This window comes from Moschus berezovskii, chromosome 22, assembly GCF_049115385.1.
Source record: "Moschus berezovskii isolate FMDL1 chromosome 22, NW_MosBer_1.0, whole genome shotgun sequence".
Lineage (NCBI taxonomy): Eukaryota > Metazoa > Chordata > Mammalia > Artiodactyla > Moschidae > Moschus > Moschus berezovskii.
In genome coordinates, this window is record NC_142481.1 from 3,809,498 (window position 1) to 3,880,751 (window position 71,254).

Below are 71,254 nucleotides of genomic sequence, written 5' to 3' on the forward strand. Positions count from 1 at the left end.
AGCTGGAAATTTGTGTGAATTAAAACAGCCTGTCAGACCCTCACGATTCATCTTCTTTAACCACTGAGGTAAAGAACATCTGTTTTGAAGATAGGAACGAGTACCTCCCTTCTCATGGTGTATGTGTTAACACTCCCTGGAAGATAAGGTTCCCTTCCCAGCCATCAGCAGACGGTTCGTTGCCTCACTGGCTATGGATTCAGTCTGTCTCTTTGGAAATATTGATGAAATACACCCTGTCAGATTGATTTGTGTTCTTTGTTTGGATGAAGTATAAGATGATGCTGGAAAATGTGCTTCAGTGGAGCAATTCCCCAAAGCTATCAGAGAGTCTGTCTCCCAGACTATAGTCCTCGTTTTGGCTCAAATAAAACTCTTGCTTATTCCTATTATATTGATCATTTTCACAGACCCTTGAATTCACATGATCATCAAGGACCCTGGGAAGACAGGGCTATAAATCTGGGGAACCCACTCAAACCCTGCTCCCACCCAGTCTCTCCGATACTACTTGACTTCCCACAGTCTTCACACGATCTGAGACGCTCCAGGGTGGGGGGACCCCAGCCCCAGCTGGACCCCAACCAGGAGAAGGGGCGCTTACCATCTCTGATGTGAATTCAAGCAACAGAAGCATTTGATGAGCATCGTGCCTGCGTCCAGCCTTGCGCAAAGGGATGGAAGAGGATAAAGGGGATGTGACTTGGTCCCCTTCTTCAGGGAGCTCTGTTTGCTGGGAGAGCTGAGCACACAGGCAGAGAAGTGATACTTGATCTAGGAGGTCAGGAGCTCAGCTCCTCATGAAAGAAAACCTGGAGCAGGAAGTGGAGGGGTGAAGCAGGGATGGGGGTACTGGGGAAGGGCTGACTAGATTCTGACCTGCATCAAGCGACCCACATGCTAAAACACTGGGCATACACCTTCATAATAGAAATTAGATGTAGTGATGAACGGTTAGATTAACTTAGATAAAAAATTGAAATAGTTGATGTAAAATACTTTAAAGTTTTTTTTTTTTTTTTAAAGCCAACCACACAAGACGGAGTGGCTTACGCTGTAGTGGAGAGTTTAGGTCTTCTTTATGGCTGAGTAGTTGTTTACTATGTGCAGGTTAATATTTTTATTTCTTCCTCTGATTACATTGTGGTAATTTCCTGGTGAAAATGTATCTTGCTGCACACTTACGAAGCATGCACTTTTCTATATACATATGATATTTTAAAAAGTTTACATAAAAATTGTAAGACTTTAGGAATTCCCTAGGGGTCCAGTGGTTAGGACTTCGTGATTTCAGTCCTGTGGCCCCAGGGTGCATTCTCTGATCGGGGAACTAAGTTCCTGCAAGATATGCTCTGCAGCCAAAAAAATGTGCAGAATTAAAGTTGCTTTGTCCATTGCCAAAAAATTCATGGCTGTAAATGCATCCCACATTCATACTTCGTAGAAGCTCAGATTGTCCTTGAACCAGCAGATCCTCCAGGGCATGGAGGGACTCCACACAGCATCTACTTCCGGTGGTTAAGATGACCCAGCACCACGGATGTTTTTATCAAGAGTCTGGGAGATGGAGGCTGGTGGCTGTGGCTCATTGTTCTCCTCCAGGCTGTGTCGGATCCCATATCCAAAGTATATGACAGATCCTAGCAGGGAAATGAGATGATGAGAAGGGAAATTAGGAGCTCTCCCCGCTTATAAATGCCCAATAGGCCTCCTATCATGGTGTCTGACACAGTTTAGGGAGAGGTGGTAGGAAAAGGATTAGGTTCAGTCACTCAAGGGGTCCTATTTTCCAAGGAAGTCTCTTACCAATCGCTGCCCAGATGCCAAATAGGGCCCAGGTCCCAGAGGTCATCTGCATCATCAGGTAAACGTTCACGAAGATGCTCACCAGTGGGAGGACAGGCAGAGCAGGGACCTGTGGGCAGTCAGTTCATCCCTGAACACAGCCCAGACGTCTGAAAGGGAGACCCTGCCCCATGTGGGTGGGAGACTCCATTATTACTGGGGATGTGTTCAGTGCCTCTTAGATTGGATTTGTAAAGCACTGAATGTGGATCAGGGAAGAGTCCAGTGGTTTCAATAACTCCTCTTCTTCCTGGTCCAGCGAAGGATGTTTAGACCTCAAAGCATGCAGACTTCATAAACTAAAGGTGAACATTTTGGGCACATAAGGTCACCTACCTTAAAATAAAGATAAGTGGGGTCCTGGGGCTGCCTCCAGATGATGGCCGTGACCCCAGTGATGAGCAGCAGCAGCAGCACAGCCACTGTTGTGAGCCCGGGGTCTCCAGAGAACACCTGGCTGGGCCACTGGGCCAGGATCAGGCTCAGGAGGGTCAGCAGGAGAACTGCAGGGGTCAAGGTGGAGGAGAACAGGCTGGACCCAGAAGACGTCAGGACCTCGGGTCACACCCCTCCCCAGGCTGCTCACATCAGGAAGGGCCATGATATCTCCAAGTGTCCTCACCAATGAAAAAGATACATTTCCACCCTACCCTGCCAATTTGAGAATACTATCAAATAGAAATCCCACTGCTCACCAAGTAGGGAGGCACATCCATAGACAATCTGCCCAGATTTCTGGGTGGGGATGGGGCTGGTGGGGAACCACAGACTCTTTAGAATGTTTGAGGTTCCTGCTTCAGGTCCATGGTCCAAAGGACTTCCTTCAATTTCAGATTTCATCTCAATTTTGTCTTCTGTTTTCTCCTTCTTGCTTAAGATCTGATCTGGCTGGTATCTGAATTAGAGGTATTACAGCAATAATAACAGCAGCTCCTACTCATCCAACACTGGACAATCTAATCTATCTATTCCCAGCTAAGTGGACTGGGATGTTTAGAAAGGAGCATGGAGGCAGAGGATGATTACCTCCCCATCAAACTCCAAGAGTCCAAAGCCCCCAGTCAAGGTGTAATGGGGTCTCACCTGAGGACAAGCACAGCAAAAACCACCAGGGAATAGGCAAGCAGGGTCCCAACAGATACGAGATCCACAAGATCCGTGAGCTCGAAGAGTAAGGCCATGACCGCTGGAGTGACGGCATAGACGAGGCGGGGAGGGGAGAGAGTGAGTGACTGTTGCAAGTTTGGGAAGCTGATTCAGAGAAGGAGGAGGTTCTTCTTTGTCACCTGCAGTGCTTCCAGAAGCTATGATGGCCACGACAGGGGTGCCTATGTGATCATAGATCCAGGCAAGTCCCTGGAAAAGGAGCCTGTCCTCTGCCATTGTGCAGATCAACCGAGGCGTGGTGAACATGGTACCCAGGAGGCTGGGAGAGGAAATAGGGACATGTGAGAGGGTGTGGAGGAGCAGGAGAGACCAGGGCATCCTCTCCCTGGTCTACATGGGGTAAGATGTCTTTCTCTCTTGTCTCTAAACCCCAAGGGCTGGGATACCCGAGCATCTGACAGTACACGGGGAGAAAACCACGACACTGACCTGGATGTAAGAGCACAGAGGGTGCCAACAGCCACAAAGTATCTGGCAGGGCCCCACCCAACGTGGAGAAAAGCCTGCGGCAAAGGACTCTTGGGCTGAATCTGGTAGTAGGGCACCATGAGGGTGAGTGCCGCTGAGACTCCAAAATATGCCAAAAAGCAGATGAAGAGAGAAATCATGATGCTGAAGGGAATGGACCGCTGGGGATTCAGAGCTTCTTCCCCTGCAGGAAGGGCGGAAATACTGAGTCAGGAAAACATGCTGGGATGAAGACACAAAATCAAATTCCCTCTTGAATCTTCAAGAACAGGCTAGCCTACTGCCAACCCCTATGTCCAAAGGCAGCCCAGTCTGCGCCCACCCCTCTGATGGGACACAGCGTAACTATGTTACCTCTCATGGCAATGGAATCAAAACCAAGAAATGCGTAGAAACATGTTGCTGCCCCATGGAGAATTCCTTCAAAGCCAAAGGGCATGAACCCTCCGTAACCCAGAGGGTCCAAGCTATGGTGAGAGAAGGGATGAGGAAGGACACTGGTGAGGTGTGTTGAGCCATCTCTGCTGGACTCCTCCCTTAATACCGCGAATCCTGGGCCCTCATCACTTGGCTCCACCAGCCCAGGTCTCTTTGCTGTTGCTTTGTCACTAAGTCATGTCCTTCTCAACTCCCTGGACTGTAGCCCTCTAAGCTCCTCTGTCCATAGGATTTCCCGGGCAAGAATACCAGAGTGAGTTGCCATTTCCTTCTTCAGGGGATCTTCCCAACCCAGGGATCGAACTCAGGTCTCTGGCATTGGCAGGCAGATTCTTTACCACTGAGCTGCCAGGGAAGCCCTGGTCTTTTAGTCTTCATATTTCTGGCTCTGCATCACCTCCCCCAAGCATTGCTACGGCCAAAAGTACCGTTCCAAACTATAAGTGTCAGTGGATCCGGATGTGTTCAGTTTGTAGTCCTGTTCTGTGAGCTCCCAGTTGTGCAGATCTCCTTTAATGAAGCCAGAGAGGATGATAAAACTGAGAACCAAAAGGTTGGTGACCGTGAACACTTTGTTAACTGGGGTCGACTCACGAGCCCCCAGGACCAGTACTCCTGTGGGAAAGATGGAATATAAGAAATCCAAAACAGCTAAACCCATAGTCACAGAAAGCAGACTAGTGGTGTCAGGGGTTATGGAGTTAGTGGTGGTGGTGGACGAATGGACAGAGACTGCTCAGTGGGTCTGGAGTTTCCTTTCGGGGTGATAAATATATTTGGAACCAGGTGAAGGTGACTGTTACTTAACATTGTGAATGCACCAAGTCCCACTGACCTGTATATTTTAAGGTCATTAATTTCTTACTGTGACAATCATCTCACAATATATACCTCTACCAAACTGTCACGTTAAATCCAAATCTACCAAATGTCAGCTTAAATTTGTACAGTGTTGCATTTATAGCTCAATAAAGCTGGGGAAAATAGTATGTTTAATTTTATGCTATGCTATTTTCTTCTCAATTAAAAATACATCTTTGTAAGGTCTTAATCAGTTCAGTTCCGTCACTCAGTCGTGTCTGACTCTTTGCAACCCCATGAACCGCACCATGCCAGGCCTCCCTGTCCATCACCAACCCCTGGAGTCCACCCAAACCCATGTCCATTGAGTCGGTGATGCCATCCAACCATCTCATCCTCTCTCATCCCCTTCTCCTCCTGCCCTCAATCTTTCCCACCATCAGGGTCTTTTCAAATGAGTCAGCTCTTTGCATCAGGTAGCCAAAGGATTGGAGTTTCAGCTTCAACATCAGTCCTTCCAATGAATACCCAGGACTGATCTCCTTTAGGATGGATTGGTTGGATCTCCTTGCAGTCCAAGGGACTCTCAAGAGTCTTCTCCAACACCACAGTTCAGAACATCAGTTCTTCGGCACTCAGCCTTCTTTATAGTCCAACTCTCAATAAGGTCTCAATAAATGATTTTCAGCTGGGGTTGACTTTGAATGCCAAGTGACATTTGACAATGTCTGGGGACATCATGATTTTCACAGTTTAGGAGGTGTGAGTCACTGGTATCTAGTGAGTAAAGTTCAGAGCTGCTACTCAACATCCAATGAATGACGAGTTTTTCTAAAAAACCCAAATCGCACACCCCCACACCTATGAATCATGGGGTCACAAAGAGTCGGACATGACCGAGTGACTGAACTGAACTGAACACCTATGAATGATCAAGCCCCAACTGTCAGAGGTACCAAGAATGGGAATGTCTTGGCTTCTTGTCTTTCGTATCACAGTCCCTATTTTCCAGTCCTCATTCTCTGTCATTTTGCCACCCCAAGCCTTTCCCACCTCAGCTTCTGCTCTGCACCCCACTCTTCCCATCCTATCACCCCCTCTCACCTGTAAGCAGCAGCACCAGGCCCATGGCGACAAAGTCTGCATAGGTGGGCAGGAAGTAGGGCACATGCAGAGAGAGAGTTCCCTGTAACCCCTGAGAGATGTGGTTCCCAGTCAGGCTGTCCAAGGCGGAGCTCCAGCCCCGGGCTATACAGGCGGTGCCTGCAGCGGCAGAAGAAGGAACATCCACTGACAAACATAAACTGATTTCTAGTATGGGCCATGGGCTATATATATATATATATTTTTTTTTTTGGAGGAACCCAAACAAAATACCTGACCTCAAAGAGTTTCTTTTCATAGGTTGGCATGGGAAGACCCAGACGATTCACAAAATAGATCAACTATTTCATATGCTAGGAGGAGATTAATGTTATATAAGAAAACATAACAGGAAGTTGTGACCAGGAGGGCTGGAAGGTGTGGATTGAAATTTTAAATCCAGATGAAAAGGAAACTTCTGTGAGAGAAACAGCTGAGCAGAGACTTCAGTACGGTGAGGTCACGCCTCCCTCTCAGTCACTCCCTAGAGTCCCCTTTCCTTGTGGGTTCTTGGTCCATCATTTAAGAAAAGCAGGGGAGAGATGAGAACAATGAAGTTGTGGAGTTTTCCTGCCACTATTATCCACTTTCCCCTGCTGCTGCTAAGTCACTTCAGTTGTGTCTGACTCTGTGTGACCCCACAGACGGCAGCCCACCAGGCTCCCCCGTCCCTGGGATTCTCCAGGCAAGAACACTGGAGTGGGTCATCATTTCCTTCTCCAATGTGTGAAAGTGAAAAGTGAAAGTGTCCGACCCTTAGTGACCCCATGGACTGCAGCCTACCAGGCTCCTCCATCCATGGGATTTTCTAGGCAAGAGTACTGGAGTGGCTTGCCATTGCCTTCTCCGCCACTTCCTCCTACAAGGTGGATAATCAAATTCTCATGAAAGAGTGAAGACCGAAACCCTACCTCCTAGAACCTGATCTTAAGCCCCACACTCTCCTCCGATCCATCCTCTCACCGATGACCAAGGACAGGATGAGGTTCCAGCCAGTGATGAAGGCGCAGAGTTGTCCCATGGTGATGTAGCTGTAGAAATACGCAGAACTGGAGCCTGGTACCTGGGCCCCAAACTCCGCATAGCAGAGCCCGGACAGCACACAGGACAGGCCGGCCACCAGGAAGCAGATGACGGTCGCTGGTCCAGCTCTCACTTTGGCCACTGAACCAACCAGGATGTACACACCAGCTCCCAGCGTTCTGCCCACACCCAAGGACACCAGGTCGAGTGTGTTCAGATGAGCTTCGGAACTCCCAGACTCTGCTCTGGCCTCCAGTGGCCGCCTGTGGACCAGCTTCTGACCAAACTGGCGAACATACCGATGTAGCATCCTAGACGTAGCTGACATGTTATGATCTGCTGAGAAGGTAAGACACAAAGCCATCAAGAAGGCCCATCTGCCGTCGGCCCTGGGAGTCCAGTTCCACGGAGCAGTGGAGTGCTGAGGAGCAGGTGTTCAAAAGATGCATGGAACAAGTCTTCCGTGCCTGAGCTCTGGATTGATGAACTCGGGGGAGACTTTTAATACGTTTCAAAGCTACTGGAAGTGTGAGAGGATTGAGGAGAAGAAAACATGTTGCACCAAAATGTGCCACAGCACTGAACTGGACGCTTAAAATATTTTAAGATGGCAAATTTTATGCTCTGTGGTATTTACTCCTGTTTTCCTAAATTGCTGCTATGGTAAATAATAAAGGCAGCTTCACAGAGGGTTGTAGGAAACCTCATGGTAACTTAATATAAACCATACAGTCATCTCTGCAGTCACCAAAACCTGAGGATTCTCAAGTCATTTAAGTTGTCCCTGTATCCACAGAGGAGGAACCCACAGATCCGGAGGGTCAACAGTATACAGGAGACTGACATCAGTATTCACGTCCCAAACCCTGTATAAGGGGAATCTTCACTATTGCTTGAGCACCAGTCAAAAATGAGTCACAGCCTGCAGACTTGATCTAACTCCCAAATCCCACCTCTTCTCACACAAACTCGGACATGTCCCAGCTCCTGCTTTCACCTAGAAAATGGGTCTCTCCACCCTCAGTCAGGGGCCGGGCTGACCGCCCCCAGTCCCTGCCCTCTGGGGTTGCAGAGGTCTCTTTGGGAGAATGTGAACTCAGCTCCCTGTCTCCCACAGGAGAAGGTGACCCAAGACTTACTGGATCCCTGGAGCAGAGTCTGGAGCACTGGGTCAGTCAGGGAGGCTGAGGTTAAGCCGTGCGGGGCTGGGGCTGAGACATCTCCAAGAACCGACGCGGTGAGTCCTGAGCACAGAAGAGTCCTCAGCCCTGGGTTGTTGGGGTGAGGTTGGGGCTGGGTGGGCGGGGAGCATCTGCTGCGCTGCTATCAGCCCTGACTCTTCTGTGGTTGCCCTCGGGGGGTGGTTCCAAGATGGTTTGTGTGTGTGTGGAAAGACACATAACATAAAATTGACTAGTTTAATCATTTTAAATGTTCAGATCAGTTATGTAGGGCTTCCCTGATGGCTCAGCTGGTAAAGAATCTGCTTTCAATGCAGGAGACCTGGGTTCAATCCCTGGATTGGGAAGACTCCCTGGAGAAGGGATCAGCTACCCACTCCAGTATTCTGGCCTGGAGAATTCCATGGACTATACAGTCCATGGAATAGCAAACAGTCAGACACAACTGAGCAACTTTCACTTTTCAGTCAAATTAAATACATTCACTTTTTGTGCAAACAAACCAGGATGTTTTCTTCTGGCAAAACTGAAATTCTACCCATTCAACAACAACCCCCCTTTCTCCTTTCCCATTTCCTGGTAATTACCATTCTACTTTATGTCTCTATGAATCTGACTGATCTAGGGGCTTCATTTCAGTAGAATCAAACCATATTTGTCCTTTCCTGGAAGGCTTATTTTACTTGGTAGAGTGTTTACTAGGTTCATCCGTGTTGTAGCCTGTGTTAAATCCCCTTCTTTTTTAATGCTGAAGAATACTCATTATGGGCACATACCACATTGGCTTATCCATTTCTTTTGGATCAATGAGCACTTGGGTTGCTTTCATGCTTTATCTATTGTGAAAAGTGCTGCTATGAACAGGAGTGTAAAAATATCTCTACCAGAGTATGTCTTCAGTTCTCTTGGGTGTAGCCTCAGAAGTAGAATTGCTGGATCATATAGTTCCAGGATTTTATCTGCTTGTGATGGAGACAATGCTCACATACTGAGGAATGGGGAGCTCAGTTTCTCTCACACGGTTCAGTCTGAGCTGTGTGTGAGCTAGGACGGCCTGTGAGACCCTCGCAGCTCATCTGCTTTAACCACTGGGGTAAAGAGCGTCTGTTTTGAAGATAAGGGTGATAATTCCCTTTTTACGGCATCCAAGTTAGCACCCCTGGAAGATAAGATTCCCTGCCCAGACACCAGGGTCCTATAGTCTCCCGAGGTACTAAATCTGTCTCTTGAAACCTTGGAGGAATGTACCCTGTTATACTGATGCACGTTCTTTGTTTGGATGAGGATAAGAATGTGCTGAAAACCATGCTTTAATGGAGCAGTTAGGCAGAGTTATTTCTGAGTCCGTCCTCCAGACTCTAATACTCATTCTGGTTCAAATAAAGCATTCCTATTCCCACCATAGATTGTTTATTTTCATGTATACTTGAATTCTTTTGATCATCGTAGACCTCAGGCAGAAAGGACTGTAAATCTGGGGATGCCACTCAAACCCTGCTCCCTCCCAGTCCTTTTACACCACTCAGCTTCCCACAGTCTGCCCATGACCTGAGAACACTTCAGAGTGTGTGTGGGGTCTTCCCTGGTGGCTCAGTAGTAAAGAATCTGCCTGCAATGCAGGAGACGCAAGAGACTTGGGTTCGTTTCCTGGGTCGGCAAGATCCCCTGGAGGAGGGTGAATGGCTGATCCTATTCATGACACCAATTGTCTCACTGTTCACACTGTTTGTTGAACCCACAGTAGGTAAGGCGAAAACTAAGAAGCTGGAAGGAGATGTGAGGAGCCGTAGAAACTGCAGACACATTTATTCTCTCCTGGCTGGCATGGCAGCCATAACACAGCTTCTCTCCTGGTTGATGCAGCAGCCATAACCCTAATGTAGGCAAAATGGAGCCGTAACATAACCTCATATAACATGACCATGATGTTGCTGCAACGTGGCCCTAAAGCAGCAGCAACCAGGGCTTTCGTGATGAAGCTCTTACCTGTGTCCTGCACCCAGTAGCCCATGACCAGCTGTGTGCCTCATGATGCACATGTGTAGTGCTGTAAGTGATTTCAGCTGCTCAGTTCAGTCGCTCAGGTGTGTCCAACTCTTTGTGACCCCATGGACTGCAGCACGCCAGGCCTCCCTGTCCATCACCAACTCCCGGAGTTCACTCAAACTCATGTCCATTGAGTCGGTGATGTCTCCTTCTCCTCCTGCCCCCAATCCCTCCCAGCATCAGAGTCTTTTCCAATGAGTCAGCTCTCCGCATCAGGTGGCCAAAGTATTGGAGCTTCAGCTTCAACATCAGTCCTTCCAATGAACTTTCAGAACTGATCTCCTTTAGGATGGACTGGTTTTATCTCCTTGAAGTCCAAGGGACTCTCAAGAGTCTTCTCCAACACCACAGTTCTAAGGCGCCAATTCTTCGCTGCTCAGCTTTCTTTGTGGCTCAGCTCTCACATCCATACATGACTACTGGAAAAACTATAGCTTTGACTAGACGGACCTTTGTTGGCAAAGTAATGTCTCTGCTTTTTAATATGCTGTCTAGGTTGGTCATAACTTTTCTCCCAAGGAGTAAGCGTCTTTTAATTTCATGGCTGCACTCACCATCTGCAGCGATTTTGGAGCCCCCAAAATAAAGTCTGTCACTGTTTTCCGTTTCCCCATCTACTTGCCATCATGAAGTGATGGGACCGGATGCCATGATCTTAGTTTTCTGAATGTTGAGCTTTAAGCCAAATTTTTTTCACTCTCCTTTTTCACTCTCATCAAGAGGCTCTTTAGTTCTTCACTTTCTGCGATAAGGGTTGTGTCATCTACATACCTAAGGTTATTGATATTTCTCCTGGCAATCTTGATTCCAACTTGTGCTTCATCCAGTCCAGCATTTCACATGATGTACTCTGCATGTAAATTAAATAGGGTGACAATATACAGCCTTGACATACTCCTTTCCCAATTTGGAACCAGTCTGTTGTTCTATGTCCAGTTCTAACTGTTGCTTCTTGACCTGCATACAGATTTCTTAGGAGGCAGGTAAGGTGGTATAGTATTCCCAGCTCTTTAAGAATTTTCCAGAGTTTGTTGTGATCCACACAGTCAAAGGCTTTAGTGTAGTCAATAAAGCAGAAGTTGATGTTTTTCTGGAACTCTCTTACTTTTTCTATGATCCAATGGATATTGGCAATTTGATCTCTGGTTCCTCTGCCTTTTCTAAATCCAGCTTGGACATCTGAAAGTTCTTGGTTCACATACTGTTGAAGCCTAGCTTGGAGAAATTTCAGCATTACTTTGCTAGCATGTAAGATGAGTGCAATTGTGCAGTAGTTTGAACATTCTTTGGCATTCTTAGCTGTTACACAATCACTATTTATAAAACATGGGGCAAGAGTGAGAGGCTGTGGGATAAAAGAGCCTGGTCACACCATTTTGGCTAATTTGTCCCCTACAGAGATCAAATTGCCAACATTCACTGCATCATTGAAAAGGCAAGAGAATTTCAGAAAAACATCTACTTCTGCTTTATTGACTATGCCAAAGCCTTTGACTGTGTGGATCACAGTAAACTGTGGAAAGTTCTGAAAGAGATGGGAATACCAGATCACCTGACCTGCCTCTTGAGAAACTTGTATGCAGGTCAGGAAGCAATAGTTAGAACTGGTCATGGAACAACAGACTGGTTCCAAATAGGAAAAAGAGTATGTCAGGGCTGTATATTGTCACCCTGCTTATTTAACTTATATGCAGAATATATCATGAGAAACGCTGGGCTGGAGGAATCACAAGCTGGAATCAAGATTGCCGGGAGAAATATCGATAACCTCAGATATGCAGATGACACCACCCTTATGGCAGAAAGTGAAGAAGGACTAAAGAGCCTCTTGATGAAAGTGAAAGAGGAGAGTGAAACAGCAGGCTTAAAGCTCAACATTCAGAAAACTAAGATCATGGCATCCAGTCCTGTCACTTCATGTCAGAGAGATGGGGAAATAGTGGATACAGTGGCTGACTTTATTTTTTTGGGCTCCAAAATCACTGTAGATGGAGATTGCAGCCATGAAATTAAAAGACGCTTGCTCCTTGGAAGGAAAGTTATGACCAACCTAGACAGCGTATTGAAAAGCAGAGACATTACTTTGCCAACCAAGGTCCGTCTAGTCAAGGTGATGCCTTCTTTTTCCAGTAGTCGTGTATGGATGTGAGAGTTGGACTGTGAAGAAAGCTGATCGCCGAAGAACTGATGCTTTTGAACTGTGGTGTTGGAGAAGAGTCTTGAGAGTCCCTTGGACTTCAAGGAGATAAAACCAGTCCATCCTAAAGGAGATCAGTTCTGAAAGTTCATTGGAAGGACTGATGTTGAAGCTGAAGCTCTAATCCTTTGGCCACCTGATGCGAAGAGCTGACTCATTTGAAAAGACCCTGATGGTGGGAAAGATTGAAGGCAGGAGGAGAAGGGGATGACAGAGGATGAGATGGTTGGATGGCATCACCGACTCGATGGACATGAGTTTGGGTAAACTCTGGGAGTTGGTGATGGACAGGGAGGCCTGGCGTGCTACGGTTCATGGGGTCGCAAAGAGTCAGACACGACTGAGTGACTGATCTGAACTGAAACTACAGAGGGCATGGCAGCCCACTCCAGTGTTCTTGCCTGGAGAATTTCATGGACAGAGGAGCCTGGTGGGCTATAGTTCATGGGGTTACTAAGAGCTGAGCATGACTGAAGTTACTGAGCACACACATACTCTCCAGTGTGGGGGCCCCCAACCCAGCAGGACCCCAAGCAGGAGAAGAGGGGCTTAAAATCTCTGATGTTAATTCAGGCAACACAAGCATTGAATAAGTAGGGTGCCTGTGTCCAGTCTTGCACAAACAGATGGAAGAGTGACGTGGTCCTTTCTCCAAGGAGCTCTTGGAGAGCTCCTTGTTTGCTGGGAGAGCTGAGCTCGCAGGCAGGGGAGTGATACTTGATGTCGGAGGTCAGGAGCTCTGCTCCTCAAGAAGGAAAAGCTGGAGCAGGAAGTGGAGGGGTGAAAGGCGGATGGGGGTCCTGCTGAAGGGTTTACTAGATTCTGGCCTGCATCAAACGTGCTAAAACACTGGGCTCAGACCTTCAAAATGGGACTGAAATGTAGTAGTTGACTCCTTGTTGTTGTGGTTTAGTAGCTATGTTGTGCCTGACTGTTTGTGACCCAATGGACTGGAGCCCACCAGGCTCCTCTGTTCATGGAATTTTCTAGGCAGGAATACTGGAATGGGTTGCCATTTCCTTCTCTAGGGGATCTTCCTGGCCCAGGGATTGAATCAACATTTCCTGCATGGGCAGGTGAACTCTTTACCCCTGAGCCACCTGGGACCTTCCAATTGACTTTTACACTAACTGACAAAAAATTGAAGTATTATCAATTTAAAATAGTCTAAATTAAAAAAAAATTTAACCACACAAGATGAAATAGAATGGCTGAAGCTGTCATGCAGAGTTTAGTTCTTTTTTACGGTTGAGTAACTGTTTGCAATGAGCAAGGTAATATTTTTCTTTCTTCCTCTGGTTGTTGATTACACTATGGTACTTTCTGGTGAAAATTGATCTTGCTGCACACTTCCGAAGCATGCACTTTCCTCTATGCATATTATATTTTTAAAAGTTTGCATAGACATTGTGCAGCATTGGGAATTCCCTAGAGGTCCAGGTTTCCCTGCTGTGGTCTGGGGGTTCATTCTCTCATCTGGGAACTAAGTTCCCTAAAGTTATGCCAAAAAAAAGTGCAAGGTCAAAGTCATTTTGTCCACTGGCAAATATTTATGGCTGTAAATGCATCCCTCATTCACACTCCACAGAGAATCAGTGTCCTTGAGCCAGCAGACCCTTCATTGCACGGAGGAATGCCTCACAGCATCTATGTCCTGTGTTTAAGATGACTCAGCAGAAGGAATGCTTTTGTCAAGTCTGGTAGGTGGAGGCTTGTGGCTGTTGATCATTGTTCTCCTCCAAGCTGTGTCGGATCCCATATCCAAAGTATATGACAGATCCTAGTAGGGAGATGAGACAATGAGAAGGAAAAGTAGGTGCTCTCCTCACTTACAAATGCCCAATAGGCCTCCTGTCATGGCGTATGATACAGTTTAGGGGAGAGAATGTAGGAAGATAGTTGGGTTTTGTCACTCACAGGGTCTTATTATCCAAGGAAACCACTTACCAATCACCATCCAGATGCCAAACAGGACTCAGATCCAAGAGGTCATCTGCATCATCAAGTAAACATTCACAAAGATGCTCACCAATGTGAGGACAGGCAAAGCAGGAACCTGCGGGCTTAGTCAGTTCATCCTTGAACACAGCCCAGATGTCTGAACGGGAGACCCACGTGGGTGGGAAGTGTTAGTCACTTAGCCGTGTCTGACTCTTGGGACTCTATGGACTGTAACCTCTGTCCATGGGATTCTCCATGAAAGAGTACTGCAGTGGATTGCCACTCCCTTCTCTAGACCTTCCCTACCCAGGGATCGAACCTGGGCCTCGCGCATTGCAGGCAGAATCTTTACTGTCTGAGCCACCAGAGAAGCACACGTGGGTGGGAAGACTCCAGCCCTACTCAGGCTGTGTGTTCAGTGCCTTCTCAGATTGGATTTGTAAAGCACTGAATGTGGATCAGGGAAGGATCCATTGGTTTTAGTATCTCCCCTTATTCCCTGTTCCAGTGAAGGACTTCAAGACCAAAGCACACAGACTTCATTCACTCAAGGTGGACACTTTGAACACAGAAGGTCACCTACCCTGAACATAAGAGGACTGGGGTCCTGGGGCTGCCTCCAGATGGTGGCCGTGACCCCAGTGATGAGCAGCAGCAGCAGCACAGCCACTGTTGTGAGCCCGGGGTCTCCAGAGAACACCTGGCTGGACCACTGGGCCAGGACCAGGCTCAGGAGGGTCAGCAGGAGACCTGCAGGGGTCAAGGAGGAGAAGAACAGGCTGGACCCGGAAGACAAAGATGACAGGACCTCGGATCACACACCCCCTACATCCCCAGGCTGCCCACCTCAGGAAGGGCCATCATAGCTACAAGTCTCCTCCTCGACTGAAAGAGACACACATTTCCACCTCATCCTGCCAATTTGAGAACACCATCGAAGAAAAATCCCACTGCTCACCAAGGGATAAGGCACATCCATAGACAATCTGGCCAGACTTCTGGGTGGGGATGGTGCTGATAGGGTTCCAGAGAGTCTTTAGGATGTTTGAGTTTCCTGCTTGAGGTGCAGATTCCTGAGGACGTTCTTCAATTTCAGACTTCATCATAGCTTTCTCCTTCTTGCTTGAATTCTCATCTAGCTGGTATCTGAATTAGAGGCATTATGGCAATATTAACAGCAGTCCCTGCTCAGCCAACATCAGACAATCTAGTCTATCCCTTTCCCCACTTAAGCAGAGCGGGACATTTACGAGGCAGCAGGAAGGCAGAAGTTGATTACCTCCCCATCAATCCCCACAAGTGCAAGGCCCGAGCTCAAGGTGTGGTGGGGTCTCACCTGAGGACAAGAACTGAAAGGGCCACCAGGGAGTAAGTAAGCAGGGCCCTGACAGATGTGAGGTCCACAAGGCCTCTGAGCTCAAAGAGCAACGCCAAGATCCCTGGAGTGAGGGCGGGTACGAGGCGGGGAGGGAGTGAGAAACTATTGGAAACATGCGAGTTAAGGAAGTGGATCACAGAAGGAACGGGTTTCATTTCCTCACCTGCAGGGCTCCCAGAAGCCACGATGGCCGTGATGTGGGTGTCTGTGCGATCGCGGGTCCCGGCAAGTCCCCGGAAAAGGAGCCTGTCTTTTCCCATTGCATAGATTAACCCAGGCGTGGTGAACATGGTACTCAGGAGGCTGAGAGGGAAAATGGGGAGCATGTGTGAGGATGTGGAGAAGCAGGGGAGACCGGGGCATCCTCTCCCTATTCTACATGGGGCAAGGTGTTGTCTCTCAATCCCAAGGGCTGGGACACCCGAGCATCTGACAGTAGATGGGGAGAAAACCATGACACTGACCTGGATGCAAGAGCACAGAGGGTGCCAACGGCCACGACATATCTGGCAGCATCCCACCCAACATGGGGCAAGGGGCTCGCAGGGCACCATGAGGGTGAGTGCCGCTGAGACACCAAAATATACCACAAAGCAGATGAAGATCGTGATCATGGTGCTGAAGGGGTTGGACCTCTAAGGATTTAGGGCTTCTCCCCCTGTGAGATGGGAGGAGGTATTGGATCAGGAAAACACACTGCAGTGAAAGTACAAAATAAAATTCCCTCCTCCATGGCCAAAAGCAGGCTAACCTTCTCCCAAGCCCTAAGGCCAAGGGCAGCCCAAACTGTGCCCAAACCCCCGATGGGACACACAATGACCCTCTTACCTCTCATGCAAATGGAATCAAAACCGAAAATGCATAGAAACAAGTTACTGCTCCATGGAGAATCCCATCAAAGCCAAAGGGCACAAACCCTCCAGAACCCAGAGGGCCCAAGCTATGGTGAGAGAAGAAAAAAGGAAGAACATGGGTGAGTTGTATTCAGCCATCTCTGCTTAATACTCCTCCCTTCATATCGCAAGTGCTGGGCTCCAGGACCCCCGTCACCTGGATCCATCAGCCCAGGTCTCTTTAGTCCCTCTGGATGCAGATGTGTTCGACGTGTAGTCCTGCTCTGCGAGCTTCCAGTTGTGCGGGTCTCCCTTAATGAAGCCAGAGACGATGGTGAAGCGAGAACAGAAAGGTTGATGCCCGTGAACACTTTGTAAACCCAGGCTGACTCACGAGCACCCAGAGCCAGTACTCCTGTGGGACAGATGGAATATGAGACATCCAAGATAACCAAATCCATAGACAGTTTCCAAGAGCTGAGGGATTGGTGCTGGACAGATGAAAATATCTGCTCGATGGGTATGGGATTTCCTTTTGAGGTGATAAAAATATTTGGAAACTCGCTTGATAGGGGTACTCTTTTGCTGTTTTGAGTTGGGTGACCTTGCTTACAGATTTGAAACATGCCTGGCCTTGAAATTAAATGTTTTTATTTAAAAATATATTTGCAACTCGACGGAGGTGATGGTTACCCAACACTGTGAATGTTCTAAGTACCACTGAATTGTACACTTTAAGATGGATAATGTCTTACATGACAATCATCTCACAATATATACATGTACCAAATCATTACATGTATACTTTAAATTTGTACAGTGCTGTACCTGGGAAAAATAATAAAATGTTTAATTTTGTGCTATGCTATTTTCTCCTCAATTAAAAACACAGTTTGGTCTCAATACAGAAGAGATAATAGTAGGTCTCAGTAAATGAATCTCATCCTAGGAATGGTTTTGTCCCCTAAGGAACATTTGACAATGTCTCCAGATATTCTGATTCTCACAGTTTAGGAGGTGGTTGTCACTGGTATCTAGTGGGTAAATGTCAGAGATGCTACTCAACATCCAACAATGATTTTCTCAAAAAGTTGAAACGCACACCCCTACACCTATGAATGATCCAACCCAAACTGTCAACGATGCCACGAATGGGAAACGATGGTCTTTATCTTGCCTTTGTGTCTCTCACATCAGAGACCATTCCAGTCCTAATCCCCCACCATTCTGCTACCCAAGCCTTTCCCACCCCAGCTCCCCCTCCACACTCTGCTCTTCCCACTCTGTCTCTGACCCCTGACTCACCGCTGACCAGAAGCAAAAGGCCCAGGGTAAAAAAGTCTGGGTATGTGGCCCGGAAAGAGGGCAAATATGGAGAGAGTTTCCTGTAACGCCTGAGAGATGTGGTTCCCAAAGAGGCTGTCAAAGGTGTAGCTCCAGGCCTGGCTACAGTGGTGGTGCCTGCAGTGGCAGAAGGAATATTCATTGACAAACATAAATAGATTCCTAATACGGGCCATGGGCTATATCTTTTGCGGGGAGGGAACCCAAACAAAATACCTAATCGCAAAGAGATTCTTTTCAAGGGTTGGGATGGGAAAACCCAAGTGATTCACCAAATTGTGTGTGTGTATGTGTGTGTGCGTGCACGCGTTCAATCTTGTCTGGTTCATTGCGACTCCATGGACTGTAGCCCTCCAGGCTTCTCTGTCCATGGGATTTCCCAGGCAAGAATACTGGAGGGGGTTGCCATTTCCTACTCCAGGGGATCTTCTCACCCAGGGATGGAGCCCATGTCTCTTTTGTCTTTTGCATTGGCAGGCAGATTCTTTACCACTGTACCACCTGGGAAGCCTTCACAAAATAGGTCAGCTGTTTAATATGCTAGGAGGAGATCAACGTTATGCAAGAAAATATCACAGGAAATTGGGACCAGGAGAGATGGAAAGTGAAACTAGAAATTATAAAACCAGATATAAGGGAAAATCCCACAAAGGCAGCAGTCTAGCAAATACATCGAAATGGTGAAGGGATGAGCCCAAGGGACATGCCTCCTTCTCACATACTCCCTGCAGTTCCCTGACCCCTGGGTTCTTGGTCCATCATTTAAAGAAAGCAGGAGAGAGATGAATAGAATGACAATGTGGGAGCTTCCTGCCATTGTTATCATCTTTATCCAACAAGGTGGATAACAAGGTTCTCGTGAATGAGTGAAGAGTGAAGAACTAAATCCCGCCTCCTTGTTTCCTGATCTTAAGCCCACAACTTCCCCCGATCCATCATCTCACTGATGGCAAAGGATAGTATGAGGTTCCAGCCAGTGATGAAGGCACACAGTTGACCCATGGTGACGTAGCTGTAGAGATACACAGAACCAGAGCGAGGTACCTGGGGCCCCAAACCCAGCATAGCAGAGCCGACATCACACAAGACAGGCCAACCACCAAGAAGGAGATGATGATCGCTGGTCCGGGGACAGACGGGGCCACTGCACCAGTGAGGATGTACACGCCAGCTCCCAGGCTTCTGCCCAGACCCAAGACCACCAGGTCAAGGGTGTTCAGATGAGCTTCGGGACTCTCGGACTCCTCTACGGGTTCCAGAGGCCACCTGCGACCAGCTTCTGAGCAAACTGTCAAACACACTGATGCAGCATCCTAGACACAGATGAGGAGGTTATGCTCTGCAGAAGAAACAAGCCACAAAGCCATCCAGAACGTCATCTGCCCTCGGCCCTGCCAGTTCAGCTCCACAGGATGATGGAGTCGTGACGGGCAGAGGATGAAAGCACATACGGGGCAAGCTCTCCATCTCCGAGCTTTGTTTTCCACAAACACAAATGAAGCTTTTAATACATTTCAAAGTTATTGGAAGTGTAAGAGGATTGAGGGGGACAAAACATGCTGCATCAAAAAGGGCCACATTACTGAAATGGACACAAACATTTTTAAGATGGCAAATGCTATGCTTTGTGGTATGTTGCTGCTGCTGCTAAGTCACTTCAGTCGTGTCTGACTCTGTGTGATCCCATAGACGGCTACCATATCCTTAATTGCTGCATGGTAAATAATAGAGCCAGCTTCACAGAGTTGTGGGTTGTGGGTTGGAGCAAACCTGATGGTAATTCAGTATAAATCGCCACACAGTCATCTCTGAGGTATAACAATCTGGGGGTCCTCAAGTCCCTTACATCATCCCCGTGTCCATAGAGAAGGAGTCCGCAGATACGGAGGGTCAACAGTATACAGGAGACTGACATCAGTATTTACATCACAAACCCTGTATAAGGGGAATCGTTACTATTATTTCTTTTTTTTTTTGAAAGCAAGCAACAATTTATTAAGTATGCAAGGCAATGCGCTAAGGCTTTTCCATTTCATCTGTGCCTAATAAACGAGTATGGCTGTTTTCATTTGTACAAAACTCTCGTGTAAGAAACTTATTTAGGTTACAACAAGTACTGAGCAGCCAGTGTTTAAAGCTTTAATCGGTGTTTAAAGCTGATTTGTTGTTACAGAGGAAGGTTCCCCCCTACACCACCACATACAAAACCAAGCCTGTGATGCTATATATGTACATTCAGAATTTTATTTCAAAACAAAGAACCGTAGCAACAATAATAGAAAAAATCCATTTGGAAATTATTCACAACCTGGTCACTGAGAACTGGGAAAAATTCCATGCTGCACCACTGCCAATCCACTGGTCTGAGGAGTCAGAGCAGAGGTGCAGTTGGAGGATAGTCCCCCGTCACGGCAAAGCACTGTCCCAAGGCTCTGCGAGTTTTGTACCCAAAACCTCAGCAACCAGAGGGAATGGTGAGAACTTTGAACCAAAATACTGTCATAGGCGAGGGTTTGACTAAAGGGTTTGAAATATGTAAGCACCAAAGAGGGAAAGGGAGATCAAACAACATAAGAAGGAGGGGTGAGGAGCCCAGTCTCCACTTCTAAAAATACTGGATGATACTGGAGGTGGCCGTGGGCTGCGGCAGATGTCATCCCTCCATCTCAGCAAACCCTCTGGCCACCCCAGCTCTAGAAGCTTACTGTCCCCTTAAGAATGCTTCCCTCTCCCTCATGACGCCCTTCCAGCGCACCCAGGAGGCAGCATGTCCTGGTCTCACACTCTTTCCTGTCTTCTCCTGCTGTCTAAGTGGAGAGTGAGTCCTCCACTCTCAGTCTCAACGTTTAGGGAGTTCTCTCTGTCCTCCCCAACAAGGAAAGGCAGCCAGACGAGATGGGACCCTGAAGTTTCAAAGAAAACCATTGATGCAGGTTCCGCCCAGCAGAGGCAGTGTTGTTTACATATACACGAGTGAGTCTGGACACATTATCCCCAATAGGGGCCTTAGGAACCTAACAAGATAACCAGCAACTGCTTCATGATGGTGCGCACATGTTCACGCTCACGTGTGGGCCTTGCCGCACATCCACACAGACTGTCACGTGTGGTCTACAGGGAAGTTCAAGTCCCTCAGGGGGCACCTGACATCACACTATGGAAACGTGGTAACAAGGGTCACTTGACACAGTAAACAGACATAAACAAGCATGAGATGACCCTCCTGGAATAACACACGTCAACTGGATAATAATCATTCAGGAAAAAAATCGTCTTCCAGTGCTGAGGTTGCAAATTCCAAGTTAGCTATAAATATCTCTAAGTTCTTTTTAAAGCTATGCCTTAAAGCAAAATAAAAATCAACATCTAAAATCCTCTAAACAACAAACTGAAGAAATAATGAACCTCTACCAAGAACCAAGATTTTTGGTTGCTCACTTGGGAGGCTCTCCTACCAAATGGGTGATAGGAATATTTTTTTTAAAAAAGTGAGTTCACTACAGAGAAAGAAGCTGCTTGGTCCAGTGAGGGGAGAGAGGATTTGTAGAAATAACCATCCCTTCTCTGGACTCCATCCAAAACTAGAACCCATAAACCCCTACTAACTACAATGCCCACCTTACCAATAATCCTAGATTTCAAGTAATACTGCATATAATCTTAAAAGAAGAAAAAAATTCCAAAGGAAACCAATAGCTTCTTTATACAGGCACGTGACTTTTCTGAAAAAGTTGAGAGTTTTTATCTGAAGGATAGAAATTGTTAAGAGGCAACGTGCAAACCTCACACACCACATCATGTATCCTCCAATCTTGCATGACTTTTCTCCCTAAATCCTTCCCTTCTTATTGCTCCTTAACCTCTTCGCTATAAAATCTTCTACCATATAACCTCTCTTGAAGCACCTCCCTCTAACCTCAATTTCCTTATGCTTTCATTGTTTAGTAAAGTTACTTTATGTTTAAGAAAATAAATATTTATGCAATAAAACCAGAAGATAAATAAAACTTAAGTTGCTCAGCAGAGCTGTACGGAAGTGAAGAAGGAGCTCTTACGGAATCCCTCTCTGCCCCCCACTCTAAAGTGTACCTGCTTCCTGGTGAGTCTGAGGTTGGAGGAATGGCACCTTCTAGCCCACTGCCCAAAATGCCCTGAGGCAATTTTAGAACCTAAGGGAGCAGGAGCTGGCCAAGTTGTCACATACCAAGCAGCCAATCCCTCCTGAAATGAAGGTAGGCTTACTTGGTCTCTCCTGAGCTGAAGAAAATGTCCAAGAAATGAAATTTTTAAAAGCCATTGAAGACAACAACGAATCCCAGCCTTGGGATCCTCTGAGCGCCCATCGAGTGTGTGGAAGGGAAAGGAATGGAGTAGCAGCATTCAGAAACAGTCCTGGGTTACAACCCGATGAGGTCTCCCCGCTTGCCCAGGGGGAGGCTGCTTTTCGTGACGGGAGGGAGGTGGGTAGGAGGCACGTCTGAGGTGCTGGTGTCCCTCGTGGGCTGGGTGCTGTTCATCTCCATGCTGGGGCCTTTCTCACCACGGGTTCCTGTCTGCACCTGCCTTTCAAAAGCTCGTGTAATTTCCTCAAAAGTCCTGCCGCGGGTCTCAGGAACTTTGAAGAAGGTGAAGACCCAGAAGATAATGAGGAAGATGGTGAAGAAGATGAAAACGTAGGCGCCTAAGTGGAACGTGGCCAAGGGGAAGGGCAGTCCAACCAAAAAGTTGGAGGTCCAGTTGGAACAACCAGCCACTGCCATGGCAGCCGGGCGGGGTCCCTGGCTGAAGAGTTCAGCCACAATAAACCAGGGAATGGGGCCTGGGCCAATTTCAAAGAAGGCCACGAAGACCAGGGTGGCCCCAATACAGATAAAGCTCATCCAGCTATAATCATTCTTTAGTAACAATGAAATCATAATGAGGATGGAACAAAAAGCCATCCCTCCAAGGCCAGTCAGGTGTAGAGTCCTCCTCCCAGCCCTGTCCACCAAGAACACAGACACCACGGTGAAGATGGTGTTGACCACACCTACGCTGATAGTGGCATAGACCGGCTCCTGGACACCTGCCTCTTTGAAGATTCCTGTCGAGTAGTAGATCACCGCATTGATCCCAGAGAGCTGCTGGGAGAGCTGGAGCATGATGGAGACAATGATGGGTCGCCGGTAGTTGGGGGCGCGGAAGAGCTCCAGCACGGTGACTTGCTTCTCCTGCGACATCCGCTCACTCTCATCCTTCATCTCCTGGATGTCCTGAGCCACGTCCTCGGTGCCCCAGAGCCTCTGGAGGACCTCCTTTGCCTTCTCCTCCTCCTTTCTGTTAATGAGCAAGAATCTAGGACTTTCAGGGCAAAATGGAAGGGCAGCGCACTGGATGATGGCTGGTATGATGGTGAAGCCCAGGAGCAGAGGCCAGAGATCTTTAGTCCCCAAGATGACTTTTAGACCAAAGATCTGGGCCACCAGAATTCCGTTAACAATGCCCAGCTGGTTGAGAGTACCAAAGGCACCCCGCAGGGCAGTAGGTGAGATCTCTTCAATGTACATGGGCACGAATCCTGTGCAGAGTCCGCAGAAGAGGCCGATAACCAGTCGGCCCATGATTAGCATTTCAACCGACTCTACTATTTTGCAGAATCCCATAAGGCAGCCGCCAGCTATGGCCAACAGGTTGACAATAAGCATTGAATTGCGCCTGCCAAATCGGTTGACAAAGAGTCCGATGGAGAAGGAACCGATCATACCACCCACGGAGAAGATGGCCACGGACAAGGACCACAGGAATGTGAGAAGCATGCTGGACGGGGGGGTTTCTGACCACTCTTCCAAAGCGTAACTGAGAAAGTCCTTTATGATCGCCTCAGGAGCATTGATGACTCCAGTGTTGTAGCCAAACTGGAAAGAGCCTATGGTAGCAACTGAGATGGCGAAGATCAGAGGTGTGGTGACCTTCACAGTCCCCATGGCCCTAATTTAATTCTTTTCAAATCTTTGATAAAGATCTAGGAATGGGACTCCAGAGACCCCTCTTCCAGGCAGCAAAACCTCCAAAATGTCCTCTCTTAGTGGCAAGTTTTCCTCCAGGTCCTCAGTCTATTATTTCTATATTAAAGAGTCTAAAAAGAGTCCCACAGTCTCTATACTTGTTCCAATCCCCCTATCCCCAGCTTTTCTCACACAAACACAACAGCTCTCAGCTTCTTCTGCTTTCATCTGGAAAATTGGTCTCTCCACCCTCAGGCTGGAGCCGGGCTGATCCCCCTGCGTTCTGGGGCTGCAGAGGTCTCTTTGGGAGGATGTGAACTCAGCGCCTAGTCTCCCACAGAAGAGGGTGACACGAGACTTACTGGATCCTTGGAGCAGAGCCTGGAGCACTGCGTCAGTCAGGGAGGCTGAGGGTAAGCCATGTAGGGCAGGAGCTGAGACATCTCCAAGAACCAAAGCAGGGAGTCCTGAGCACAGAAGACAGTCCTCACCCCCGGGTTGTTGGGGTGGAGATTGGGCTGGGTGGGCAGTTAGCATCTGTGGTGTTGTTATCAGCTTGACTCCTCTGTGGTTATCCTCGGTGGGGGTTCTGAGAAGTTTTTTTTTTTACGTGTGGTAAAATACCCATAACAAAAAATTGACCATTTTAGCCATTTTTAAGTCTGCAGGTCAGTTGTGTTAAGTACCTTCAAATTTTGTGCAAACTTCAGAAGTGTTTCATCTTGGAAAAACGTCAGTTCTGTTCCATTCAATAGTAATTTCCATTTCCCATTCACAGTTCCTGGCAAGTACCCTTCTACTTTCTGTCTCTATGAATCTGACCACTCCAGGTACTTCATTTTAAGTGGAGTCATTCAATATTTCTGCTTTTCTGTCAGGCTTATTTCACCTAGTAAAATGACCACAAGGTCATCCCTATTGTATCTCGTGTTAGAATTCCCTTTTTTTAAACGCTGAACAATACTCTATTGTCAGTACCTACCATATTGGCTTATCCATTCTTTGATCAATGGAAAACCTGGGTTGCTCTCATGCTATAGTTACTGTGAAAAATGCTGTGAACAGGAATTTGCAAATATCTCTTCCAGAGAGTGCATTCAATCCTTCTGTGTACATCATCAGAAGTAGAATCACTGAATCAAACAGTTCTAAGATTTTTATCTGCTTGTGATGGAGAGGATGTTCACCTATTGAGGTATGGGGACGTCGTTTTGACTTATAATACATGATTCAGCCTAAATTTGTGTGAACTAAACCCTCACAGAACGTCTTCTTTAACAACTGGGGTGAAGAGCATCTGTTTTGAAGATAAGGATGAGTAACTGCCTCCTCATGGCCTCACTGTTAGCACTCTCTGGGAGATAACGTTCCCTTCCCAGTCACCAGGGAGCTGCCGTCTTGCTGTCTGTGTATGAAGTCTGTCTCTTTTGAAACCTTGAAGGAGTATGTCCTGTCATGTTGATGTATGTCCTTTGCTTGGAAGAGGCAGAAGACTGTGCTGGACACCGCACTTCAGCAGAGCAGTTCTGCAGAGCTACAGGGACACTGTCTCCCTTGCTGCCGTCCTCAGTTTGGCTCAAAGAAAACTCTTTCCCGTTTCAGTTATGTGTTTTTCGTTGATCATTTCTGTGGACACTTGAACTCACTTGATCACCAAGGACCCTAGGAAGTGTGGGCTGTGAGGCTCAGGCCCCCATCAAGCCCGCTCCCCCCACTCCTCTTACGTGACCTGACCCCCCAGAGTCTGCGCCTGACCTGAGACACCCCAGTGTGGGGACCTTCAAGCTCAGCTGTGCCCCAGCCAGGAGGAGGCAGCTTAACATCTCTGATGTGAATTAAAGCAACACAAATATTGAACAAGCACTGTGCTTTGTTGAGTCTTGTACAGTTGATGGGAGAGGATAAAGGGGATGTGACTTGGTCTTCCTCAAGGAGTTCTATTGCTGGGAGAGCCGAGCACAGAGACAGGGAAGTGATACTTGATGTGAGAGGTCAGGAGCTCTGCTCCTCACGAAGGAAAACCCGGGAGCAGGAAGTGGAGTGGTGAGGGGGGGATGGTGGTACTGGTAAAGGGTTGACTAGATTCTGATCTCCATCTAATGACCCACATGTTAAAACGCTGAGCACAAACCTGCAACATGGGGCTTAAATATAAGTGGTTGATGATTACATTAACTTCTTTAAAAATTGAGATGTACTTGATTTACACTATTGCCGTTTTGTTTTTTAAAGCCAACCACACAAGAGGGAGTGAAGTAGATTAAGCTACTGTGGAGAGTTTTAGTTCTTTTTCTGGCTGCGTAGTATATCATTGTATGTACACACACACACACACATACATAAATATTTATATGACATCTTCTTTATCCATTCATCTCACTTTCTTTTTAAAAGTTATTTATTTATATTACTTTTGGCTGTGCTAGGTCTTCCTTGTTGCACGTGGGCTTTTTCTAGTTTCAGCAAGTAGGGGCTACTCTTCAGTTGCAGTGAACACGCTTCTCAATTGTGGGTTTCTTCTTGTTGCAGAGCATGGTTTCTAGCTGCAAGGGCTTCAGTAGTTGCAGGATGTGGGTTCAGTCGCTGTGGTTCACAGGCTTAGTTTCCCCACGGCATGTAGGATCTTCCTGGACTAGGCATCATATATATCTGTGTACCCTGCATTGGAAGGCAAATGGACCACCAGGGAAGCCCTATCCATTTATCTGTTGATGGATACTTAGGTTGCTTCCATTTGTTGGCAATTGTGAATAATGCTGCTACGAACGTTGACGGGCATACGTCTTTTCAAATTAGTGTTTTTGTTTTATTGGATATATACCCAGGAGTGGACTTTCTGGGTCAGATGGTAGTTCTAATTTTAGTTCTTTGATAAACCTCCATATTGTTTTTTATAGTGTTTGCACAAATTTACATTCCCAACAAAAGTGTATGAGGGTCCCCATTTGTCCAAATCTGCCTTCTGCTCTCCTGGGTTTTGTCTTCATATGTGATACTGGAACTAATCCATCTTCCCGAGGTATGTCTCAAAAACTGGCAAGTAGGTTTATGGTATTGGGTCATTACATTACCTCCCCATTACAGAGTCAAGAGATCCATGTTAGCAGGATACCAAGATAGCTGGTGGCAAAGTCTTTGGGAATCTTGGTTCCTAGCCCAAGGGTATATGTAAACAGAAATATACTTAGAAATCTATAAGCTGCCATTGCTCAAATAACTGAAGAAACCACAAAAAGAATTGTAGCACAACAGATGTACGTAAAATCCTCAGCCAGAGTAGGTTTTAGAGAATGAACTGCCCTAGATTTTCTACTGGCCAAACAAGAAGGCATTGTACTATCACCCACATGACTCCTCTGACTTACATCACTACCTCAGAAGACACTGAGACACCCAGCAAAGATTCCCAAGGGGCAGAGTGGTTGCAAAGTGTGACATACACTGGCCCTCTCAGGGCCCTGATTGGTTGGTCCCCCGGGACTAGGCAAATTTCCCACACTGCTTCACGGACGATTGTTGTTTCCATATTATTGTCCTTTCCCTAGCTATCAAGTGACCCATGACACATACCTGCATCTGCTTAAAGCCTGCTGCCAAAACTGCACACGCAAATGATTGTACAGGAAACCGAGATGGTGGATCAAATGTATAATCTATAAAGTGGCTTCCCATGTGGGTCCGTGGTAAAAAAATCCGCTTGCCAATGCAGGAGATGTGTGTTTGATCGCTGGATTGGGAAGATCCCCTGGAGAAGGGAATGGCAACCTGCCCCAGTGTTCTTGCCTGGAGAATCTCATGGACAGAGGAACCTGGGGGGCTACCGTCCATGTCGCAGAGTCAGACAACACTGAGAGAATGTGCCCAGGCCCACACCCACACACATCTATAAAACATTTCTCCATCAGTATATTCACATCTGTGTTGTTTACTGCATTTTAATCAATTTACCCAATTCTAAAGTTCTATACGTTATGTACTGTTTTAATACAAATACTTTACATAGATACATATTTTATGAATATTAATACTTATATGAATATTAATTACATATAAATTGAATATAAAGATACATACATATTTACAGATATGTTTCTGTGTTGTGTTTTGCAAATACTGAATTTTTTTTTTTTTTTTTACTTTTTTACGTTTGAAGCTTCATGGCAACCTTGTGTCATCAGATGATGGTAAGCATTTCTTAGCAATAACATCTTTAAAAATAAGGTATATACATTGTTTAATTAAAGACAGTACTATAGCACACTGAACAGACTGCTGTGTAATATAAAATAACTTATTTTCACTGGAAAAACAAAGAATTCTGTGACTCCCTTTATTGCCAATTGTCCTTATTACCGTGGTTTGGAACAAAATCTCCAAGGTATGTCTACATTAACTCTCCACTTTGGGTCATGTCATTTAATTGTTACAGAAAGTGCATCATTTTTCCTTGCTGGAAAATTGTCCACATTCTGGTTTTGGCTAATAGTGTTTTTGGCTGAAACGCTTAGGTCTTCTATGAACTAGCAGCTGATCTAGAAGCTTGAGTACGTTCTGGTTCAACTTCTCATCCAGCCTCTTTTAAACCTATTCTTGATATGGTATATTTTTTGGGGGGTGCTCAAACAAAATATTTAATCTCAAAGAGTTCCTTTTAATGGGTTGGAGAGGGCAGACACAGATGATTCACAAAGTAGGTCAGCTGGGTGTGGAGAGAAGGGAACCCTCTTACACTGTTGGTGGGAATGCAAACTAGTACAGCCACTATGGAGAACAGTGCAGAGCTTCCTTAAAAAACTGGAAATAGAACTGCCATATGATCCAGCAATCGCACTCCTGGGCATACACACCGAGGAAACCAGAATTGAAAGAGACACATGTACTCCAATGTTCATTGCAGCACTGTTTATAATAGCCAGGACATGGAAGCAACCTAGATGTCCATCTGCAGACGAATGGATAAGAAAGCTTTGGTACTTAAACACAATGGAGTATTACTCAGCCATTAAAAAGAATACATTTGAATCAGTTCTAATGAGGTGGATGAAACTGGAGCCTATTATACAGAGTGAAGTAAGCCAGAAAGAAAAACACCAATACAGTATACTAATGCATATACATGGAATTTAGAAAGATGGTAATGATAACCCTGTATACGAGACAGCAATAGAGACACAGGTGTATAGAACAGTCTTTGGGACTCTGTGGGAGAGGGTGAGGGTGGGATGATTTGGGAGAATGGCATTGAAACAATATATTATCACATGTGAAACGAATCACCAGTCCAGGCTCGACGCATGATACAGGGTGCTCGGGGCTGGTGAACGGGGATGACCCAGAGGGAGGATAAGGGGAAGAGGGAGGTGAGAGGGGGGCTCAAGGAGGGGAAGACATGGACACCTGGGGCGGATTCATGTCAATGTATGGCAAAACCAACCAATATAATATTGTAAAGTAATTAACCTCCAATAAAAAAATGCTATGAGGAGATCAATTTTATACAAGAAAATATAACAAAGTTGGGATCAGGAGAGCTGGAAGACGTGGGTTGAAATTTTAAGTCCAGGTGTAAATAAAACGCCATGACGGCAACAGCTGAGCCAAGACTTCACTAAGGGGAGGGGACGAGCCTGTGCGCCACGCCTCCCTCTCATCTGCTCCCTACAGTTCCCTTTCCTCTGGGTTCTTGGCCCAGTTTAAGAAAAACAGGATAGACTTAAGTAAAATGAAGTTGTGGGGTTTTCCTGCCACTATCATCAACTTCAATCCACAAGGTCAAAAACAACGTTCTCATGAATGAGTGAAGACCTGAAACCCACCTCCTAATTTCCTCATCTGAAGCCCCCACTCTCCCCTCAATCCATCATCTCACCCATGACATAGGACAGGCTGAGGTTCCAGCCAGTGATGAAGGCACACAGTTGACCCATGGGGATGTAGCTGTAGAGACACGCGGTACCAGAGTGTGGTACCCGGGCCCCAAACTCAGCAAAGCAGAGACTAGACATCACACAGGATAGGGCAGCCACCAGCAAGCAGATGACAGTCGCTGGTCCAGCTCTCACTTTGGCTAATTCACCAGTCAGGATGTACACACCAGCTCCCAGGGTGTCGCCCACGCCCACGGCTACCAGGTCGAGGGTGCTCAGATAAGCTGTGGGTCTCTCAGACTCCTGTCTGGGCTCCAGCGGCCGCTTGTGGGTAAGTTTCTGACCAAACTCGCAAACACACTGATGCAGCACCCTAGACATAATTGAGGTGGCTCCGATCTGCAGAGAAAACAAGACAAAAAGCCATCAACAAAGTCCATTGGCCCTTGACCCCGAGAGTATAATTCCTTGGAACAATGGAGTTAAAGGGTGCAGGGGGCACAATAACGCATCAGACAAATTCTTCATCTCTGAGCTATGGTTTCTACAAACATGAGTCAAAGTTTTAATGTCTTTTGAAGCTACTGGAAGTGTATGAGAATTGAGGGGAGCAAAATATGTTGCATCAGAATGTGCCACAGTATTGAACTGGACACTTAAAAATGCTTCACGTGGCAAATTTTGTGCTGTGTGTATTTTGTGGGTGTGTGTGTGCTCCGTCACTCATGTGTCTGACTGTTATCCCATGGACTGTAGCTTGCCAGGCTTCTCTGCCTGTGAGATTTCCCAGGCAAAAATACTGGAGTGGGTTGCCATTTCCTACTCCAGGGGATCTTCCTAACCCCAGGATTGAACCCACATCTCTTTCATCTCCTGAATTGCAGGTGAATTCTTTACCACTGAGCCGCCAGGGAAGCCCATTTATATTTTATCACCATTTAAAAAATGCTGCCTATGATATGCAATAGAGCCAGCTTCACAGAGTTTTTGGGTGCAGCAAATCCCATGACAATTTAATATAAATCACCATAGAGTCATCTCTGCAGTTACCAGAATTGGAGGATTCTCAAGTCCCTTAAATTGTCCCCATATCCACGGAGGAGGAATCTCAGATACGGAGGCCAACAGTAAACAGGAGACTGACATGAGTATTCACACCATAAAATTTGTATAAGGGGAATCTTTAATGTTGCTTGAATATTAAAGAATCTAAAAAGAGTCTCAAAGTATCCACACTTGATCCAATCCCCCAAACCCTAACCTCATACCTACAGTCCCCAACTCCTGTTTTCATCTGGAAAACGGGTCTCTCCGCCCTCAGGCTAGAGCCAGGCTGACCCCCCCCTGCCCTTTGGGGTTGCAGGGGTCTCTTTGGGAGGGTGTGAACTCAGCACCCAGTCTCCCACAGAAGAGGCTGACCCGAGATTTACTGGACCCTTGGAGCAGAGCCTGGAGCACAGGGTCAATCAGGGAGGCTGAGGTTAAGCCATGTGGGGCTGGAGCTGAGACATCTCCAAGAACTGAAGCCGGGAGTCCTAAGCACAGAAGACAGTCCTCAGCCCCGGGTTGTTGGGGTGGGGATGAGGCTGGGCGGGCGGGGAGCATCTGCGGTGTTGCTATCAGCCCTGACTTTTCTGTGGTTACCCTCGGGGAGGTTCTGAGAGGTCTTTTTTTATTGTGGCAAAATGTATGTAACACACAATTTACCACTCTATCATTTTAAGGGTGCAGTTCAGCAGTGTTAAATACATTCACTGGAGTTTTGTGAAAACTCCAGGACTTTTTTCATCTTGCAAAGCTGAAATTCTATTCCCATTAAGCAAAAATTCTCCCTTTCTCTTTTTCTAGTTCCTAGCAGTCATCATTCTGCTTTTAGTCTGTTTGAATCTGAATACTCTAGTTACTTCATTTCAGTGGAATCAAACAATATTTGTCCTTTCCGTCAGGTTACTTTACTCAGTACTGTGTTCACTGGTTTCATTCATGTTGTAACATGTGTTGGAATTCCCTTCCATTTTTAGTGCTGAATAATAGTCTTATTAGTATGGACAACACTGGCTTATCCATTTGATGGTCAATGGGCGCTTGTGTTGCTTTCATGTTCTAGCTACTGTGAATAATGGTGCTGTGAACACTGAGTGTACAAAAATCTCTTCCAGAGTGTGCTTTCAATTTTTCTGGGTATATCCTCAGAGGTAGAATTGCTGGATCATATGGTTCTAAGATTTTTATCTGCTTGTGATGGAGAAGATGTTCACATATTGAGGTATGGGGAAGTCATTTTCGCTTATCCATGGTTCAGCCTGAATTTTGTGTGAATTAAGACAGATTGTCAAACCTTCACAGCTCATCTGCTCTAACCATTGAGGTAACGAGCATCTGTTTTGAAGATAAAAAAGAAACTCCCTTCTAATGGCGTCCATGTTAACACTCCCTGAAAGATAAGGTTCCCTTTCCAGACACTAGGGAGTTGCTGTCTCAGTGTCTATGTACTAAGTCTGTCTCTTTTGAAACCTTGAAGAAATACACCGTGTTGTGCGCAATGTGTGTTCTTTGCTTGGATGAGGTGTAAGATTGCCCTGGACACCATGCTTCAACAGAGCAGTCGCTCAGAGCTGTCTGACTCTGCCTTCCAGACTATAATACTCATTTTGGCTCAGAGAAAACTCCTTCCTATTCCCATTACAGGTTGCTTATTGATTATTTTCATGGACACTTGAATTCGCATGATCATCAAGGACCTTGTGAAGGAAGGGCTGTAAATCTGGGAGCCCTGCTTACTAATTTCTCCCTCCCAGCCCTTTTACACGACTCAACTTCCCACAGTCTGCACATCACTTGAGTCGCTCCAGGGTGGGGGATCGCAAAGCCCAGCTGGACCCCAAGCGGGAGAAGGAGAGCTTAACATCTCTGATGTGAATTCAGGCAACACAAGCATGGAACAAGCATTGTGCCTGGTGTCCAGCCTTGCACAGAGGGATGGAAGAGGATAAAGGGGTGGGGTGCCTTGGTCTTCTTCAAGGAGCTCTGTTGGCTGGGAGAGCTGAGCACAGACAGAGAAGTGACACTTGCTGTGAGAGGTCAGAGCTCTACTCCTCAGTGAAGGAAAACCTGGGGGCAGGAAGCGGAGTGGCGAATGGGGGTGCGGGTACTGGTGAAGGGCATGGACTCTGACCTGCCTCGAGCCCCACGTGCTGAGACGCCGGGCACAGGCCTTCCAAAGGGGACTCAAATGCAGTAGCTGGCTCTTGTTGTTGTTGCCCAGTCGTGTCTGACTCTTAGAACTCCCCGGACTGCAGCCCGCCAGGCTCCTCTGTCCGTGGGATTCTCCAGGCAAGAACACTGCGGTGGGAGGCCATTTCCTTCTCCAGGGATCTTCCCGGCCCAGATATCGAACCTGTGTCTCCTGCTTGGCAGGTGAATTCTTTACCACTGAGCTGCCTGGGAAGTTTCATTTGACTCTTATATTAACTTATAAAAAGCTGAAGTATAATTGATTTAAAATACTCTAATTTTTTTTTAAAAAAGCTAACCAAACAAGATGTAATGAAGTGGCTTATGCTGTTGTGGAGAGTTTAGTTCTTTTTTATGACTGAGTGTTGTTTTCCAAAGCCTTTGACTATGTGGATCACCACAAACTGTGGGAAATTCTTAAAGAGATGGAAATACCAGGCCACCCGACCTGCTTCTTGAGAAACCTGTATGCAGGTCAGGAAGCAACAGTTAGAACTGGGCGTGGAATAACAGACTGGTTTCAAATTGGGAAAGAAGTACATCAAGGCTGTATATTGTCACCCTGCTTATTTAACTTATATGCAGAGTACATCAGGAGAAACGCTGGGCTGGAAGAAGCACAAGCTGGAATCAAGATTGCAGGGAAAAATATCAATAATCGCAGATATGCAGATGACACCACCCTTATGGCAGAAAGTGAAGAAGAACTAAAGAGCCTCCTGATGAAAGTGAAAGAAGAGAGTGAAAAAGTTGGCTTAAAGCTCAACATTCATAAAACTAAGATCACGGCATCTGGTCCCATCACTTCATGGCAAATAGATGGAGAAACAGTGATAGATTTTATTTTTGGGCGCTCTAAAATCACTGCAGGTGGTGACTGCAGCCATGAAATTGAAAGACGCTTAGTCTTTGAAAGAAAAGTTATGACCAACCTAGAAGACAGCATATTTAAAAGCAGAGACATTACTTTGTCCACAAAGGTCCGTCTAGTCAAGGCTATGGTTTTTCCAGTAGTCATGTATGGATGTCAGAGTTGGACTATAAAGAAAGCTGAGCACCAAAATACTTTTGAACTGTGGTGTTGGAGAAGACTCTTGAAAGTCCCTTGAACAGCAAGGAGATCCAACTAGTCCATCCTAAAGGAAATCAGTCCTGAATATTCATTGGAAGGACTGATGCTGAAGCTGAAATTCCAAGACTTTGGCCACCTGATGGGAAGAGCTGACTCATTGAAAAAGACCCTGATGCTGGGCAAGATTGAAGGCAGGAGAAGAAGGGGACAATAGAGGATGAGATGATTGGATGGCATCACTGACTCAATGGACATGAGTTTGAGTACACTCTTGGAGTTTGCAACGGACAGGGAGGCCTGGCATGCTGCATTCCATGTTGTCACAAAGAGTTGGACATGACTAAGTGACTGAAATGAACTGAGTATTTTCCAATGTGCAAGTTAATATCTTTTTCTCTGGTTGCTGATTACATTGTGGTACTTTCTTGTGAAAATTTGCCTTGCTGCACACTTATGAAGCATGCACTTTTCTGTATACATACTATATTTTTAAAAGTTTACATAAAAACTGGATAACATTGGGAGTTCCGTAGAGGTCCAGTGGTTAGGACTTGGAGATTTCACTGCTGTGGCCCCGGGGTTCATTTTCTGGTCGGTGAACTAAGTTCCCAAAAGCCATTAGCTGTGGCCCAAAAAAAAAGAGTACAACATTAAAGTCAGTCCATGGAATTCTCCAGGCCAGAATATTGGAATGGGTAGTCTTTCCCTTCTCCAGGGGATCTTCCCAACCCAGGGATTGAACCCAGGTCTCCTGCATTGCAGGCAGATTCTTTACCAGCTGAGCCACAAGGGAAGCTGTTTTCCCTTGTGGGAATACAATGAGCCCAATGGGGATTGAGATTGGGCTCAAAATCAGGGAGTCATAGCCAATAGCAGAGTAAAAGTGAGTGAGTGAATGGAAATTTACCAAGAGGAGACTTCTTGATCAATCTGCTTGTAATACAGGAGACCTGCATTTGATCCCTGGGTTGGGAAGATCTCCTGGAGAAGAGAAAGGCTACCAACTCCAGTATTCTGGCCTGGAGAATTCCTTGGACTATATAGTACATGCCATGGGGCTGCAAAGAGTCAGACACAAGTGAGTGACTGAACTGAACTGACATAGTCCATGGGGTCTCCGAGTTGGACACGACTGAGTGAGTTTCACTTTCAAAGTCGCTTTGTCCGTTGGCAAAGAATTCATGGCTGTAAATGCATCCCACATTCATACTCTGTAGAGGCTCTGAGTGTCCTTGAACCAGCAGACCCTCCAGTGCATGGAGGGATTCCACACAGCATCTATGCCCTGTGGTTAAGAAGAGTCAGCACCAGAGATATTTTTGTCAAGTCTGGGAGGTGGAGGCTGGTGGCTGTTGCTCATTGTTCTCCTCCAAGCTTTGTCAGGTCCCATATCCAAAGTATATGACAGATCCTAGTAGGGAAATGAGACAGTGAGAAGGAAAAGTAGACACTCTGCTCACTTACAAATGCCCAGTAGGGCTCCTATTATGGCGTCTGACACAGTTCAGGGGAGAGGTGGTAGGATGATGGTTGTTTCCAGTCATTCAAGGGGTCTTGTTATCCAAGGAAGCCTCTTACCAATCGCTTCCCAGACGCCAAATAGGGCCCAGGTCCAAGAGGTCACCTGCATCATCAAGTAAACGTTCACAAAGATGCTCACCAGTGGGGGGATGGGCAGAGCAGGGACCTGTGGGCCGAGTCCGTTCATCCCTGAGCACAGCCCAGGCGTGTGAGAGGGAGGCCGTACCTCACGTGGTGGGAAGGCTTTCATTCTGTTCAGGCTTTGCCTTCAGTGCCTACTGAGGTCGGGTATATAAAGCACCGAGTGTGGGTCAGGGATGCGTTCATTGGTTTCATTAACTCCCCTTCTTCCCTGGTCCAGCAAGGGTGTTTAGACCTAAAACACAGACCCCCTTCACTCAAGGTGGACACTTTGGACACATAAGCTCACTTACCCTGAATGGAAGAGGAGAGGGGTCCTGGGGCTGCTTCCAAACGATGACCGTGACCCCAGTGATGAGCAGCAGCAGCAGCAGCACAGCCACTGTTGTGAGCCCGGGATCTCCAGAGAACACCTGGCTGGGCCACTGGGCCAGGACCAGGCTCAGGATGGTCAGCAGGAGACCTGCAGGGGTCAAGGAGGAGAAAAGGCTGGATCCAGAAGACAAAGACGTCAGGACCTTGGGTCACAGCCCCCCGCCCTGACCCCAGGCTGCCCACCTCAGGAAGGGCCATCATAGCTACAAGTCTCCTCAACTGAAAATGACACACACTCCCACGTTATCTTGTCAATTTCAGAATATGACCAAAGAGAAATTCCACTGGTCACCAAGCATGGGGGCACATCCATAGACAATCTGCCCAGATTTCAGAGTGTGGGTGGTGCTGATGGGGTCACACAGTCTTTCGGATGTTTGAAGTTCCTGCCTCAGGTACAGAGTCCATAGAATGTTCTTCAACTTCAGTCCTCATCTCAACTTCCCCCTCTGTTTTCTCCCTCTTGCTTGAATTCTCACCTGGCTGGTACCTGAATTAGTGGCATTATGGCAATATTAACAGTAGCCTCTATTCATCCAACATCAGACAATATAACCTATCCCTTTCCTCAGTTAAGCAGAGCAGGACATTCAGAACGCAGAAGAGAGTTAATCCCCATCAATCCTCACAAGTCCAAAGCCTGAGGTCAAGGTGTAGTGGAGTCTCACTTGAGGATAAGAACAGAAAAAGGCACCAGGGAGTAAGCAAGCAGAGTTCCATTTGACACGAGGTCCACAAGGTCAGTGAGCTTGAAGAGTAATGCCATGACCCCTAGGAGGGCAAAACAAGGTGGGGAGGGAGTGAAAAACATTTGGAAACATGCATGTTAAGGAAGTTGATCAAAGAAAGAGTGGATTTTTGTCTATTCATCTGCAAGATTTTCAGAAGTCGTGATGGCCATGATGGCGGTGCCTGTGTGATCATGGATCCAGGCAAGTCCATGGAAAAGAGCCCATTGTCTGCCATTGCACAGATCAACTGAGGCGTGGTGAACATGGTACCCAGGAGGCTGGAAGAAGAGAAAATGGGACATGAGTGAGGACGTGCAGAAACAGGAGCAACTGGGTCTTCTGCTCCCTCGTCTACATGGGGTAAGGTGTCCTTCCTTCTTGTCTCTTAATCCCAAGGGCTGGGATACCTCAGCATCTGACAGCTGATGGAGAGAAAACCATGACACTGACCTGGATGTCAGGGCACAGAGGGTGCCAACAGCCATGAGATGCCTGGCAGGGCCCCACCCAACATGGAGAAAAGCCTGAGACAAGGGACTCTCAGGATGAATCTAGTAGTAGGGCACCACGAGGGTGAGTGCTGCCCAGACGCCAAAATACGCCAAGAAGTAGATGAAGATCGTTATGATGCTGAAGGGGACGGACCGCTGAGGATTCAGGGCTTCTCCCCCTGCTAGATGGGAGGAGGTTCTGGATCAGGAAAACACACTGAGGTGAAATCACACAATCAAATTCGCTCCTCTATGTCCAAAAACTAGCTAACCTTCTCCCAACTCCTAAGGCCAAGGGCAGCCCAAACTGCCCAAATCCCCGATAAGACACATTGTGATCGTGTTACCTCTAGGGGCAACGGAATCAAAACCAAGAAATGCACAGAAAGACATTGCTGCTCCGTGGATAATCCCATCAAAGCCAAAGGGCACAAAACCTCCAGAACCCAGATCGTCCAACCTATGGTGAGAGAAGGAACGAGGAAAATGTGGGTGAGGTGAGTTCAGCCATCTCTACTGGACTCCTCCCTTAATACCACAAGTCCTGGGCTCCAGGTCTCCTGACACCAGGATCCATCAGCCCAGGTCTTTTTAATCCCCACCATGTCCTCATGCGAAGAGTTGACTCACTGGAAAAGACTCTGATGCTGGGAGGGATTGGGGGCGGGAGGAGAAGGGGACGACAGAGGATGAGACGGCTGGATGGCATCACCGACTCGATGGAGGTGGGTTTGAGTGAACTCTGGGAGTTGGTGATGGACAGGGAGGCCTGGCGTGCTGTGATTCATGGGGTCGCGGAGAGTCGGACAAGGCTGAGCGACTGAACTGAACTGATGTTCCCAGCTGTGAACCATACCGCACAGGCATTACAATGGCCAAGAGAACCCTCCTAACCTAGAGGTGTCAGTGGATTCAGATGTGTTCAGTTTGTGGTCCTGTTCTGTGGGCTTCCAGTTGTGTAGGTCTCCCTTAATGAAGGCAGAGAGGATGAGGAAACCGAGAAGCAAAATGCTGACGCCTGTGAACACTTTGTAAAGCAGGGTCAAATCACACGCTCTCAGAACCAGTACTCCTGTGGGAAAGATGGAATATGAAACATCCAAAGTAACTAAATCCATAGACTCAGAAGGCAGACCAGTGGTTGCCAGGGGTTGAGGGTTGTGGAGTTACGGCCAATGGACAGACAGTGTCTGCTCAGTGGGTGTGGGGTTTCCTTTTGGGGTGATGACCATGTGTGAAACTAGACAGAGGTGGTGGTTACACACCATTGTGAATGTGCCAAGTCCCACTGAATCGCACACTGTAAGATGGTTAATGTCTTACTGTAAATCATCTCACAACATATACATCAACTAAATCATCATGGGTACTCCTTAAATTTGGACAGTGTTGTTTTTGAGTGTTCTTGCCTGAAGAATCCCAGGGATGGGGAAGCCTGGTGGGCTGCTGTCTATGGGGTCGCACAGAGTCAGACATGACTGAAGTGACTCAGCAGCAAAGCTGGGAAAAATAATGTTTAATTTTATGCGATGTTCAGTTCAGTCTCTCAGTCGTGTCCAACTCTTTGCGAGCCCATGAACTGCGGCACACCAGGCCTCCTTGTCCATCACCAACTCCTAGAGCCTACCCAAACTCATGTTCATTGAGTCACTGATGCCATCCAACCAATTCCTCTCAATTGAAAACACGTCTTTGGTCTCAATACTGAGAAGAAACCGATAGATCTAAGTAAATGGAATGATTTCGTTCCCCAAAGGACATTTGGCAATGTCTTGAGGCATTCTGATTTTCACAGTTGGGTGGGTGTCACTGGTATCTAGTGACTAAATGTCAGAGACGCTACTCAACATCCAACAATGATCTTTTTTAAAACCTCTACACCTATGAATGATCCCGCCCAAATTGTCAATAATGCCAAGAAAGGGAAATATCAGTCTCTCTCTTGCCTTCCTGTCTCTAATATCACAGATCCTTCTTTCCGGTCTTAATCATCCACTGTTCTGTCCCCCCAAGGCTTTCCCACCCCATCTCCCCCTCCACACCCCACTCTTCCCATCCCATCACTGTCTCACCTGTGAAGAACAGCACCAGGCCCAGGGCAAAAAGTCTGGGTACATGGCCAGAAAAGAGGGCATATGAGGAGAGAAAGTTCCCTATAATGCCTGAGAGAGTTGTATCCCAATCAGGCTATCAAAGTTGTAGCTCCAGGCCCTGGCTATACAGGCGGTACTTGCAGCAGCAGCAGAAGGAACATTCACTGATAAACATAAATTGATTTCCAATGTGGAATATATTTTGGGGAGAGGGGAGCCCAAATAGAATACTCTCATTAGGGTTAGGGTGGTAAGACTCAGATGCTTCACAAAATAGGTTAACTATTTAATATGCTAGGAGGGGATCAATGTTATGCAAGAAAGTATAACAGGAAGTTGGGACCAGGAGGGCTGGAAGGTGAGGACTGAAATTTTAAGTCCAGATGTGAAGGAAAATTCCATGAAGGTGACAACTGAACGAAGACTTCAGCACAGTGAGGGGATGAGCCTGTGGGTCATGCCTCCCTCTTTCCCACTCCCTACAGCTCCCTTTCCTCTGGGTTCTCCGTCCATCTTTTAAGGAAAGCAAGATAGACCTGAGAACAATAAACTTGTGGGGTTTTCCTGCCACAATTATCCAAGCAACCCCACAAGATCAATGACAAAGTGCTCAGGAATGAGTGAAGACCTAACCCCCCCTCCTAGAACCTGTTCTTAAGCCCCACACCTTTGCCCGCACCTCACTGATGACCAAGGACAGGATGAGGTTCCAGCCAGTGATGAAGGCATAGAGTTGTCCCATGGTTGATGTAGCTGTAGAGATATGCATAACCAGAGCCTGGTACACGGGCCCCAACTCTGCATAGCAGAGCCCAGACAATACACAGGACAGGCCGGCCACCAAGAAGGAGATGACAGTCGTTGGTCCAGTTCTCACTCTGGCCACAGCTCCAACCAGGATGTACATGCCAGTTCCCAGGGTTCTGCCCACACCCAAGACGGCCAGATCAAGCATGTTCAGATCAGCTCTAGGTCTCTCAACCTCTGACCTGGTATCCTGCATCCGCCTGCTGACCAGTTTCTGACCAAATTGGTGAACATACTGATGTAGCATCCAGGACACAGTTCAGGAGGTTACGTTCTGCAGAAGAAATAAGACACAAAGCCATCAAGAGTGTCATCTCCCCTTGGCCCTGGGAATCCAATTTCACCCAGCAATGGAGTCATGGGGAGGAGGAGGCAAAGTGACCCATTGGGCATGTTCTCCATCTCTGAGCTTTGGTTTCTTAAACACAAAGAAGACTTTTAATATGTTTCAAAGTTAATGGAATTTTAAGAGGATTGAGGGAAGCAAAACATTCTGCATAAAAATGTGCCACATTTCTGAACTGGGCACACAAAAAATTTTCAGATGGCAAATTTTATGCTCTGTGGCACGTTACTAGTGAGTGTAAGTCACTCAGTTGTGTTTGACGTTTTGCGACCCCATGGACTGCAGCCCGCCAGACTCCTCAGTTCATAGGATTTCCCAGGCAAGAATACTGGAGTGGGTTGCCATTTCCTTCTTCAGAGGATCTTCCCAACCAGGGATCGAACCCAGGTCTCCTGCATTTCAGGCAGACCCTTTACTGCTGAGCCATGAGGGAAGCCCCAGTTGAAGTAGTGGACACCTCCTCAAACCTTTGGCGGTTCCTTTCAGCTGGGGCATTCTGTTCCATGGTGGTGGTATAATCTGGGGTTTTCTCTTTTTGTGTCAGTACACACTTTCTGCTCTTCCTGCTCCCTCTTGTGGGAGAATTCTTCTTAAATGTTTAGTTAATTGTTGGCTCTACTGGGTCTTCCTTGCTGCATGAAGGCTTTCTCTAGTTGCTGCGAGTGGGGGCTACTCTCTAGTTGCAGATCACGAGCTTCTCACTGAAAATAGATGTCTAATTTGTTGTTTGATGATTGACATGTAGTTGGTTTATAATATCATAATAGTTTCAGGTGGACAGCATGGTGATTTAGTATTTTTATAGATACTGTGCAGTATCATGAAATGTTCTCTTGGTATCTCTAATTTTCTTGAAGAGATCTCTAGTCTTTCCCATTCTATTGTTTTCCTCTATTTCTTTGCATTGATCGCTGAGGAAGGTTTTCTTATCTTTCCTTGCTATTCTTTGGAACTCTGCATTCAAATGGGTGTATCTTTCCTTTTCTCCTTTGCTTTTCACTTCTCTTCTTTTCACAGCTATTTGTAAGGCCTCCTCAGACAGCCATTTTGCTTTTTTTACATTTCTTTTTCTTGGGGATGGTCTTGATCCCTGTTTCCCATACAATGTCATGAACCTCTGTCCATAGTTCATCAGGCACTCTATCAGATCTAGTCCCTTAAATCTAGTTGTCACTTCCACTATATAATCATAAGAGATTTGATTTAGGTCATACCTGAATGGTCTAGTGGTTTTCTCCACTCTCTTCAATTTAAGTCTGAATTTGGCAATAAGGACTTGATGATCTGAGCCATAGTCAGCTCCCAGTCTTGTTTTGCTGGCTGTATAAAGCTTCTCCATCTTTGGCTGCAAAGAATATAATCAATCGGATTTCGGTGTTGACCATCTGGTGATGTCCATGTGTAGAGTCTTTTCGTGTTGTTGGAAGAGGGTGTTTGCTATGACCAGTGCCTTCTCTTGGCAGAACTCTATTAGCCTTTGCCCTGCTTCATTCTGTACTCCAAGGTCAAATTTGCCTGTTACCCCAGGTGTTTCTTGACTTCCTACTTTTGTATTCCAGTCCCCTATGATGAAAAGGACATCTTTTTTGGGTGTTATTTCTAAAAGTTCTTGTAGGTCTTCATAGAACCGTTCGACTTCAGCTTCTTCAGAGTTACTGGTTGGGGCATAGGCTTGGATTACTATGATATGGAATGGTTTGCCTTGGAAATGAGCAGAGATCATTCTGTCGTTTTGAGACTGCATCCAAGTACTGCATTTCGGACTGTTTTGTTGACTGTGATGGTTACTCCGTTTCTTCTAAGGGATTTCTGCCCACAGTAGTAGATACAATGGTTGCTGCTGCTGCTGCTGCTAAGTCACTTCAGTCGTGTCCGACTCTGTCTGAGTTAAATTCCCCCATTCCAGTCCATTTTAGTTGGCTGATTCCTAGACTGTTGACATTCACTCTTGCCATCTCCTGTTTGTCCACTTCCAATTTGCCTTGATTCATGGAACTAACATTCCAGGTTCCTATGCAATATTGCTCTTTACAGCACCGGACCTTGCTTCTATCACCAGTCCCATCCACAACTGGGTGTTGTTTTTGCTTTGGCTCTGTCTCTTCATTCTTTCTGGAGTTATTTTTCCACTGATCTCCAGTAGCATATTGGGCACCTCCCGACCTGGGGAGGTCATCTTTCAGTGTCTTATCTTTTTGCCTTTTCATACTGTTCATGGGTTTGTTTTAATTTATTTATTTATTTTAGTTGGAGGCTAATTACTTTACAATATTGTAGTGGTTTTTGCCATACACTGACATTAATCAGCCATGGGTGTACATGTGTTCCCCATCCTGAACACTCCTCCCACCTCCCTCCCCATCCCATCCCTCAGAGTTGTCCCAGTGCACCAGCGCTGAGCACCCTGTCTCATGCATCAAACCTGGACTGGCGATCTGTTTCACATATGATAATATACATGTTTCAATGCTATTCTCTCAGATCATCCTACCCTCGCCTTCTCCCACAGAGTCCAAAAGACTGTTCTATACATCTGCGTCTCTTTTGCTGTCTCGCATATAGGGTTATTGTTATCATCTTTCTAAATTCCATATATATGTGTTAGCATACTGCATTGGTGTTTTTCTTTCTAGCTTACTTCACGCTGTATAATAGGCTCCAGTTTCATCCACCTCATTAGAACTGATTCAAATATATTCTTTTTAATGGCTGAGTAATATTCCATTGTGTATATGTACCACAGCTTTCTTATCCATTCATCTGCTGATGGACATCTAGGTTGCTTCCATGTCCTGGCTATTATAAACAGTGCTGTGATGAACATTGGGGTACATGTGTCTCTTTCAATTCTGGTTTCCTCAGTGTGTATGCCCAGCAGTGGGATTGCTGGGTCATATGGCAGTTCTATTTCCAGTTTTTAAAGGAATCTCCACACTATTCTCCATAGTGGCTGTACTAGTTTGCATTCCCACCAAGTTCATGGGGCTCTTAAGGCAAGAATACTGAAGTGGTTTGCCATTCCCTTCTCCAGTGGACCACATTTTGTCAGAACTCTCCACCATGACCCGTCTGTCTTGGGTGGCCCTACATGGCATGGCTTAGTTTCACTGAGTTAGACAAGGCTGTGGTCCATGTGATTAGATTGGCTAGTTTTCTGTGACTGTGGTTTCAGTCTGTCTGCCCTCTGATGCCCTCTCTCAGTGCCTACCATCTTGCTGGGGTTGGTCTTAGCTTGGACGTGCGGTATCTCTTCACAGCTGCTCCAGTAAAGTGCAGCCGCTGCTCCTTACCTTGGACATGGGGTAGCTCTTCTTGCCGCAGCCCCTGACCTTGGACGTGGGGTAGCTCCTCTTGGCCATGCTTCCGTGCCACCATCGCAGCCACCGCACTTCACACATAGTTCTCAGTGTGAGTCAAATAAAACCTTTCCATCCCAATTGTGTTTCTTGATTATTTCCAGGGACACTTGAATTCATTGATCATCAAGAACCCTAAGTAGAACTGGTGACCCACTCACACTCCTCCTCCTGCCCAGTCCTCTTACACACTCAACTCCCCACAGCCTGCACCTGACCTGAGACACTCCAGTGTGCGGGACCCCCAAGCCCAGCTGGACCCCAACCAGGAGAATGGGAGCTTACAATCTCTGATGTGAATTCAAGCAACAAAAGCACTGAACAAGTGTCACGTCTACACCCAGCCTTGTACAAAGAGATAAAATAGGATAAAGGGAGTGTGACTTGGTCGTTTTCAAGGATTCTGTTTTCTGGGAAGACTGAGCACAAAGGCAGGAGAGGGAAATAAGCTGTAAGAGGTCAAAAGCACTACATCTCACAGAAGGAAAAAATCGGGAATCGGAGGGGAGGGATGAGTGAGTTAGTGAGGGGTTAGTAAGTAGGCAAGATTCAGACACACAGCAAGTGGCACACATGTTAAAACACTGGCCAGAGACCACCAGTGGGGAATTTACATGTCGTAGATGAAGTTTCCATTAATTTTTTTTTCTTTTTTTACTGTGAAGTAGTGGGCCATCTTTATCTATTTGCATGTGGATGTATACTTGTCTGAGCACTGTTGTTGATGAGACTATCTTTTACCCATTGTATTGTCTTGGTTCCCGTGGGTAAAATGAACCATAAATGTAAGTATTTGTCTCAGGACTGTCGATTCTATTCCACTGATATATGTGTCTATCCTTGAAAAGCCAACTCCACAAAAGGAATGAAGCATCTTAAGCTGTTGTGATGAGTTTTAGTTGGTTGTGTGGGGATGATCTTGAATCCAGAGTTGTTAGGAAGATTAAAGGGAAAACATCTGAGACACAACGGATGCAGAAAGAAGCCTTCTCTGAGTTTCTCTCATCTGACTCAAAGCAGAAAATTCTGGGAATTAAAGCGGTAATGAATTCCTTAGTGGATAGGCTGCTCCCAAGAGGATGAAGGTGAGTAAGACTGCGAGTATAATCCTATACTGTGCTTTTGTATTTGTAGTAGACACTCCCTTCCATCTTTAGTGGTTAACTTCAGTTGGGGTGCTGCTGTTTCATGGTGGAGTTATTTCCCGGGATTTTCTCCGTCTTTGTATCAGTACACTTATTTCACTCTTTCTGCTCCCTCTTGTGGGATAATTCTTTTAATAACTTTAAATGAATTGATTAATTAAGTGTGTCTGCCCTGGATCTTGGTTACTGCACAGTCTTCCCCTAGTTGCTGTGCATGGGCTTCTCACCGTGGTGGCTTCTCTTGTTGCAGAGCACAGGCTTCAGTAGTTGCGGCGTGTGGGCTTAGTTGCCCCATGGCATATGGGGTCCTCCCAGACCAGGGACTGAACCTGGGTCCTCTGCCTTGGCAGGCAGATTCTTAACCACTGAACTGCCAGGGAAACCTTGTGGGAAATTTCTTAAGATTTTCTGTCTCTCTGCTCTGACAACCCACCAGACTGCCTCCTGGAAACCTGTCTCTGGATTTCCAGAAGGTGGCTCTAGAGCTCCAGCCTGTGGGCGCCCTCCTCCAGAGCAGGGGCTGGTTTTCTGAGCCCACTTGTTGTCTACCCGAGTTCCCCTGGGTGCTGCATGGGGAAGGCCCCACAAGGAGATCCCAGAGAGTGGGAGGAGGTGTTGGTCCAGCACTTGGGCCACTGAGGGTGCCCGGGGACCCAGGAGGGAGATTACTGGGTGTGGAACTCCCAGAGGCATGTGATTGGACTCCCTGAGAAAAGCAATCCTTTTCATGCCCTTTGAAGTGTTTATCTGCCTCTTTCCAAATATTTTTCCTCTCCCTCCTCATGGAGGTTCAGCCTCAGGTCTGTGGCGCTGCTGTTGAGAAACAGGTGTCTCCAGCGGTGTCCTGAGAACTAGGGTAGCTGAGCACTCACTCATCACTCCCCTTTTCTGTGGGGGGATGTTTCCTTGCATGGGGGAGGGGAAAGACTCTCTCACCTCCATCTTTGCTTTGACCAGACTTGTTTTTTTTGGAGTGCCAGAACCTCTCTGCAGGAAAGCTGACCTTCTGCAAGTTCTCTCACACATGAGAATCTGCCCGGGTCAGAATCCATGTCTCCTGCCTTGGCAGGCAGATTTACCACTGAGCCACCAAAGAAACCCCAGTTGAAATACTTTTTGACCTCTAGCTATTCTGGGGATTTTTCAGAGAGCTCCTAAAACATTTCAAAGAATGATACTGACCTGAATACAAGTAGGCATACTGGCACATATAATTACATGGGTACCTTAGCAGATCTCCTGGAAGAGTGCAGGACAATCCACTCCAGTATCCTTGCCTGGAGAATCCCATGGACCGAGGAGTCTGTCAGGCTATAGTCTGTTGGGTCTCAAAGAGTCAGACACGACTGAAGTGATTGAGCACACATGCATTGTCAAAAGTGATAATAAACCTTCTTAGGTTATATTGGAAGGATAAATGTTATTAATAGGTGTTCTAAAAATTTTATGAAATTCCTAAAAATCTGATATGTCCTGGTAAATTATCAGTCACAATTCAGGATATTATCTTAAAAATCTGAATGTTACAGAAATAACCAAAATTCTCTTTTCTTTTTTCTTACCTTGATTGTTATTTAATTTTCCATCAACAGAGCCAAACACCTCAACTCTGAAATTCCCATCTTACATGGGTTATGTAAGGACTCATCCTGTGTCTTATTTCTCCAGTTCTTTGCCCAGCCTTTACAGGGTTAGAGGGAAGGTTAGGGGTTGTTTCCAGGCTCACGTGGCCAGTAAAATGGGGAGGCATGGTGGGGGAGAGGAATGTGTGACACCTGGAGGGTGTCCACGTTGTACCCCTGTCCCTGGAAAGACAGCAGACCCTCAGTCATCTCCCAAACCCCTTCCTCATCTTGCTGCCCTGCTCACAACCACTCACTGACTCCCTGTGATCTGTGGGAACCACCCCTTTAAATAACACATTCGTGGAATAACACACTCATGATTTGCTCTTTCTCCTTCTTCTGCCAACTCTTTCCCCCCGTCATCAGTCTACACCAAGAATGATCATTTTAAAAACCTTTCTTTCCGTGAGATTCCTACCTGCATCAATCACTTCATGGTTTCCACATGAAAGTGAGATCAGATCGAGGGAAGAGGTTCTCATCGCACAGAACCGTTCACCACCTTCTCCTCACCTGTCCTTTTTCTCCCCTTCTCCCCAGTTTCTCTCGCATTTTCTCTCTCCTGTGAAATGATCCAGCCAGCACCAGCTAGACATTGGTGGTGTTTAGTCTCTGAGTCATGTCTGACTCTTTTTCAAACCCCTGGACTGTAGCCCACCAGGCTCCTCTGTCCATGGAATTTTCTAGGCAAGAACACTTAAAACAGCTCCTATTTCCTCCTCCAGGGGATCTTCCCAATCGAGGGACTGAACATGTCTCCTGCATTGGCAGGTGGATTCTTTACCATGGAGCCACCAGGGAAGACCAGTCATAGATTAGACATGGCCTTAAAGTCTCATTTTCTGTTCCAAGTAGTTTAACAAAATATTATTTTCCCCAGCAAATAGTGTGGTCTCCCTTTGATAATTACTGATAAATAAAAAGTTCCCCATTTTGGGTCATGTAAAATATTACATGTACATATGATTGTTTCATTAAATATCTCATCAAATATAATTGAGCACTTATTGTATTACAGACACTGTTTTAGCCACTGGGAATCAAATGGTGGTCAAAAGTGTGAAGAGGTGAATGCATCACCCTTTTTTCAAATTCATATGTTGAATTCCTGATCCCCAGGACTTCAGAATGTGACTGTATTTTGTGGGGGGACTTAAAGAGTTAATTAAGATTAAATGAGATCATGAGGATGGGCCCTAAAGAAGTTTGACTACACCCATATATCAAGGGGATATCAGAAAGCGGGGAGCATACACAGACACCAAGTGACAGATTTAGCAAATAGTATTACGAGACAACTAGGTACATTGATTGTAGATCAGCAATGAACCTTAGCACAGATACTTCAATACATGTATCACATATACATCTTTTGCGCACATTAACTATACATATCTTAATATATACATACACATGTACAAGCAGATGTCATTTTATTGTGCTTTGTAGATGCTGCAGTTTTTGCAAACTGAGGGTTTGTGGCAACTCTGGGTTGTCAGATGACAGCATTTTTCAGCAATAAAATACTTTTAAGTTAAAGTATGTACATATTTTAGACAGAATATATAGCACACTGAATAGACTACAGTGTAGTGTAAACATAAGTTTATATGCACTCAGTTCAGCCACTCAGTTGTGTCCATCTCTGTGACCCCATGAACCTCAGCACGCCAGGCCTCCCTGTCCATCACCAACTCCCAGAGTCCACACAAACCCAGGTCCATTGAGTTGGTGAAATCAAAAATATTTGTGTGACTCTCTTTATTGCCAGTTCTCTTTACTATGATAGTCTGGAATCAAACCAGGAATATCTCAGAGGCGTGCCTGCAGGGTCCTGTTGTGGTTGCTCAGTTGCTAAGTCGTGTACAAGTCTTTGTGACCCCATGGACTGCAGCACACCAGGCTCCTCTATCCTCCACTATCTCCTGGCGATGTCCATTGAGTCAGTGATGCTATCTAAACATTTCATTGTCTGTTCCCTCGTCTCCTCCTGCCCTCAGTCTTTCCCAGAATCAGGGTCTTTTCCATTAAGTCAGCTCTGCACATCATGTGGCCAAAGTATCGGAGCTTCAGCTTCAGCATCAGTCCTTCCAATGAATATTCAAGGTTGATTTCTTTTAGGGTTGACTGGCTTGATCTCCTTGCAGTACAAGGGACTCTCGTCTTCCCCAGCACCACAGTTTTCAAAAGCATCAATTCTTGTGTTCAGCCTACTTTATGGCCGGACTCTCACATCCATACATGACTATTGGAAAAACCACAGCTTTGACTAAACAGACCTTTGTTGGCAAAGTAATCTCTCTGCTTTTTAATATGCTGTCTAAGTTTGTCATAGCTTTCTTTTCAAGGAACAAGTGTTTTTTAATTTCACGGCTACAGTCACTGTTTTCAGTGATTCTGGAGTGAAAGGAAAGAAAATTTGTCACTGCTTCCACTTTTTCCTCTTCTATTTGCCAGGAAGTGATGGGATCAGATGCTATGATCTTAGTTCTTTTGAATGATGAGTATTAAGTCAGGCTTTTCGCTCTCTCTCTCACCTTCATCAAGAGGCTCTATATTTCCCCTTCACTTCCTGTCATTAGGATGGTATCATCTGAAGTTGTTGATACTTCTCCTGGCAATCTTGATTCCAGCTTGTGATTCATCCAGCCCAGTATTTTGCGTGATGTTCTCTGCATATAATTTAAATAAGTGGGGAAGAACGTATAGCCTTAACATACTCCCTTGCCAGTTTTTAACCAGTCCACTGTTTCATGTCCTATTCTAACTGTTGCTTCTTGACCTGCATACAGGTTTCTCAGGAGACAGGTAAGATGGTCTGGTTTTCCCATCTCTTTAAGGATATTCCATAGTTAGTTGTAATCCACACAGTCAAAGGCTTTGGCATAGTTAATGAAGCAGAAGTTGATGTTTTTCTGGAATTCCTTTGCTTTCTCTGTGATCCAACAAACGTAGGCAATTTGATCTCTGGTTCATCTACCTTTTCTAAACCCAGTTTGTATCTGGAAGTTTTCAGTTCATGTACTGCCGAAGTCTAGCTTAGGATTTTGAGTATTACCTTGCTAGGCTGTGAAATGAGCGCAGTTGTTTGGTAGTTTGAACATTCTTTGGCTTACCCTTCTTGGGACTGGAATGAAAACTGACCTTTTACTTCAAACTTATTGATGACCTAATATTTAAAGTGTAACTCTTACACAATGTACGATTACCTATGTTTCCCCCTCAAGTGGCCACCTCTGTGCTCATGCTGGAGATGGGAACAAGGAGTTGTTTCTCAGGTGCCAGTTTAATATTTTGTTTCTACCGCTGTTATGTTGTGGTACCTTCTTTGTGAAAATTGGTCTTGCTGCACACTTAAGAAGCATGTATTTTTCTGTATGTACATCATGCTTTGAAAAGCTTACTTAAAAATTCAGTTCAGTTCAGTTCAGTTCAGTCGCTCAGTCGTGTCCGACTCTCCGCGACCCCATGAATCACAGCACGCCAGGCCTCCTTGTCCATCACCAACTCCCGGAGTACACTCAAACTCATGTCCACAGAGTCGGTGATGCCATCCAGCCATCTCATTCTCCGTCGTCCCCTTCTCCTCCCGCCCCCAACCTTTCCCAGCATCAGAGTCTTTTCCAGTGAGTCAACTCGTCTCATGAGGTGGCCAAAGTATTGGAGCTTCAGCTTTAGCATCAGTCCCTCCAATGAACATCCAGGATTGATCTCCTTAAGTCACTTTGTCCACTGGCAATAAAGATAGGTCTGTAGATGCATACACCATCACACTCCATAGAGGCTGAAAGTGTTCATGTAGCAGAAGACACCTCCTATGTATGTAGGGATTCTAGACAGCATCTATGACCTGTGGTTAAGATGAGTCGGCACTAGGGGTGTTTTTGTCAAGAGTCTGGGAGGTGGAAGCTGGTGGTTATTGCTCATTGTTCTCCTCTAAGCTGTGTCGGATCCCATATCCAAAGTATATGAGAAATCCTAGCAAGGAAATGAGAAAATGAGAAGGATAAGTAGGCACTCTTCCTGGTTAAAACATCCAATAGACCTCCTATTATGGTGGCCAAAAAGTTTAGGGGAGCTCAGTTTGGGATCAGTCATTCAAGAGGTCTCTTTATGCCAGAAAGCCACTCACCAATCACATTCCAGATGCCAAATATGGCCCAGGTCCCAGATGTTATCTGCATCATCAAGTAAATGTTCACAAAGATGCTCACCAGTGGGAAGACAGGCAGAGCAGGGACCTGTGGGACAGAGTCAGTTCATTCCTGAACACAGCCCAGATGTCTGAGTGAGAGACACTACACCGCCTGGGCAAGAAGACCAGCCTTCAGACTGTGTATTCAGTGCCTACTCAGACTGTGTATGTAAAGTACTGAGTGTGGATCAGGGAAGAGTCCATTGGTTTTAGCAGTTCCCCTCACTCCTGGATGTTTAGACCATGAAGTATGTTCACTCAAGGTGGACAGTTTGGGCACATAGGTTACTTACCTTAAAATAAAGAGGAATGGAGTTCTGGGGCTGCCTCCAGATGATGACTGTGACCCCAGTGATGAGCAGCAGCAGCAGCACAGTCACTGGTGTGTACCTGGAGTCTCCAGAGAACACCTGGCTGGACCCATGGGCCAGGATCAGGCTCAAGATTATCATCAGGAGAACTACAGGGGTCAAGGTGGAGGAGAACAGGTTCAACTTCAGAAGCTGAAGATGTCAAGACCTTGGGTCACACCTCTCCCCAGGCTGCCCACCTCAGCAAGAGCCATCATATCACCAAGACTCCTCAATTGACAAAATACACACTCCAACACCATACTGTCAATTTCAGAAAACGACCAAAGAGAAATCCCACTGCTCACCGAGTAGTGAGGCACATCCATAGACAATCTGGCCAGATTTCCTACTGGGGGTGGTGCTGGGAGGGAACCACAGACTCTTTAGAATGTTTGAGTTTCTTGCTTCAGGTTCAGAGTCCAAATGATGTTCATTAGTGTTACATATCTCAGTTTCCTTAACTGTGTTCTGATTCTTGCTTAAATTCTGGCCTGGTTGGTACCTGAATTAGATGTTTTAAGGCAATATTAACAGCAGCCCCTGCTCATCCAACATTTCACATCCTATTCCACATCTGTCCTGTTTTAAGCAGAGCAGGACTTTTAGAAGATAGCATGAGGGCAGAAGACAGTTACCTCCCAGCTAATCTCCAAGATTCCCTACTGAGGTGTAGTGGGTTCTCACCTGAGGACAAGAACAGAAAATGCCACTAGGGAGTAAACGAGCAGGGTCCCTACTGACACAAGATCCACAAGATTTGTGAACGTGAAGAGTAACGCCATGACACCTAGAATGAGAGCACAAACAAGGTGGGGAAGGGAGTGGGAAACAGCTGGAAATATGTGAGTTAAAGCGTGGGTTTCAGTTTTTTTTTTACCTGTAAGATTTCCAGCAGACATGATGGCCACGACATGGGTGCCTGTGCGGACATGGATCCGGGTAAGTACCCGGAAAAGGAGTCCATCCTTTGCCATCGTGTAGATCAAAAGAGGCATTCTAAACATGGAACTATATAGTCTGGAAGAGAAAATGGAAACATGTAAGGATGTGGAGAAGCAGGACAGACCGGGACTTTTGCTCTCTTGTCAGCTTGGTGTAAAGTGTCTTCTCTACAAATCCTAAGGGTTGGGAGATCTGAGCATCTGACAGTAGACATTGAGAAAACCATGGCACTGACCTGGATATAAGAGCACAGAGGGTGCCAATAACCACAAAGTATCTGGCAGGGAGCCACCAACTATGGAGAACGGCTTGTGGCAACGGGTCGTGAGGCTGAATCTGGTGGTAGGGCACCATGAGGGTGAATGCCGCTGAGACACCAGAGTAGGCCAAAAAGCAGATGAAGATCGTGATCACGATGCTCCAGGGGATGGAACGATGAGGATTTAGAGCTTCTACGCCTGTAGAAAGGGAAGAAGTGTTGGGTCAGGAAAATACACTGGGCAAAATCCCCTTCCTTCTTGCACTCCACAAGCAGGTTCCCCTAAGCCGGGGGCAGCCAGGGTGTTCCCAAACCCCAGATGGGATGCAGAGTGACCATGTTACCTTTAGTGGCAAGAGCATCAACACCAAAAAAGTAGTAGAAACATGTAGCTGCTCCCTGGAGAATCCCTTCAAAGCCAAAAGGTGCAAACCCTCCAGAACCCAGAAGGCCCGAGCTACAGTGAGAGAAGGAAAGAGAAAGAACATGGGTGAGGTGTGCTCAGCCATCTCTACTGAGCTTCTCCCTTCATACCTCAAGTCCTGGGCTCCAGGACTCGCTTCATCTGGATCCATCAGCCCAGATATCTTTAGTCCACACCACACCAGCCATGCCCGTCACTCATATATTATGGCCAATATTACCCTCCTAAGCCATAGATGTCTCTGGATCCAGATGTGTTCAGTTTGTAGTCCTGTTCTGTGAGCCTCCAATTATGCAGATCTCCCTTAATGAAGCCAGTGATGACGATGAAAATGAGAACCAAAAGGTTGGTTCCTATGGATATTTTGGTAACCAGGATTGATTCCTGAGCTCCCAGAACCAGTAATCCTGTGGGAAAGACGCAATATGAAGCACTCAAACTATCGATACATTTATGGATACACTGGTCATAGAAACACCCTTTTCCAACAAAACAAGAGACAACTCCTCACATGGACATCACAAGAAGGTCAACTGAAATCAGATTGATTGTATTCTTTGTAGCTGAAGATGGAGAAGCTCTATACAGTCAGAAAAAACAAGACCAGGAGGTGACTGTGGCTCAGATCACCAGCTCCTTGTTGCAAAATTCAGACTTAAACTGAAGAAAGTAGGGAAAACCACTAGACCATTCAGGTATGACCTAAATAAAATCCATTATGATTATACAGTGGAAGTGACATATAAATTCAAGGAATTAGATCTGGTAGGCAGACTGCCTGAAGAACTATGGACAGACTCCTAACATTGTACAGGAGGCAGTGACCAAAACCATTCGCAAGGAAAAGAAATGCAAGAAGGCAAAATGGTTGTCTGACATACAGATGGACAACAAACACGTGAAAAGATGCTCAACATCACTCATAATCAGAGAAATGCAAATCAAAACCACAGTGAGGCACCATTTCACGCCAGTCAGAATGGCTGCCATCAAAAAGTCTACAAACAATAAATGCTGGAGAAGGTGCAGAGAAAAGGGAAGCCTCTTACACTGTCGGTGGGAATACAAACTAGTACAGCCACTATGGAGAACAGTGAGGAGATTCCTTAAAAAACTGGCAATAGAACTGCCATATGACCCAGCAATCCCACTGCTGGGCATACACACAGAGGAAACCAGAATTGAAAGAGACACGTGTACCCCAATGTTCACCGCAGCACTGTTTGTAATAGCCAGGACATGGAAGAAACCTAGATGTCCATCTGCAGATGAATGGATAAGAAAGCTGTGGTACATATACACAATGGAATATTCAGTTCAGTTCCGTTCAGTCACTCAGTCGTGTCCGACTCTCCGCGACCCCATGAATCACACACAGCATGTCAGGCCTCCCTGTCTATCACCAACTCCTGGAGTTCACTCAAACTCATGTCCATCGAGTCGGTGATGCCATCCAGCCATCTCATTCTCTGTCGTCCCCTTCTCCTCCCGCCCCCAATCCCTCCCAGCATCAGAGTCTTTTCCAGTGAGTCAACTCGTTGCATGAGGTGTCCAAAGTATTGGAGTTTCAGCTTTAGCATCAGTCCTTCCAATGAACACCCAGGATTGATCTCCTTTAGAATGGACTGGTTGGATCTCCTTGCAGTCCAAGGGACTCTCAAGAGTCTTCTCCAGCACCACAGTTCAAAAGCATCAATTCTTCGGCGATCAGCTTTCTTCACAGTCCAACTCTCACATCCATACACGACCACTGGAAAAACCATAGCCTTGACTAGATGGACCTTTGGAATATTACTCAGCTATTAAAAAGAGAGCACTTGAGTCAGTTCTAATGAGGTGGATGAAAGTGGAACCTATTACACAGGGTGAAGTAAGTCAGAAAGAAAAACACCAATACAGTATATTGCTGCTGCTGCTGCTGCTGCTAAGTCACTTCAGTTATGTCCGACTCTGTGTGACCCCATAGACGGAAGCCTACCAGGCTCCCCCGTCCCTGGGATTCTCAGGCAAGAACACCGGAGTGGGTTGCCATTTCCTTCTCCAATGTGTGAAAGTGAAAAGTGAAAGTGAAGTCGCTCAGTTGTGTCCGACCCCCAGCGACCCCACGGACTGCAGCCTATCAGGTTCCTCCATTCATGGGATTTTCTAGGAAATAGTACTGGAGTGGCTTGCCATTGCCTTCTCCGAATACAGTATATTAACACACACAAATGGAATATAGAAAGATGGTAACAATGACCCTATATGTGAGATAGCAAAAGCGACACAGATGCAAAGAACAGACTTTTGGACTCTGTGGGGGAAGGCGAGGGTGGGATGATTTGAGAGAATATCACTGAAACATGTATATTACCATATGTGAAAGAGATGGCCAATGTGCTTCAAGAATGAAACAGGGCACTCAACCCCGGTGCACTGGGACAGCCCTGCGGGATTAGATGGAGAAGGAGGTGGGAAGGGGGTTCAGGATGGGGGGACACATGTATACCTGTGGCTGATTCATGTCAATATATGGCAAGCCCACCACAATATTGTAATTAGCCTCCAATTAAAATAAATAAATAAATAAATATTAAAAATGATTGTCTGAGAAGTCTTTACAAATAGCTGAGAGAAGATGAGAAGTGAAAGGCAAAGGAGAAAGGGAAAGATATACCCAACTGAGTGCAGAGTTCCAGAGAATAGCAGGGAGAGTCAAGAAAGCCGTCTTAAGTGAACAATGCAGAGAAATAGAGGAAAACAATAGAATGGGAAAGAATAGAGAGCTCTTCAAGAAAATTGGAGATATGAAGGGAACACTTCATGAAAGGATGGGCGTGATAAAGGACAGAAATGGTAAGGACCTAATAGAAGCAAAAGAGATTAAGAAGTGGTGGCAAGAATACCCAGGACTATACAAAAAAGGTCTTAGTGGCCCAGATAACCATGACGGTGTGGTCATTCACCTAGAACCAGGCAGCCTGAAGTGTGAAGTCAAGTGGCCCTTAGGAAGAATTACTACAAACAAAGCTAGTGGAGGTGATGGAATTCCAGCTAAGCAATTTCAAATCCTAAAAGATGATCCTGTGAAAGTGCTGAATTCAATGCCAGCAAATCTGGGAAACTCAGCAGTGGCTACAGTACTAGAAAATATCAGTTTTTCCAATCCCAAAGAAGGGCGATGCCAAAGAATGTTCAAACTACCATACAGTTGCACTCATTTCAATGATAGCAATGTTATGCTCAAAATCCTTCAAGTTAGGCTTCAGCAATATGTGAACCAAGAACTTTCAGATATACAGCTGAGTTAAGAAAATGCAAAGGAACCAGAGATCAAATTGCCAACATTTGTTGGATCATAGAGAAAGCAGGGGAATACAGGCAAATCATCTAATTCTGCTTTATTGACTATGCCAAAGACTTTGACTGTGTGGATCACAACAAACTGTGGAAAATTCTTAAAGAGATGGGAATACCAGACCACTCTACCTGTCTCCTGAGAAATCTCTATGCAGGTCAAGGAGCACCAGTTAGATCTGGACATGGAATGATGGACTGGTTCCAAATTAGGAAAGGAGTATGTCAAGGCTGTATATTGCCATCCTGCTTATTTAATTTATATGCAGAGTACATCATGTGAAATACTGGGCTGGATGAAGCACAAACTGGAATCAACATTGCCAGGAGAAATATCAACAGTCTCAAATATGCAGATGATACCACCCTAATGGCAGAAAGCGAAGAAGAACTAAAGAACCTCTTGATGAAAGTGAAAGAGGAGAGTGAAAAAGCTGTCTTAAAACTCAACATGCAAAAAGCTAAGATCACAGCATCTGGTCCCATCATTTCCTGGTGAATAGAAGAGGAAAAAGTGGAAGCAGTGACAGATTTTCTTTTCTTGGACTCCAAAATCATTGCAGACGGTGATTGCAGCCATGAAATTAAAAGATGCTTGCTCCTTGGCAGGAAAGCTATGACAAATCTAGATAGCATATTAAAAAACAGAGACATCACTTTGCTGACAAAGGTGTGTATAGTCAAAGCTACAGTTTTTCCAATAGTCATGTATGGATGTGAGAGTTGGACTATAAGGAAGGCTGAACGCTGAAGAATTGATGCTTTTGAGTTGTGCTGGAGATGACTCTTGAGATTCCATTGGACAGAAAGGGGATCAAACCAGTCAATCCTAAAGGAAATCATCCCTGAATATTCATTGGAAGGACTGATGTTGAAGCTCCAAAACTTTGATCACCTGATGGGCAGAGCTGACTCATTGGAAAAGATTCTGATGTTGGGTAAGATTGAGGGCAGGAGCAGAAGAGGGTGACAGAATTGGATAGTATCACTGACTCAATGGACATAAATTTAAGGAAGCTCCAGAAGATAGTGGAGGACAGAGGAGCTTGGCATACTATAATCCATGGGGTTGAGAAGAGTTGGCTATGACTTAGTGACTGAACAAGAACAGGAAGCAGACAAACAGTTGCTCAGGGCTGGCAGTTGGTGGTGGTGGGCAAACAGACAGTGCTCAGTGGGTAGAGGGATTCCTTTTGAGGTGATGAACGTGTTTGGAACTAGATGGAAGTGATGGTTGCCCAGCATTACAGATGTACTAAATGACTGTACACTTTGAGATGGTTAACTATTGTGGCAATCTTCTCAGAATACAAGTCTAACAAATCAAGATGTTGTACACCTTAATCTTACACAATGTTGTATGTCAATTATACCTCAATGAAGCTGGGAAAAATAATAAAGTGGTTAATTTTATGCTACATGAAAAAAAGTGAATGTTAACTTCCTCTTAATTAAAAAAATATTTGGCCTCAGTATAGAGGAAGATTTGTTGGTCTAAGTAAATGATTCTCAGCTGGGGGTAATTTTGTTCCCCAAGGGACAAAATTCCCCAATCCCCAAGGGACTGGCACTGTCTGGAAACACCCTGATTGCCACAGTTTGGGGTGGATAAATGTCACTGGTATCTAGTGAGCAAAGGTCAAGGACGATACTCAACACTCAATAATGATCAAAAAAAAAAAAAAAACTAAACTAATATTCACAGACAGTCCCTGCACACCAAAGAATCATAAGACCAAACTCAATAGTGCCAAGGGTGGAACACAATGGTCTATGTGTTAGCTTCTGTCTCTAGGCACTTCTTTCTATTTCTATTCCCCACCATTCTGCCACGTCAAGTCTTTCCTACACCAGCTCCCGCTCCACACCCCACTCTTCCTATCCTATTGTTGAGTCCTGTCTCACCTGTCATCAGCAGTACCAGGCCCAGGGCAAAAAAGTCTGCATATGTGGCCAGGGAGTAAGGCAGGTGCAGAGAGAAAGCTTCCTGTAATGCCTCAGAGATATGATTCCCAATCAGGCTGTCAAAGATATAACTCGAGGCCCTGGCCAAGGCGGCAGTACCTGCAGAGGCAGAAGAAGTAGCGTTCATTGACAAACAAAAATTGATGTGCCATAGGATCTAAAAACACAGCTAAAATACCTGTATATACAAAAAGCCTATATATACAAATACCTGCTACAAAATACAAAATATCAAAGAGTTTCTTTTCATGGGTTGGGGAGAGTAGACCCAAATGATTCACCAAATGTCAGGTGTTTTAATATTTTAGGAGTAGATCAATGTTATACAAGAACAGAAAACACGTAAGTGGGAATGGGAGGGCTGGGATAATGCATGAAATTTGAAATCAAGTGGTAAAGGAAAATCCCAGGAAGACAACAACTGAGCAAAGACTTCACTATGGTGAGGGGATGAGCCTGTGGGACAGGCCGCCCTCTCACCCATTCCCTACAGTTCCCTTTCCTTCTGGGTTCATGGTCCATCATTTAAGGAATCGAGTTGAATGCAGTTGTGGGGTCTTCCTGACACTATTATCAACTTCTTTCCATGAGGCCAAGAATAAAGTGCTTATGAATGACTTAGAACCCCAATCCTCCAACATAGTTCCCCAGTCTTAAGCCCCACACCATTCTTTGCCCCATCATCTCACCAATGACTAAGGGAAGTATGCGGTTCCAGCCGATGACGAAGGCATAGAGTTGACCCATCGTGACATAGCTGTAGAGATACGCAGAACCAGAGCGCGGTACCCAGGCTCCAAATTCAGCATAGCAGAGCCCAGAAAACATAGAAAACAGGGCAGCCACCAAGAACGAGATGATGGTTGCTGGTCCAGCTATGTACTTGGCCACTGTACCAGCCATAAGGTACATGGCACCTCTCAGCATCCTGCCCACACCCATGATCACCAGGTTTAGGATATTCAGATGAGCCATGGGTCTCAGAGATTCATCTATGGGTTCCAGCGGCCGCTTGCGGATGAGCTTCTGACCAAATTGGCGAACAAACTGACACAACATCCTAGACATAGTTGAGGAGGCTACCGTCTGCTGAGAAAAGAAGACATAAAGCCCTTAAGAATGCCCATCCACCCTTGTCACTGGGGGTCCAATTCTATGGAGTATGGAAGTGATGGGAAGCAGGTGGTAAAGGACACATTGGGCAAGTTCTCCATCTCTGAGATTTGGTTTCTACAATCATAGAGAAGACTTCTAATTTGTCTCAGAGTTACTGGAAAGTTTGCTTGAAAAGAAGTGAGACGGGGTGGACTCTGTCTCCCCAAATGTGCCCCTTTGACGGGTAAATTGTTTTGAGCTGAAGTTAACTAAGACCCATTAGACTCAAGAGAAGCTCTTTACCTCTCCATTAACTGTTCAAAATAATGCAGATTAGGGGACCTATGCCAGGAAGAGAGCTATTACCACAGAGAACTTTTTAATCTCAGAAAGACTTACCTGTTTGGAGCGGGCAAACCTTTGTTCAGCAGGCACTTGCTCTTCCCATCCTTCTGTGCATGGTCTTCCTCCCATCTGAAGGCCCAGATCCCCACCCCTTTCTCCTTAATTCAGGGCCTCATATGAGCCTCGGTTGTCTGACAGCCCTTGAGCCTCAAAAATATTTCTGGGGCTACTGTTTATATTAAACTAACTGTATTCATCTGTCTTATGTCAACTGAATTGTTAGCTCAGCTGAAGAATCTAGAAAGCCAAGTCTTCCACTCCTAGAGAAGCAAAAGCTTCCAACACAGAGCCTGGAACACCATAGGTGCTTAATTGGTATAAGTTGGATGGATAAGAATGCGGATTTTTGAATCGAAATCAACCAGCCCTGCTTGTCAGATTTTGCTGAAACTACATTTCATCTTAGTTCTCCTTTGCCCTGCAAAACAGGGCAAATTATCATCATTATTCCTTCCCCTTTTTGATAGGGTGAAGTGGCTCTTTTAGGGGCTTGCTGAGCAGAGCGCTCAGACTCTGCACTTTTTTTCACCAAGGATCCTGAAACCTGGACATTTTCTGTTTCATTGTTTGCAGAGTGACATGGAATAGGAATGCCCATGCCTCGTTCATGGGCAGAATGAGGTGACATTTGAGGGGAGGCACAGACTCTAGCCCGGCTCAGTCAAAACATCAAACTATAGTGGCCTCCCAACTGCCTGGAGAGAGGGGGGACTAACGTTCATTCTAAATCAGATGTGACAGGACTCTGTTTCCTGCTGCTTTGGGGCATGAAATACCTCCTCACTACACTGCTCTGCAAGACTAGGCTGACCCAGTGACCACCAGTTATTGTGAGGGGGGCTTCCACCCCTGATACTCCAAAGTCCAAGTTTAACATTTTGATTAAGAGCAAGCATTCAAAGAGCCAGGAAACTATGAATAAACCTTGGTTCTGAAAACACTGCAGCACTCTCGAACAAGTCATATACTTCTCTGGACTGTTTTTTTCTTGCTCAAATGCTGCTGATGAACCCTTCTGCACTGTGAGTAGGAATGTAAAATGGGGCAGCAGCTGTGGATGCAGTACGGTGGTTTCTCAAAAATGAAAAATACATTTACCACATGATCCAGTCATGCCACGTTGCATGTATTCCCCAAAGAATTGAAAATAAGATTCAAAGACATATTTGTACACCTGTGTTCCTTAGCAGCATTATTCACAATAACTGAAAGTTGGAAGTAACCCAGATGTCCATCCGCGAAGGAACAGATTAACACAATGTGGTCTATACATACAGTGGAATAATATTCAGCCTTAAACAGATAGGTAACTCTTTTTTTCAAATATATTTGTAAAAATTTATTTTCAGTTGGAGGATGATTGCTTTGCACTGTTGTGTTGGTTTCTGCCATACATCAACATGAATCAGCCCCAGGAATGCATATGTCCCCTTCCTCTAGAACCTCCCTCCCACCCCCCTACTCCATCCCACCCTTCTAGGTTGTCACAGAGCACTGGGTTGAGCTCCCAGCATTACATAGCAAATTCCTGCTGGTGATCTATTTAACTTATGGTAGTATATAGGTTTCAGTACTACTCTCTCAACTCACCCCACTTTCTCCTTCCCCCTCTGTGTCCACCAGTGTGTACTCTGAAAGAGACAAGAAACTCTGATGTATGCTATAACGTAGAGGAACATGAGGACATTATGCTAAGTGACACAATCCGTCACAAAAAATCATGCTATGATTCCGTGTCTATGAAGTACTGAGAGGAGTCAACTTCTTAGAGACAAAGTAGAATGGTGGTTTGCCAGGGGCTCAAATGAACTGGGAGTTACTGTTAAACGGAGACCCAGTTTTAGTTTTCTTATTAGGAAAGAAGAGAAAAAAGAGGTAAAAAGAGTCCTTAAGATTGGTTGCACGACAATATAAATATACCTAACATCACTGAACTGCATACTTAAAGATGGTTAAATGGCAAATTTTAAGATATACGTAATTTACCACCATATTTTAAAATTACTGCCAATAATAAGAAATAGAGCTAACTTCACAGAGCTGCTGGGTTAGCAAACCAATGGTGACTTAATATAAATCACCACACAGCCCTCGTCTGAGAACACCAAAGTCCACGGATGCTCCCGATCCTTACAGTCACTGGGGCATCCGCAGAGGAGGAACCTGCAGAACCAGAGGGTCAGCACGGCACAGGAGACTGACATCAGTATTCCTCACAGCATAAACCCTGTTCCAGAGGAATCTTTGATACTGTTTGAGCACCAGTCAAAAAAAATGAGTCTTAGAAGCTCCATGGTCTGATCCAACCCCCTGCATCACCAATTCCCACATAAACCTGACAACTCCCAGCTCCTGTTTTCATCTGGAAAATGGGTCTCTCCACCCTCAGCCAGGATCCGGGCTGACCCCCTGCATTCTGGGGTTGCAGGGGTCTCTTTGGGAGGATGTGAACTCAGCACCCAGTCTCCTACAGAAAAGGGTGACCCAAGACTTACTGGATCCTTGGAGCAGAGCCTGGAGCACTGGGTCAGTCAGGGAGGCTGAGGTTAAGAAATGAAAGGCTGGAGCTGAGACATGTCTAAGGACCAAAGTGGCAAGTCCTGAGCGCAGAAGATGGCCCTTACCCACTGCGTTGTTAGGGTGGAGATGAGGCTGGGCGGGCGGGGAGCATCTGCCATGTAGCTATCAGCCTTGACCCTTCTGCGGTTACTCCCAGGGAGTGGTTCTGAGAGTTTTTTTCTTTCTTTCTTTCTTTTTTTAAATTTTATGTTATTACTCATAAAATGAAATTGACCATTTTAACCATCTTTAAGTGTCCAAGAAGACTTCCCTGGTGGCTCAGATGGTAAAATGTCTGCCTACAATGCGGGAGACCCAGGTTCAATCTCTGAGTCGGGAAAATCCTCTGGAGAAGAAAATGACAACCCAGTCCAGTACTCTTGCCTGGACGGAGGAGCCTGGTAAGCTACAGTCCATGGGGTCACAAAGAGTTGGACATAACTGAGTGACTTCACTTTCACTTTCAAGTGGGCATTTCTGTAGAATTAAATACGTTTGTATTTTTTGCAACCAAACTCCAGAACTTTTTTCCCCTTGCAAAATATCAACTCTGTACCCATTCAACAACAATCCTGCCTTTCTCCTTCTGAGTTCCTGGCAATTGCTATTCTACTTTCTCAAAATCTGAGCACTCCAGGTGCCTCATTTCAGTGGAATCAAACATTATTTATCCCTTCCCGTCAGGCTTATTTTGCTTAGTAGAATGTGTACTAGATTCCTCTATGTTGTTCTTTTTAATGCTGAGTAATACTCTAGTATATGCACATACTACTTGGACTTAGTGATTCTTTGATCAGTGGGTACTTGGGTTGCTTTGATGTTTTAATTATTGTGAATAATGCTGTTGTGAACAAGGATGTAGAAATATCTCTTCCAGAGTGTGCTTTCAATTCTTCTGGTTATAGCCTAAAATGTAGAATTGCTGGATCATAAGGTTCTGACATTTTTATATCCTGTGATGGAGAAGATATTCACACATTGAGGAATGGTGAAGTCACTGTGGCTTATCCATGGTTCAGGCTGCATTGTGTGTGAACTGACGGTCTGTCCAGCTCTCACAGCACATCTTCTTTAACCCTGAGGTAAAGAACATCTGTTTTGAAGATAAGAACGAGTAACTCCCTTCTCAAGGCATCCATGTTAACACTCCCTGGAAGATAACGTTCCCTTCCCAGACACCAGGGTGCTGCTGTCTCACTGTCTATATCCTAAGTCTGTTTCTCTTGAGACTCTAAGGAATACACCCTGTCATGTTGACGTGTGTGCTTTGTTTGGATGAGGTATAAGATTGTGCTTCAGTGGAGCAGTTCCCCAGAGCTATCTGAGAGGGTGCCCCCTAGCTACAGCCCTCAGTTCAGTCCAGTCACTCAGTCGTGTCCGACTCTCCGTGACCCCATGAATCACAGCACGCCAGGGCCCCCTGTCCATCACCAACTCCCGGAGTTCACTCAAACTCATGTCCATCGGGTCGGTGATGCCATCCAGCCACCTCATTCTGTTTGGGTCAAATAAAACTTTCCCGTTTCTATTGTGTTTCTTGAATATTTCCCTGGAGAGTTGAACTCACTGATCAGCAGGGACACTGGAGTGGAACGAGTGGAAAACTGGGGGACCCCGCTCACAGCCCTCCTCCCTCCCTGTGATTAGGTGACTCGTGTTTGGTCGCACGAGGCCTTTGTTACTGTGCAGTCTTTCTCCAGCGGCAGCGAGTGGGGGCTGCACTCTAGTGGCCGTGTTCTCTGTAGTCGCATCCTGTGGGCTTCTCACTGCAGGCGCTTTAGTCATGGGCTGCTATTACTTAGGGGCCAAGTCTTGTCTGATTCTTTCATGACCCCACGGACTGTAGCCCACCAGGCCCCAACGTCCATGGGACTCTCCAGGCAATAATATTGGAGTGGGTTGCCAATTCCCTCTCTAGGACAGCTTCCCAGGGGTTAGCCCACATTTCTTGCATTCACAGGCAGATTCTTTACTGTTGAGCCACCAGGGAAGCCCAGTCATAGACATGGCATTAAAATCTAATTTTCCACTCCAGGTAGTTTAACAATATTATCTTTCCCAATCAAATACTGTTGTCTCCCTTTAATAATTTTTGGTAAATAAAGTTCCCCAACTTGGGTCATGTAAATTATTACATGTATGTGTGATTCTTTTGTTAGGCAGCTCATGAAATATAATTGAGCACTGTGTATTCCAGACACTCTTTTAGGTGCTACAAAGCAAATGGTAGTCAAAAGTGTGATGGGAGTGAATGCATCTCCCCACTTTCAAATTCATATATTGAAGTACTAAACCCCAGGACCTTGGAATATGACTCTATTTGGTGGTGAGAGGGTAGCAGGCAGGAAGGCCGGGGGTCTCCAAATGGAGGAAATAGGCTGCAAGTGTCCGACATGTTTTATCTCTCTCTTAAGTGGCAGGTTGCTGGAGAAGACTTTTGAGAGTCCCTTGTACTGCAAGGAGATCCAACCAGTCCATTCTAGAGGAGATCAATCCTGGGTGTTCATTGGAGGGACTGATGCTAAAGCTGAAACTGCAATAGTTTGGCCACCTCATGCGACGAGTTGACTCACTGGAAAAGACTCTGATGCTGGGAAAGGTTGGGGGCGGGAAGAGAAGGGGACAACAGAGAATGAGATGGCTGGATGGCATCACTGACTCTATGGACATGAGTTTGGGTGAACTCCGGGAGTTGGTGATGGACAGAGAGGCCTGGCGTGCTGTGATTCATGGGGTCTCAGAGAGTCGGACACGACTGAGCGACTGAACTGAACTGAACTGAACTAAGTGGCAGGAGGAAACAAACTACAAGTGGCAGATTTTTTCCCCCTTCTCTATACAAATTGAAAAGGAGGTTTTTAAAAATTCTGTGTTGCCATGACAACACCTGGTCTCACCTGAACTTAACTTTCCTCCAATCTTGAAATAACCAATGCGTTTTTCTTATGGAAATGTTTTTCTTATGTGTGTTAATGAACTATGTATTTACCTTAAACTCTGTCTTTCTTCAAGTCAGTTCCAGTTAAGACTCAGAACCGATAATGGCTCAGCAAACCAGTATGTTTTACTCACACAAGTATTCTCCTATGTTATTGAAACTATATATTTGATTGGAAACCTTCCTTTTTTCAAGATTCATGTCAATCATTTTATGGCCCAGGATGACTCACATTGTGCCAATGTTATCTCAAAATGCATTTGTGGATGAGGGGCCTGGTACCACTCTCTGAGTTTTGAGACTTTTCCGTTCTCTAATTAACAGCCTGCTAGTAGCTATATAACTTCCTGCTAAAGACTAGCAGGGGGCACTCTTTCTGCCCCCTTCTGATGTCTATGTCAGAAGCTTTATCTATTTCTTTTATACTTTAATAAAACTTTATGACACGAAATCTCTGAGCGATCAAGCCTCATCACTGGCCTGGGATGGAATTCCTCTCCTCCAGAGGACAAGAATCCCGGGATCTTTCACGGTTCAGCAACAACCTTTCAGCAGTAAGGCCTTAAAGAGGTAATGAAGATTATATGAGGTCATCAGGATGGGCCCTAAGTCATATAGAATATGATTATACTCCTTGTGTGTGTTAGTTGCTCTGTCATGTTGGACTCATTGCAAGCCCATGGACTGTAGTTTGTCAGGCTCCTCTGTCCATGGGATTCTCCAGGCAAGAATACTGGAGTGAGTTTCCAATTCTTTCTCCAGGATATCTTCCGAACACAGGGACCTAATCAGGTCTCTTGCATTGCTGGCAGATTCTTTACTGTTAGGTAGTTAAAATAGGAAAAAGGAGTCCAGAATGGCAGTGGCTAAAAGAAAAAGGAGGGAAAAGCCCACAAAAATAGAACAAAAGAAGGTCCGAGGACAGGAGTGAGAATCTCAGGTAAAACAAACAGCCCTCCTGGCTAGCCCAATTTACAAAGGGCGGGCTCAGAGGGGAGGAGACAAATGAATAAAAAGGGGAGCCAAAATTGAGCCAGGGCCTTCTCTTCTCTTCACGTCTTTTGGGTCGGCCTGTCCTCATGCCTCGAGGATGTATTTTCCTTTGCTTTCTAAGTAAAACTGAGCTGTAACACGGAGCTGTAATACTGGTCCGCTGGAAGAAATTACATGGTGCTATAACACTGGTCTGTCTGAGGAAATTTACACGGGGCTGTAACACTGGTCTGTCGGTTATTTCAAATTTTTGTCACGACGAGACAGAACCAAGGAAATTACAAACTCCCCTGACATTACCATCTGAGCCACCAAGGAAGCCCATACTTCTTATACCAAGAGGATCTTAGATTAAATTACAAGACAATTAGATACACTATATTCAGATCAACAATGAACCTTAACACCAATTATAATACATATATCACATATACATATTTTATGCATATTAATTATACACATACACATTTAAATATATATACATACATACACAGGTACAAGCATATGTTATTTTATTGTGCTTCACAGATGTTGCACTTTTTTCCAGTTGAAGATTCATGGCAACCCTGGGTTATCAGAGGATGATTCACATTTTTTAGCAATAAAGTTCTTTTAGATTGAGGTATGTACATTTATTTAAGACAGAATGCTATATAGCACACTGAATACATTGCAGTGTAGTGTGAACATAGGTTTTACATGCACTGGGAAACCAAAAAATTGTGAGTCTCTCCTTAATGCCAATTCTCTTTACTGTGGTGGTCTGAAATCAAACCAATAATGTCTCTGAGGCCTGCCTGTAGGGTTGTATCATTTACTTATTACAGAAAGTGCACATTTTTTTCTTTCCTGGAGAATGGCCCACATTCTGGGTTTGGCTGATTGTGTTTTCAGTTGAAACTGGAAGCTATCCCTCATGTCTGATATGATCTGGTATTTGATCTGGAGATTGATTATATTCTGATACAATCTTTTCATCAAGACTATGGTGGTGTTCTGTTTTGCCATTACAGCACAGTGGGAAGCACATTATGTCTGGTTGTTCCACAATAACGGAAGAACAAGAGTCAGGTGATGTCAACCTCTTCCATCAAAGTTTGACCTGACAGCTTCCGTGTCCATTGTTTCCTAAACTGGTAATTTCAGTAGAACTTGCAAGACAGTGGTTTTTCCAGTACTGTTAGCCCTCCTCCATCTACGTTTTAATTCACCTAATAATTTTCCTATACATTTTCTTGACCACCATACCCCCTTCGCTCTACTGCAGCTGTTCATTCTCACAAACAATACTTGATTATTACCAACATCGTCAGTGTCCATAATCTCCATTTCAATCATTCTGTTCTGCAGCAATAACTTTTTAAAAATTTATTTATTTTAGTTGAGGGTAATTACTTTACAACATTGTAGTGGTTTTTTGCCATATATTGACATGAATCAGCCAGGTGTTTCCCCATCCTGAACCCCCCTCCCACCTCCCTCCCCATCCCATCCCTCTAGGTCATCCCAGTGCACCAGCCCTGAGCACCCTGTCTCAGGCAATAACTTTTTAATCTTGTCTCTGCAATTTAACTTTGTTTTAGTTCCACTCAACTGTAACCATTTATCAGTCAACCATTACTTCCCATCTCGTTGCCATTCCTCTAGCAATGCAGGTGTTTGTTTTGTTTGTTTCAATTAAAAGCTTATTCTAATCAGCTCTATTGTGTAAGTCTGCAAGGAGATCCAACCAGTCCATTCTGAAGGAGATCAGTCCTGGGTGTTCATTGGAGGGACTGATGATGAAGCTGAAACTCCAATACGTTAGCCACCTCATGCGAAGAGTTGACTCACTGGAAAAGACTCTGATGCTGGGAGGGATTGCGGGCAGGAGGAGAAGGGGACAACAGAGAATGAGATGGCTGGATGGCATCACCGACTCGATGGACATGAGTTTGAGTGAACTCTGGGAGTTGGTGAAGGACAGGGAGACCTGGTGTACTGTGATTCATGGGGTCGCAAAGAGTCGGACACGACTGAGCGACTGAAGTGAACTGAACTGAAGGGTCTTTGACAGAAAAGTAATAATTTACACTTTCTTACATGGTATCTCCAAAATCACTGCAGACGCTGATTGCAGCCATGAAATTAAAAGACGCTTGCTCCTTGGAAGGAAAGTTATGACCAACCTTGATAGTATATTAAAAAGCAGAGACATTACTTTGCCAACAAAGGTCAGTCTAGTCAAGGCAATGGTTTTTCCCGTGGTCATGTATGGATGTGAGAGTTGGACTGTGAAGAAAGCTGATCGCCGAAGAATCGATGCTTTTCAACTGTGGTGTTGGAGAAGACTCTTGAGAGTCTCTTATACTGCAAGGAGATCCAACCAGTCCATTCTAAAGGAGATCAATCCTGGATGTTCATTGGAGGGACTGATGCTAAAGCTGAAGCTGCAATAGTTTGGCCACCTCATGCGACGAGTTGACTCACTGGAAAAGACTCTGATTCTGGGAAAGGTTGGGGGCGGGAGGAGAAGGGGACGACGGAGAATGAGATGGCTGGATGGCATCACTGACTCTGTGGACATGAGTTTGAGTGAACTCCAGGAGTTGGTGATGGACAGGGAGGCCTGGCGTGCTGTGATTCATGGGGTCGCGGAGAGTCGGACACGACTGAGCGACTGAAATGAACTGAACATGGTATCTCAATAAAGTTGGAAAAAAGAATTAAAATGATCATTTCTCTTTACCATTATGAAATGATCCACTTCATCTGTTATTATTTCTCTTTTTCTCAAAATCTACTTTGATACTACCATATCTCCCCTAGCTTTCTAGTAACTGTGTTACTGTTTGCACAGTTTATCTGTTTCCTTCCCTTTGTGTCCAACATAGCTATGTCCTAATATTTAAAGTGCAACTCTCAACACAATATACAGTTACCTGTGTTTCCTTCCAGAAGTGGCAAACTTCTGGCACAAGAACTTGTTTCTCATGTGCCAGGTTAATATTTTATTTCTTCCTCTGGTTGCTGGTTATATTGTTGTACTTTGTGTAAATTCATCTTGGTGCACACTTATGAAGCATGTGCTTTTCTGTATGTGTATCATACTTTGAAAAGTTTAGTTAAGAATTTTACAACATAAAAGTCATTTTGTCTGCTGGCAATAAACACAGGCTTTAAATGCCTATCATCTTCAAATTCCATAGAGGCTCACAGTGTCCCTTGAACCAGCAGATCCTCCAGTGCCTGGAAGGATTTTACACAGCATTTACTTCCTCTTAAGATGACTCAGTACCAGGGATGTTTTCATCAAGAGTCTGGAAAGTGGAGGCTGGCGGCTGTTGCCCGTTGTTCTCCTCCAGGCTGTGTCGGATCCCATATCCAAAGTATATGGCAAATCCTAGGAGGGAAGTGAGACAGTGAGAAGGGAAAGTAGGCTCTCCCCTCACTTTCAAATGCCCAATGGGTTTCCTGTTATGGCACCTGACACAATGTGGGGGGAGGGATAGTAGGAAGAGGATTGGGTTCGGTCACTCAACAGCCCTCTTTAGAGCACTTCCCTGGTGGTTCCATGGTTAAGAATCTGCCCGCCAATACAGAGGATTCGAGTTCAATTCCTGGCCTGGGAACAAAGATCCCACCTGCCTTGGGGCAACTAAGCCTGCATTGAGACCGCATGCCAAAATGCAGCCCTTGCCTGTGACTACTGAGTGCACGTGCTCCGGAGTCTGTGTCACAACTAGCGAGCAGCCCACAGGCCACAGCAAAGACCCCCCGCGCCGCAGCTGAGGCCCAATGTGACCAGACAAACGCACGTTAACGAAGAGCCCTCTTTTTCGTGGAAAGCCACTCACCAATCACATTCCAGATGCCAAGTTGGACCCAGATCCCAGAGGTCATCTGCATCATCAGGTAAACGTTCACAAAGATGCTCACCAGTGGGAGGACAGGCAGAGCAGGGACCTGTGGGCCGAGTCAGTTCATCCCTGAACACAACCCGGATATCTCAAGGGAGACCCTACTGGGGTGGGAAGACGCCAGTCCAATTCCAGCTGCGTGTTCAGTGTCTACTTAGATTGGGTGTGTAAAGGACTAAGTGTGGATCAGGGAAAGGTCCACTGGTTTTAGCAACTCCCCTTCTTCCCTGGCCCAGCAAAGGATGTTTAGACCTAAAGCACGCAGACCTCCTTCACTCAAGGTGGACACTTTGGGCACAGAAGGCCACCTACCCTGAACATAAGAGGACTGGGGTCCTGTGGCTGCCTCCAGATGATGACCGTGATCCCAATGATGAGCAGCAGCAGCAGCACAGCCACTGTTGTGTACACGGGGTCTCCAGAGAACACATATCTGGACCCCTGAGCCAGTATCATGGTCAGGATCATCAGCAGGAGAACTGCAAGGGTCAGGGAGGAGGAGAACGGGCTGGACTCCAGAAGACCAAGCTGTCTGGACCTCGGGTCACACCCTTCCCCAGGCTGCCCGCATCAGGAAGGGCCATCATATCTACAAGAGACCTCAACAGCCAAAGACACAGGCTCCCACTCTATCTTGCCAATTTCAGAATACAATTGAAGAGAAATTCCACTCCTCACCAAGCAGTAAGGCACATCCGTAGACAATTTGGCCAGATTTCCTGGTGGGGTTGGTGCTAACAGGGTCACACAGACTCTCTAGAATCCTTGAGATTCCTGCTTCAGGTACAGATTCCAAAGGACTTGCTTCACATTCAGAAATCTCTATTTCATTTTCTGTTTTCCCCTTCTTGCTTAAATTCTGGTCTGGTTGGTACCTGAATTAGAGGTATTAAAGCTATATTATTAGATTGGAACAAAAGTAATTGCGGTTTTTACATTGTTGAAATTTACCATTTAATATTGAAATACATTCTAAATAAATGTGGCTATATTATACAATATTTTAATGCACATTGTGTTTTTTTGCTAATGACAACACTTGCTGTTTATTTTATATATATTTTAGACTATGGAAATGATGTTAGACAAAAAGCAAATTTGAGTGATTTTCTATTTGAGTTCAAAATAGGCCATATAGCAGCAGAGAAACTTGCAACATCAACAACACATTTGGCCCAGGAACTGCTATTGAATGTACAGTGCAGTGGTGGTTCAAGAAATTTTGCAAAGAAGACAAGAGACCTGAAGAAGCGGAGCACAGTGGCCAGCCATTGGAAATTGACAATGACCAATTGAGA

The 71,254-nt window shown here is 45.7% G+C and overlaps 3 protein-coding genes and 3 pseudogenes across 6 annotated transcripts in view; all 6 read right to left on the minus strand.

The window, feature by feature from the left end:
* Nucleotides 1–1,164: 1,164 nt before the first annotated feature.
* Nucleotides 1,165–7,195, minus strand: LOC129546165 (cationic amino acid transporter 3-like). 3 transcript variants are annotated; one of them, XM_088830967.1, is made up of 11 exons: nucleotides 6,826–7,195; nucleotides 5,824–5,982; nucleotides 4,347–4,530; nucleotides 3,835–3,947; nucleotides 3,442–3,664; nucleotides 3,132–3,271; nucleotides 2,929–3,031; nucleotides 2,541–2,740; nucleotides 2,182–2,348; nucleotides 1,807–1,915; nucleotides 1,165–1,640 (listed from the first exon to the last, which is right to left on the minus strand). In XM_088830967.1, exons 1-11 carry the CDS (start codon nucleotides 7,193–7,195, stop codon nucleotides 1,519–1,521), a joined length of 1,890 nt encoding a protein of 629 aa, XP_088687093.1. In that variant the 3' UTR covers nucleotides 1,165–1,518. The 3 variants fall into 3 exon arrangements, with proteins under 3 accessions (XP_088687093.1, XP_055266992.2, XP_088687094.1); XM_055411017.2 differs by having other exon boundaries at nucleotides 4,347–4,533; XM_088830968.1 differs by having other exon boundaries at nucleotides 4,347–4,533; nucleotides 5,824–6,009.
* Nucleotides 7,196–13,969: 6,774 nt separating this feature from the next.
* On the minus strand, nucleotides 13,970–30,037 carry LOC148774272 (cationic amino acid transporter 3-like; annotated as a pseudogene).
* On the minus strand, nucleotides 19,905–24,018 carry LOC148774273 (solute carrier family 2, facilitated glucose transporter member 3 pseudogene; annotated as a pseudogene).
* A 5,216-nt stretch (nucleotides 30,038–35,253) lies between the features above and the next one.
* On the minus strand, nucleotides 35,254–40,368 carry LOC129546311 (cationic amino acid transporter 3-like; annotated as a pseudogene).
* A 10,081-nt stretch (nucleotides 40,369–50,449) lies between these two features.
* On the minus strand, nucleotides 50,450–59,135 carry LOC129546166 (cationic amino acid transporter 3-like). Its single transcript, XM_055411018.2, is given in 11 exon segments — nucleotides 50,450–50,571; nucleotides 50,726–50,834; nucleotides 51,082–51,248; nucleotides 51,447–51,643; nucleotides 51,826–51,928; nucleotides 52,019–52,158; nucleotides 52,319–52,541; nucleotides 52,687–52,799; nucleotides 52,987–53,173; nucleotides 58,008–58,166; nucleotides 58,757–59,135. Coding segments are annotated over 11 exon segments (1,899 nt in total).
* A 10,182-nt stretch (nucleotides 59,136–69,317) lies between these two features.
* The window catches only part of LOC129546167 (cationic amino acid transporter 3-like), a 6,301-nt gene continuing 4,364 nt past the window's right edge, over nucleotides 69,318–71,254 (minus strand). For both annotated transcript variants that reach the window (XM_055411019.2, XM_088830914.1), the window contains exons 8-11: nucleotides 70,635–70,831; nucleotides 70,269–70,435; nucleotides 69,894–70,002; nucleotides 69,318–69,439 (exon numbers count right to left, since the gene is read on the minus strand). In XM_055411019.2, the coding sequence (XP_055266994.2) occupies nucleotides 69,318–69,439; nucleotides 69,894–70,002; nucleotides 70,269–70,435; nucleotides 70,635–70,831 (595 nt within the window). The remainder of the gene's footprint in view (nucleotides 69,440–69,893; nucleotides 70,003–70,268; nucleotides 70,436–70,634; nucleotides 70,832–71,254) is intronic.

Bases quoted from the DNA above. Each gene is read 5' to 3' on its own strand.
- LOC129546165 (XM_088830968.1), bottom strand. From the start codon at position 7,195: ATGCTACATCGGTATGTTCGCCAGTTTGGTCAGAAGCTGGTCCACAGG. The intron at 4,534-5,823 runs GTGAGAGGGGGT...TCTTTCCCACAG, and splicing joins CCTGGTGCTGCTGCTTACAG to GAGTACTGGTCCTGGGGGCT. The intron at 3,272-3,441 runs GTCAGTGTCGTG...TTCCTCTCCCAG, and splicing joins CTCTGTGCTCTTACATCCAG to CCTCCTGGGTACCATGTTCA.